Here is a 59,990-nt window from a genome sequence, read left to right on the forward strand (position 1 = left end):
AAGGAACTCAGGGCAGCTCGGGGGTCACGTGGCTCCTGATTTGAAAACCGTTCAACCGCCTCACCGCGCGCCAGGCGGGGGATGTCACAGCCCCGCCCACATCGCTTGTGACGTCACGGCCCCGCCCACATCGCTTGTGACGTCACAGGTGGCGTTGGTGCTGAGTGGCTTGGTTGTTCGTATTGCGCCTGCGCCGGACTCCCAGCTCACTCAATCCCTCACTCCTGCAGTATTAACAATAACTTTTCTTTATAGAGCGCCTTTAACGTAGTAAAACGTCCCAAGGCGCTTCACAGCAGTGTTACAGGACACAACACATACATTTCACACCGAGCCACAGAAGAACAAATTGCGGCATGTGACCAAAAGCTGGGTCAAACAGGTAGGTTTGAAATGAGGGTCTGAAAGTAGGAAAGAGGCGGAGAGGTTTAGGGAGGGAGTTCCAGAGCTCGGGGCCCAGGCAGCTGAAGGGCCGGACATCGATGGTGGAGCGATTATAATCAGGGATGGTCAAAAGTGCAGAATTTGAGGAGTGCAGACATCTTGTGGGCTGCAACAGATTCCAGAGATCGGGAGGGACGAGGCCATGGAGTGATTTGTAAAAAGTGATTTGTGATTATTAACAGCAACAACTTTTAACCGTGAGTCTTGTTTATTTGTACATGGGACGTTCTGGCAACGGAAGAATGACCATAATATAAAATGTTACACTAAGTTTGAAAGTGATTTTGTTAAATCCGAAACTGGGGTCTTAAATTTAAACAAGGTATGAGGGTTGAGTTGGCTAAGATAGATTAGGAAACTACATTAAAAGGTATCGAGCCAGATTAGCAATGGCTCGCTTTAAAGAATTAATACATAATTTACAATAATTACATACCTAATTACAAAACCCCCACAGGTGCTCCAACCGTGGCTAACAAGTTAAGTTAAAGATAGTTTTAGATCAAAGGAAGAAGCTTATAATGTTGCCAAAAAGAGCAGTAAGCCTGGGGATTGGGAACATTTTAGAATTCAGCAAAGGAGGACCAAGAAACTGATAAAGAAAGGGAAATAGAAAAAGTAAATGTGGGTCCCCTACAGGCTGAGAAATTATAATGGGGAATAAGGAAATGGCAGAGAAATTAAACCAATACTTTAGGTGGAAAATTGTGGTTGGAGGCTTCTTTTGGGCGAACGCAGCCAACCAGAATTTTTTAAAAAATTGCCTGGCCTCAGAGGAACATAGGATTGCGGTCGGAGTCAGAGTTTCGTAGTGCAGTGTACAGGAACATGTCTTCCAGGTATGTTTTCGTATCCTAGGATCACGTGGGCCTGAACCACCAATGAACATCTAGTATTCTCATTGATAATAATGGGAGCTCCGGTTGTACCAGCTCCCATTGCTATCAACAACAACAACTTTATTTATATACCGCTTTTAACGGAGTAAAATGTCCCAAGGCACTTCAGTGTTATAAGACAAAGCAAATAAGTTTGACACCGAGCCACATAAGAAGAAATTACAGCAGATGACCAAAAGTTGGTCAAAGAGTAGCTTTAAGGGGCATCTTAAAGGGGGAAAGAAATGCCCAGAGGCAGAGAGGCTTAGGGAGGGAGTTCCAGAGCTTAGGGCCCAGGCAGCTGAAGGCACGGCCACCGATGTTGAACAGTTCTAATCAGGAATGCTCAAGAGGGCTAATTTTGAGGAACACAGACATCACGTGGCATTGTGAGGCTGAAAGAGATTACAGAGATAGGGAGGGGCAAGGCCATGGAGGGATTTGAAAACAATGATGAGAATTTTGAAATCGAGGCGTTGCATAACTGGGAGCCAATGTAGGTCAGCGAGCACAGGAGTGATGGGTGATCAGGACTTGGTGCAAGTTAGGACATGGGGTGCAAGTTAGGACATGGCGTGCCAAGTTTTGGATGACCTCAAATTTACATAAGAACATAAGAAATAGGAGCAAAAGTATGGCCATATGGCCCCTCGAGCCTGCTCCGCCATTTAATACGATCATGGCTGATCTGATCATGGACTCAAGTCCACTTCACTGCCTGCTCGCCATAATCCCCTATTCCCTTCTCGGTTAAGAAACTGTGTATCTCTGTTTTAAATTTATTCAATGTCCCAACTTTCACAGCTCTCTGAGGCAGCAAATTCCACAGATTTACAACCATCTGAGAAAAGAAATTTCTCCTCATCTCAGTTTTAAATGGGTGGCCCCTTATTCTAAGATTATGCCCCCGAGTTCTAGTCTCTCCTATCAGTGGAAACATCCTCTCTGCATCCATCTTGTCAAGCCCACTCATAATCTTATATGTTTCGATACGATCACCTCTCAATCTTCTGAATTCCAATGAGTCGAGGCTCAACCTACTCATCCTTTCCTCATAAGTCAACCACCTCATCTCCGGAATCAACCTCGTGCACCTTCTCTGAGCAGCCTCCAAAGCAAGTATATCCTTTCATAAATAAGGAAACCAAAACTGTACGCAGTATTCCAGGTGTGGCCTCACCAATACCCTGTATAACTGTAGCAAGACTTCCCCTTTGCAATAAAGGCCAAGATTCCATTGGCCTTCCTGATTACTTGCTGTACCTGCATACTAACCTTTTGTGTTTCATGCACAAGTACCCCCAGGTCCTGCTGTACTGCAGCACTTTGCAATTTTTCTCCATTTATAAAATAACTTGCTCTTTTTGATTTTTTTTCTGCCAAAGTGCATGACTTCACAATTTCCAACATTATACTCCATCTGCCAAATTTTTGTCCACTCACGTTTCCTGTCTATGTCCTTTTGCAGATTTTTTGTGTCCTCCTCACACATTACTTTTCCCTCCCATCTTTGTATCATCAGCAAACTTGGCTACGTTACACTTGGTCCTTTCTTCCAAGTTGTTTAATATAGATTATAAATAGTTGGGGTCCCAGCACTGATCCCTGCGGCATGCCACTGGTTACTGATTGCCAACCAGAGCATGAACCATTTATCCCAACTCTCTGTTTTCTGTTAGTTAGCTGAGCCTCTATCCATGCTAATATATTACCCCAATCCCGTGAACTTTTATTTTGTGCAGTAATGTTTTATGTGGCACCTTGTTAAATGCCTTCTGGAAGTCCAAATACATCACATCCACTGGTTCCCCTTAATCCACCCTTCTCGTTACATCCTCAAAGAATTCTAGCAAATTTGTCAAACATTATTTCCCCTTCATATATGCAAATATGTTTGATTAACGTGAAAATATAAATTGCGTTCACCGCCCCACCAGCCTTTCTTTGTCTGTCTCTCTCTCCTCCTAAACTGAGGGACATTTAACAGTGATCTATCCATCCCATCCTCATCATCCAGAGATAGCTGGCAGAGAGACAGGCATAGTATCAGCCTTAAACACCCGAACTGTGTCTGCATATTAGGGTCAATACTAGTATCACACATTCATGTATAACACCAGTGGGGGGAGAGAGACACACACATTATCAGTCTTACACTTGGCATCAGTGTCTCCATATTACACTCAGTAACAGTGCCACACTGTCATGTATAGCACCAGAGAGAGAAACAGTGTCTGACATATCAAGAAAGACTGGATCAACTGGGCTTGTATTCACTGGAGTTCAGAAGAATGAGAAGGGATCTCATAGAAATGTTTAAAATTCTGACGGGTTTAGACAGGTTAGATGCAGGAAGAATGTTCCCAATGTTGTGGAAGTCTAGAGCCAGGGGTCACAGTCTAAGGATAAGGGGTAAGCCATTTAAGACCGAGATGAGGAGAAACTTCTTCACCCAGAGAGTGGTGAACCTGTGGAATTCTCTACCACAGAAAGTTGTTGAGGCCAATTCACTAAATATATTCAAAAAGGAGTTAGATGTAGTCCTTATTACCAGGGGGATCAAGGGGTATGGCGAGAAAGCAGGAATGGGGTACTGAAATTGCATGTTCAGTCATGAACTCATTGAATGGCGGTGAAGGCTGGAAGGGCCGAATGGCCTACTCCTGCACCTATTTTCTATGTTTCTATGTGTCAGTGTTGTACTCACAAGTGTGTCCACATCACGTGAAATAACAGTATCCCGCCTTCACAAACAGTACGAGATTGAGAGAAAGAGAAGAGAGATAGAGATCGAGATCGAGGCAGGACGGTGAGACACAGAAACATGCACAGTATCAGTTCAAGACTGACCTGTGAAGTCTACTTTTATCCTGAAAGTCCCCATTGGAGGGACAGAAGTTAAAGTCTCTCACTGATATTGTACCACAGACAGACACATTATTAATCCCACACTGCGGGACAGTGTCAGAGAGTGAGAGAAACAACGTCCCACATTTAACCCTCACTTGCCTGTTGTACTCTCTGTAATCTTACAGCTAAGGGCCGTTTGGTATGACCCAGTGTTTCACTCTGATTAAACTAAACTGGGACAGTTTCTGTCATATTAACTCCTGCACAGTCCCAGCAAACACTCCTACTTCCCCCGTCCCTCTGATGTTTCTGCAGGATTGCTTTGTGAGGACAGGCTCATGAATAGAAAAATAATGTGCACGGAATGATCCCAAATTGAGCATCTCAAAGGGAATTTAAACATTCTCTGTCCTTTTCCCCCAGGCCCAGTTCCTTTGCTCATACTCTGATTAAAGTGAATTGGGAACGTTCACTTTGCTGATTATTGACTGCGCATGCGTGGAGAATCCCCGCCCCCTGTGTCGATTTCCAGTGAGCAGAAGAGCACATGCGCCCTCCCCTCCCCCAGCCCTGCCTGTGAGCGCCATTCACTCTGTGAGCGCCATTCACTCAGTGAGCGGAAGAAGATGGTTTAAACAGCCGGGAATGGAGACACCACGGCCCCGGGGTAAGGCAGCGAGCAGCAGCCTCCTTACAGCAGCACATCGCTTTGGGAGCGTGTCCGCAGATGGGCTCAGAGATCAGCACTGAGTCCGGGGGAAGTTCAGGGAGAGTCGGAGGCTGTGTGTAACAGGCGGAGTGGATCAAGAACTGGTCTCAGTGCGTGGAGTGAGTGGGGGAAGGGAGAGGCCATTCTCGGGCTGTGTGTGGACAGCGTGTGTCCCGGGTAAGGGAGACAGAATGGGAAGGATCTGCTGTTTACAATCATTGCTGCTTTCTCCCTCCAAACCAGTAGTGAACGTTCCTGCTTTAGTTCCAGTCTCACCGTGCTTGTTGTCCGAGACTCCCAAAGCAAGTGCTCTACTCGGAACTCCTTCACCCCAAACGAACCAAAGGTGGTCAGCGGAAACATTACAAGGACATCCTCAAAGCCTCCCTGATAAAGTACGCCATCCCCACTGACACCTGGGAGGCCCTGGCCCAAGACCGCCCTAAGTGAAGGAAGTGCATCCAGGTGGGCGCTGAGCACCTCGACTCTCATCACCGAGAGCATTCAGAAATCACACGCAAGCAGCGGAAAGAGTGTGCGACAAACCGGTCTCGCCCCCCCACCCCACTTCCCTCAACGACTATCTGCCCCATCTGTGATAGGGACTCTGGCTCTCGTATTGGACTGTTCAGCAACCAAAGAACTCACTTCAGGAGTGGAAGCAAGTCTTCCTCGATTCCGAGGGACTGCCTATGATGATGATCATTGGACAGTGAGCGGTGGAAGCAGAGCCGGACACTGAGGATTTATACAAGGAGCATCTATTGCAGGCACCGGGTGAGAAATGTAAAGGACACGTTTTAAACAGTGGCTCTTTGTTTTTGGTTGAACGGTTAGTGCCCTGGGAGAGGGGAGCAGCAATCTGAGCTGTGTAAAAGTCCGTGCTCCATCGGGTCGTCCCATTCCTGAAGCAGGGCAGGGGTTGGGTTGTGTCTGGATGTCAGTAAATTGCTGTAAATCTGCCCAACACACTTGGTGTGTAGAAGCTAAGTGCTGCAGTACTGCAGTGGAGTCAGACACTGACACTGTTTGTATCGCTGGCTTCCCTTTGTGAATGTTCAAAATGATTACTAATTGAACGATTACATTCATCACTTTAGTCTTTTCTACCTCTCTTATTCTTGAATGATCAGAGATACCTTCTCCTCCTACAGGCAAGGAATTGAAGGAACTGGAACAAATGTGAAGTTTCCACCACCTGAGACATAAGGAACAGTGCAACCAGCTCCTCCTCACACACAGCCTTTTTTTAATTTGTTCACTGGATGTGGGTGTCGCTGGTAAGGCCAGCATTTATTGTCCATCACTAATTGCCCTGGAGAAGATGGTGGTGAGCCACCTTCATCAACGGCTGCCGTCCATGTGATGATGGTACTCCCACAGTGCTGTTAGGGAGGGAGTTCTGTTTCTCTAACAGGTTCCATGTGCTGAAAGGCCTCCTCAAGTTCCCAGATCCAGGGACTGTTCTTCCCTATTGTTTTGGAAATAGCATTGGGCAGTAAACAGGAGCTCAATGCTTCTTGTGCACCAGCTCACTGATCGGCGCTCCTCACGCTGATTATGTTTTATAATCTCGCTCAAACGTCCCAAAATGTTGCTTTCTTTTCCATCACCTCAAGGGTTATTAGCCAAGTTTGCATCAAGCAAATCGTGATCTCACCAGTAATAGCACTTTCCCGACTGTTATCCAAGAGGCTGCTTCTGACATTTTCTTCTGCGTAAATGTTAACCACGTAAATAACTGAAAATCTTCATTTCTACAGCAACAACAAACACTTGCATTTATGACAGATACAGAGTGAATCCCTCACTCACTCACTGTACCACAGACTGACAGATACAGAATGAATCCGACACTCACTGCATCACTGACAGATATGGTTTATGTAATGTACTAATAGCTCGTCTCTACTCCAAATATTTCTGAATCGCATTCGTCCAATATAATGTGCAAAACTATTGTCTGTTGGGGTCATCTCTGATCTGTAAATTTCACAAATATAGGATAAAACCCACTCTCTCATACCAGAAAATGACAGGTACAGAATAAATCCCACACTCTCATACCAGAAACTAACAGGTACAGAGGAAACACACACTCGCTTACCCCAGAATGAGAGATCTAGAATGAATCCCACATTCACATTGCACAAACTGACATATAAAGGTAAAAATCCACACTCAGATACCAGAAACTGACACCCCACACATCTACTACAAACTGACGGTACAGAAAAAAACCCACAATCACATCCCAGAAACTGACAGGTACATATTAATTCCTACACTCACACAGCAGGAACTGACAGGTACAGAATACAATCAACACCCAGATTCCAGAAACTGACAGGTATAGAATGCAATCCACACTTAGATACCAGAAAGTGACTGGTACAGATTAAAACCACAGTCACATATCAGAAACTGACGGGTACCGATTCAACCCCATACTCTCATACCAGAATCTGATAGGTACAGAATAAAATGCACACTCCGATCCGAAAAACTGACATACTGGTCAATATCCACTCACATACCAGAAGCTGATGATATAGGTTAAAGGACACACTCACATAACAGAAACTGACAGGTACATGATAAAACACACACTCACATAACAGAAACTGACAGGTACAGATAAAGATGCGCTTAGATACCAGAAACTGACAGATACAGAATAAAACCTACACTCACATCAAAACTTGACAGGTACAGAATAAATCCCACATGCACAGAGCAGGAACTGATAGGTACAGTATGAAACCCACACCCACGTATCTGAGCAATAATATGCAAGTAAAACCCATACTCGCCTATTGGAAACTGACCGGGAAACACACACACACCAGCGACTGATGGAACGAGTAGAACAGTTTAGGCACCCTTTCTCCAGTGTCAGGCTCACACAATCGTTTTTTTCAATGTGGCCCATTTAATTAGTGATAAAAGCTACTTGTGAAACAATCCCATTTTTGCTAATTTAATTTGTGACAAAAAGATGGTATGAGCATGCGCTAAATACATGCTGCTCCTCCCCTCCGCACACAGTGTTTAAACTGACAGGAAGGGCCCATGCGAGCTCCCCTCCCCCAGCTCTGTCAGCGGCTGCCGTTTCCTCTGTGCCGGGCTGATGATCGTTGAACACATCAGGGAGCGGAGATATCCCAGGCCCGAGCAAGGGAGCAAACAGCAGCCACCTTACAGCAGCTCATCACATTGGGACTGTGTCCGCAGATGGGCTTTGAGTCGGGGTAAGTTCAGCGGCAGTCGGGGGCTGTCTGTAAGAGGCAGAGTGGAGTAGGAACTAGTTTTGGAGCATGGAGTGATGGGGGAAGGGGGAGCCCATTCTCGGGCTGTGTGTGTACGGTGTAAGGTAACAGAGAAAGTAAATCACCTCGCTCTTTCAAATCAGTGCTGCTTTCTTTCCCCAAATCAGTAGTGAATGTTCCTGATTCAGTTCCAATCTCACCGTGTCTGTTGTTCTTGGACATTGAATAGTGGAAACACAGCCTGAGAATGAGGATGTGAGGAGTGTCACAAAGTGCATCTATTGCAGGCACCAGAAGAGGAATGTGATTGGAGACATTTCAAAAATGGGTAATTTTGTTTTGGTGCATTGAATTCTTCAGAACCATGTTGCTGGTGATCGAGCGATACATTGTCACCCCCTCAGATACATCAGCATCTGGTAACTGTGACATTCTGTTAATGACACAGGCCATTAACTCTGTTTCAATAGACTGAGAACAATTGTTGTACAGGTACCTGTGGTTATATTCCAGGAAGCAATTCAGAATTTTACAGGTAGTCCCATGGAAGCGGGAGAGATCAACCTGAACTGTGCCAATCGGGTGGTCCCATTCATGGACCAGTGCTGGGTTTGGGTTGTGTCTGGATGCTGATAACTTACCATAGAACCGTCCTATACACCTGAGTGCTGCTGTACTGCAGTGAGATCAGACAAGGACACGGTTTGTATCGCAGATTCCTCTCTCCAGATACTTTACTTTATTAAACACAAACACTTGAATTATAACTTTATTTGTATAATCTCTCCATTGGCTGTCCATATCATAACTAAGTGTTTTCCTATTATTATTCTCAGAGCAAAATACTTCACCAAGCCAGAATAAATTTGATCTTTCCTCAACCCGGAACACAAGGAACAGTGCAGGCAGCTCCTTCTCACACACAGTAAGTACATTATCACTCAGAGCGCAGAGACACAGAACTGACCTCAATCATATTGTCACAGGCAGCAGAAGCTGTCAGTCCCACAGTGATCCAAATTCCCAGAATTATATTATGAATCCCACAGTCACTTGAAGCAGTACAATAATGTGTTGTTTCAAAGTCCAATCATATCTCATTGAAAGGCAGATCCAATTTCACTCCCTTACTCACACACACGAACAGATCGACACTGACAGTGTCAATTCACACTCGTGTCTGTACAATGACTCTCAAACCCAACAGCTAACATACAAGAGCAGAGAAACTGAGGTAATGGACTGAATCAAACCTCCTCCTGAGACAGTCATCGATAATCGCAAACTATCATCCGCCTACAGCAGGTGAGACGAAACCAAATCCAACACTCACACAGAGCAAGAATAGCTCAGTACAAGAGACTGTCAATTACATAATCAATCCCACACATCACCAGTCTAACAGATACATAATCAATCCCTCACTCTCACACATCACCAGTCTAACAGATACATAATCAATCCCTCACTCTCAAACAGTACCAGAGACTGAGAGAAACAATGATTCATACACTCAGACACATTGAAAAAAAATCACAATCTGTCATTCAATCATTTCCAGTACCTGAGATTGACTGACAGTGAAACCCACACTCCCGTACCAGGCACTTACAGCTACAGACAAATACTCACACTCACATACCAGAGACAGATAGTTAGAGAGTGAACTCCACAGTCACGCACCAGAAACTGACAGGTACAGAAAAAAAACACTTTTGCATTCCAGAGACTGATAGAGTAATACCCACACTCACATTCCAGAGACTGATAGATAGAGTAATACCCACACTTACATTCCAGAGACTGATAGATACAGAGTAATACCCACACTCACATTCCAGAGACTGAAAGATACAGAGTAATACCCACACTCACATTCCAGAGACTGACAAATACAGACTAAAAACCACACTCCTGTAACAATCTTACAGGTACTGATTAAAACCCTTACTCAAATATCAGAAACCGATAGATACAGAATGAAACCCACACTCACTTCTCAGAGACGGACAGATACAGAATAAAACACATATCAGAGAGTGACAGAGCAAAATCAACACTCACCTGAAAGTGACTGACTGATTCAATGTCAAACCCACAATACCACAGCTGTACCAGACACTTAAAGGCACAGAATGAAATCAACATTCATATAATAGCAACTGACGGGTACAGAAAACATACACACATTAACATACCAGTGACAGACAGGTAGAATGTCATAACAGAAACTGTGACATATAGAATATAACCCCACTCATAACAGAAACAGACAAGTACAGCTAAAAAGTGCCACACTCACACACAAGAGACTGACAGGTACAGAGTGAAATCCACATTCACACACTTGAATAAAACACACATTCACATAACAGAAACTGACAGGAGGAAAACCCACATACACATACCATAGACTGACATTCACAGAATAATACCCACACTCAGATACCATAGACTGATGGATACAGAGTAAACCCCAAACTCAAACCAAAGACTAATAGATAGAGTGAAGATCACACTCTCATCCCAGAGAATGACCACTGTAGAGTAAAATCCACACACACAAAAAAGTGAGTGACAGATCAAGAATAAAACCTGCACTCACATCCCAGAGAGTGAAAGATAGACAAAAATACACAATCATGTTACCGAGATTGATACATACAGATAATACCCAAATACATATACCAGAAACTGAGATAGAGAAAAACCACACTCAAATCTCAGAGACTGACAGATAAAGAATAAAACTCACACACACATCCTCGAGAGTGATAGATACAGACTTAAATATGCACTCCCTTACCAGAAACTGGGAGTTATTGCACTGATTGAACACTTACTCATGTAACACAAACTGACAGGTACAGTGTAAAACCCCACACTCCCATTCCTGAAACTGACAGGTACAGCGCTAAAACCCACATTCACATCCGAGAAACTGAAAGTTGCAGAATGAAGCCCCACTCAAATACCAGAAACAGACAGATACAGACAAAAGCCCACATTACCTGAAACTGACCGAGAGTAAAACCCACACTCGCCTACCAGAGATTGAAATTTACAGATACAATCCACACATACCAGAGACTGAAAGGTAGAGAGTGAAAGCCACACACACACACACCAGTAACTGACGGATACAGATCACAACCCACACTCACATATCAAACACTGACAAATAAAGAGTAAAACCGCACTCACAAAGAAAATCAACACTCAAATACCAAAAATTGACAGTGCCGGAGGAAAACCCACAATCACAGAGTAGAAACAGACATGAACAGAGTAAAATGCACTCACATTTCAGAAACCGATGGGTACAGAATACAGCTCGCATTCCAATACAGCTCGCATTCACATAACAGAAACTGACTGGAATAGAGGAATCGCAAACTAACATACCAGAGACTGACAAGTAGAGTGAAATCCACACACACACACCAAAAACTGTTATATACAGAGTAAAATTCACACTTGTATACCAGAGAATGAAAGATACAGAATGAAACCCACACTCACTTACCAGTAATTGACAGGTACAGAGTGAAAACCTCTCTTCCAGACCATAAACTTACAGGTATAAAGGAAAAGCCACACTCGCTAACCAGAGACTAACAGATACAGAATAAATACTACACTCACTGGTGGGCGTAGTCTATAGGCCCCCTAACAGTAGCTACACTATTGGATGAAGTATAAATTAAGAAATAATGGAGGCTTGTAAAAAAGGAACAGGAATAATCATGGGCAATTTTAATCTTCATATTGATTGAACAAATCAAATTGGCCAAGGTAGCCTTGAGGAAGAATTCATAGTGTGTATCCGGGATAATTTCCTTGAACAGTACTTTGCGGAATCAACCAGGGAGCAGGCTATCTTAGATCTGGTACTGTGTGATGAGAACATAAGAAATAGGAGCACGCCATTTGGCCCCTCGAGCCTGCTCTGCCATTTAGTAAGAACGTCGCTGGTCTGATCATGGCCTCACCTCCACTTCCCTGTCCACTCCCCATAATCCTTTATTCCCTTAATGCTCAAAAGTCTGTCTATTTTCACCTTAAGTATATTTAATGGCCCAGCCGCCACAGCTCTCTGGGACAGAGAATTCCACAGATTTACAACTACCTGAGAGAATAAATTCCTCTCATCTCAGTTTTAAATGGGTGACCCCTTATTCTGAAACTACATCCCCTAGTTCTAGTTTCCCCCTATGAGTGGAAATATCCTCATTGCATCTACCTTGTCGAGCCCCCTCATTATCTTTTATGTTTCAATAAGACCGCCTCTCATTCTTCTGAATTCCAATGAATATAGGCTTAACCTACTCAACCTATCTTCATAATCAACCCCCTCAATCAACCTAGTGAACCTGCTCTGAACTGCCTCCAATGCAAGTATATCCTTCCTTAAATACAGAGGTTAAAACTGTATGCAATACTCTAGGTGTGACCTCACCAATACCCTGTACAGTTGTAGCAGGACTTCTCTGCTTTTATACTTCAACCCCCTTGCAATAAAGGTCAACATTCCATTTGCCTTCCTGATTACTTGCTGTACCTGCATACTAACTTTTTGTGTTTCATGCACAAGTACCCCCAGGTCCCTCTGCACTGCAGCACTTTGAAATTTTTCTCCATTTAAATAATAATTTGCTTTTTTATTTTTTCTGCCAAAGTTGACAACCTCACATTTTCCCATATTATATTCGGGACGGACTCCACTTGGAATATGCTGGGGCTAGGGTCCTGGCGAACCGAATAACTGGGGCTGCAGAGAGAGCTTTAACTAATCAGTCGGGGGGAGGGGGTGGGGGCAGGGCACGGCGGGGGCAGGGTTCAGGTGAGCAGAAACCTAAAAGCTTAAAGGACAAGGTGAAGGCAATAGAACAGGGTAGCATTGGGGGAAACGAAAACCAAAGCGTGACGGGAAGGGACAGAATCTATAAACATAGAGTGTATCCGGAAACTGGAGCCGTAGCAGGAGCAAAGCCATGCTGACTCTGCTTGACTGAATTATGCTTTTCCAAATGTCCTGCGACAGATGTTAGACGAACTGGTCTTGTGACACTGTTGTGAAGCGCCTTGGGACGTTGTACTATGTTAAAGCTGCTATATAAATAAAAATTATTATTAACAAAAGGAAAGCTGCAGGTTTGTGCGTCACCATCACGATTCATCGAGGCGTAGAGTGCATGTATGGCCATCTTTGCAGAGGAGCAAAGTGTGGGTGGGGCGACAGGGTCCCCAGGGTCAGCACCTTCAGGGGAGGAGAGGGGAACCAGTGAGTGTAGAACTAAACTCAGCTAGAGTCCGTACCTTCAGGGGAAGTTAGGGGAACCAGTGAGTGTAGAACTGAACCTAGACAAAGTAGATGGTGAAAACTGGGAGTGGAGGACATGTTGTTTTCAGACGTGCGATGTGTTTGAATTTCAGGACAGGGAGGACAGAGAGTGTATGGGACAGGGATTTACAGCTTTGGAGGAATGAAAGAGGAAAGAATGTTCCATGGAATCTAGAATTGTCTGTTCTGAATTTGTGTCTGGTACTTGCAGTAATGATTTTTGTAAACTCCTTTTGCAGGGTATAAGAAGGGCAGGATTTGCAGATGGGAAAATCAAACCAAACAGCACGTCAAGATCTGACAGAATAACACGATTCCTCCGGACCTGAATGTCATCGGCCTTTGACTGTGGAAGGAGAAATGTTTGCCTGTTCTGTCTGTGGGAAAAGATTTCAAACATCACTGTGAGTGGAAAAGCACCGAGACCCACACACACCTGAGTGAGAGTGTTCCAGTGCACTGCCTGTTGAAAGAGCTTTAACCAGTTACACAGCCTGAAAAAACATCACACCATTCACAGCGGGGAGAAACTGTACACGTGTTGTGTGTGGACGAGGCTTCAACTGATCATCCAACCTGCAGAGACACATGGACACCCGCACCATGGAGAAACCGTGGGAATGTGGGAATGTGGGGACTGTGGGAAGAGATTTAATTACCCGTCAGAGCTGGAAAAACATCGGCGCAGTCACACTGCGAAGAGGCTGTTCATCTGCTCCGTGTGTGGGGATCGATTCACTCAGTCAAGCCACCTGATGGGACACCAGCGAATTCACACCGGGGAGAGGCCGTACACTTGCACCGTGTGTGGGGAGGGATTCACTTGTTATTCCAAGCTTCTAACTCACCAGCGAGTTCACACTGGGAACAGGCTGTTCACCTGCTCTGAATGTGGGGAGGAATTCACTTGTTCATCCAATCTTCTAACTCACCAGCGAGTTCACTCTGGGAAAAGGCCGGTCACCTGCTCAGTGTGTGGGGAGGGATTCGCTCGGTCATCCCATCTGCTGACACACCAGCGAGTTCACACTAGGGAGAAGCCGTTCACCTGCTCTGAGTGTGGGAAGGGATTCACTGAGTCATCCCAGCTGCTGATACACCAGCGAGTTCACACTGGGGAAAGGCCGTTCACCTGCTCCGTGTGTGGGAAGGGATACGCTCGGTCATCCAACCTGGTAAGACATCAGCGAGTTCACAAGTGACTGCAGGGTTTGGATTCTGCTGTTACCCTAGACTGAATCGTGTCCATTCTGACAGTTGGGGTTTCTTTCTGCTGATAGTGATTTCCCCCTCTAACTGGACTGGAGTTTAATATTCTGGATATTTGACCAATTAATCAACGGGAAAAGGGTCAGATAAAAATAATTCTAATTTGTGTTTACATCCATACTTAACTCTTTAAAGGGATTCTTCAAATACTGAAAGCTGCATCAAATGGAGCTAAATGTTGTTAACAATTGATAATAAAATGAATTGAATCTGCAGGTTGATTTTGGATTTCTCTGGGAGGGAGCCGGACGTGATGTGCCTTGAAATACCGCCGGTATCCAGTAGATGATGCGGTCCCTCCTATTAACTCCAACTGAGAGGAGCGTGACTGCCCCCTAGAGCAGGAGGAATAAGGGCAGCTCAGGGTCAGGCACTGAAAATACTGCACCCCACAGGGACATCACTCAGTGCCCCCTCCCTGGGGCAGCTCAGGGTCAGACACTGAAAATACTGCACCCCACAGGGACATCACTCAGTGCCCCCTCCCTGGGGCAGCTCAGGGTCAGACACTGAAAATACTGCACCCCACAGGGACATCACTCAGTGCCCCCTCCCTGGGGCAGCTCAGGGTCAGACACTGAAAATACTGCATCCCACAGGGACATCACACACTGTCCCCAGCCTGAAGCAGCTCGGGGTCACACACTGAAAATACTGCATCTCACAGGGACATCACACACTGCCCCCTCCCTGGGGCAGATCAGAGGCAGAACATGGAATGGAAAGGGGAGGTTCCAGTTGTTGTGGACCATGTAGGAACCAATGACCTCGGTAGTACTAGGAATGAGGTTCTGCTGAAAGAGATGGAGGTGTTGGGATTCAAATGAAAAAGCTGAACCTCAAAGGTAATAATCTCTGGATTGTTACCTGAGCCCCACACCAATTGTTACAGGGATAAGCAGATTAGAACAGTAAATGCATGGCTCAAAGAGTGGTGTGGGAGGCAGGGGTTTTTCTTTACAGGCACTGGCACCAGCACTGGGCAAAGAGGGAGCTGTTCCCTTGCCATGGGTTCCACTTGAGCTGGGCAGGAACCAGTGTCCTGGCGAATCGAATAACTAGGGCAGTAAACAGGGCTTTAAACTATTGAAGGCTGGGTGGCGAGATCCAGGAAAGTACAGCACGGTTTAGATAGAGAGAAAAAGCAACAAGAGACATGTCAAGGCTCTAGAGCAGAGTTTTGGGTAAAAATAAGCAGAGTGGGTGAGGAAGGGATAGAGAGAGTAACAAAGGTAATCGGGCATTACTGACTAAGGAAAAATAGAAAAAAGCCAAAGCTAAAGGCACGATATCTGAGCGCATGAAGTATTCGCAAGAAAATAGATGAATTAATAGCGCAGATAGAAATTAATAGGTTTAATCTGATAACCATTATGGAGCTGTGGTTGCAAAGTGACCACGGTTGAGAACTAAATATTCCGGGATACATAACTTTTAGAAGAGATAGCAAAATTGAAAAGGAGAAGTGGTAGCCCTAATAATAAAGGATGGGATAAAGAATACTGTCTTAGCTCGGAAAATCAAGAAATAGGATCAGTTTGGGTGTGGCTTAGAAACAGCAAGGGCAGAAAACATTGGTGGGAGTTGTTTATAGGCCCCCAAACCATAGTGGTAATGTAAGGCACTGTATAAATCAGGAAATTAGAGGTGCATGTAACAAAGGTAATATAATAATTATGGGGGACTTTAATCTGCATATAGACTGTGCAAACCAAATTTGCAGTAATAGTGTGGAGGACGAATTAATGGAAGGTATACAAGATGGTTTTCTAGATCAGTATTTTGAGGAACCAATGAGAGAACAGGCTATTTTTGATCTAGTAGTGTGCAATAAGAAAGGGTTAATTAATAATGTAGGAAAGTGGCCCTTGGGGAAGAGTAGCCATAACATGATAAAATTTTGCATTAAATTTGAAAGTGATTTAGTTAAACAAAGGAAACTGTGTAGGTATGAGGGGAGAGTTGGCTAAGTAGATTGGGAAACTATATCAAAAGGTATGATGGTAGAAAAGGAATGGCTAGCATTTAAAGAATTAAGTTATAATTTACAACAAACATACATTCATTTAAGGTACAAAAACCCCACAGGAATAGTTATCCAACTGTGGCCAACAAGAGAAGTTAAATATAGTATTAAATGAAAGGAAGATGCTTATAATGTTGCCAAAAAGAGCAGTAAGCCTGGGAAGATTTTAGAATTCAGCAAAGGAGGACCAAGAAATTGATAAAGAAACGGAAACTAGAATATGAGAGTAAACTATCGAGAGACAAAATAACAGACTGCAAAAGCTTCTATAGGTATGTGAAAAGGAAAATATTAGCAAAAGTAAATGTGGGTCCCCTACAGGCTGAGACAGGAGAAATTATAATGGGGAACAAGGAAATGGCAGAGAAATTAAATGCATACTTTGTGTCTGTCTTAATGGAAGAAAGCACAAAAAATTTGCCAGCACTACTGGAGAACCCAGGGTCCAGTGAGAATGAAGAACTGAAAGAAATTAGTATTAGTAAAGAAAAATGGTACTGGAGAAAATAATGAGACTGAAAGCCAATAAATCATTTGGACCTGATGGCCCACATCCGAGGGTATTGAAAAAATTAGCTATAGAAATAGTGGATGCATTGGTTATCACCTTCCAAAATTCCATAGATTCTACAATGGTTCCCGTGGTTTGGAAGGTGGCAAATGTAACTGGACTATTTAAGAAAGGAGGGAGAAAGAAAACAGGGAACTACAGAGCAGTTAGCCTGACCTCAGTAGTAGGGAAAATGCTCAATTCTATTATAAGGATGTGGTAACAGGCACTCAGAGAAAAATAATAAGATTGGACAGAGTCAACACTGCTTTATGAAAGGGAAATTATGTTTGACAAATCTGTTGAGACTTTTTTGAGGTTGTAACTAGCAGAATATTTAAGGAGGAATCAGTGGATGTGGTGTATTTAGATATTCAGAAGGCATTCGATAAGGTGTCACACGAGGTTATTGAACAAAATTAGGACTCAAGGGATTGGGGGTTAATATACTAGCATGGATTGAGGATTGGTTAATAGACAGAAAACAGAGTAGGAATAAACGGTTCATTTTCAGGTTGGCAGGCTGTAACTGGTCGGGTACTCCAAGGATGGTGCTTGGGCCTCAGCTATTCACAATATATATCAGTGATTTGGATGAGGGGGCCAAATGTTATACAGTTGGACGTCTCTGGTCCGGCATCCTTGGGACCTGACCGGTGCCGGATCAGAGCATTTTCCAGTACTCGGGAGGTCAGCTGCTGACAGCGACCCGGACATGTTCTGTGCATGCATGGGGAGAGAAATGGCGGGGAGGGGAGAGAAGCTGCGAGACAGGGAGAGAGCTCAGCCACGGAGCCGAGAGAGAGACAGAACCACCACCCATGCCGGGACTGATGCTGGACCAAGGATGTTTCCAGACGAAAGAGACCCAGACTGGAGAGTACAACCTGTATATCTACATTTGCTAATGATACAAAGCTAGGTGGGAATACAATTTGTGAGGAGGGTACAAAGAGGCTTCAAGGGGATATCGACAGGCTAAGTTAATGGGCAAGAACATGACAAATGGAATATAGTGGAGAAATATGAAGATATCCAGTTTGGTAGGAAAAATAAAAAAGCAGAGTATTTTTTAAAAGGAGAGGGACCTGGGTACAAAAATCACAAATTTAACATCAATTAACAAGCAATCAATTAAGAGAGCAAATTGTATGTTGGCCTTTATTACAAGATGATTAAAGTATAAGAGGAAAGGCTTCTTACTGCAGTTATATAGGGCCCTGGTGAGACCACACCTGGAGTATTGTGTACAGTTTTGATCTCTTTACCGAAAGACGGATATACTTACCATAGAAGGGGTGCAATGAAGGTTCATCAGACTGTTTCTGGGGGATGGGGGTGATTGTCCTATCAGAGATTGAGTAGACTAGGCCTACATTCTCTACAGTTTAGAAGAATGAGAGGTGATTGCATTGAAACCAGCAAAATTCTTACAGGGTTTGATAGGATAATTGCAGGAAGGATGTTTCCCCAGGCTAGGGAGTCTAGAACCAGGTGTCTTAGTCTCAGAACAAGGGGTCAGCAATTTAGGACTGAGATGAGGAGAAATTTCTTTGCTCAGAAGGTGGTGAATCTTTGGAATTCTCTCTGAGGGCTGTGGATGTTCAGAAGTTATGTATATTCAAGACAGACATCAATATATTTTTGGATATTAAGGGAATCGAGGGATATGGGGATAGTGCAGGAAAATGAAGTTGAGGTAGAAGATCAGCCATGATCTCATTGAAGGCTCAAGGGGTCAAAGGGCCTACTCCTGTTCCTATTTATTATCTTATGATGACAGTAAGTAACAGGATAGGTAAAGCCAAACTGCAGGTGTACAGATACAACCCAGGGGTCAGTCCGCCCAGTGGCCAGAGGACACAGCAGGTTTACAGGTACAAACCCAGGGTCAGTCCGCCCAGTGACCAGAGGACACAGCAGGTTTACAGGTACAAACCCAGGGTCAGTCCGCCCAGTGACCAGAGGACACAGCAGATTTACAGGTACAACCCAGGGGTCAGTCCGCCCAGTAGCCAGAGGACACAGCTGGTGTACAGGTACAAACCCAGGGTCAGTCCGCCTAGTGACCAGAGGACACAGCAGGTTTACAGGTACAACCCAGGGGTCAGTCTGCCCAGTGACCAGAGGACACAGCACGTGTATGGGTAAAAACCCAGGGTCAGTCCGCCCAGTGACCAGAGGACACAGCTGGACATCACGAATTATCCATTCTGCCATCGACATCAGCATTGTGTTGGATCAATTGCTAAAAATGGTTCCTCTTTGGTTATCTGCCAGAAATGGAAAACAGAAGCTATACCTGGTTATGAAATAGTCTGTGACTGATTCTGTGGTGAAGTGCAGATCTCCACCCCCATTATATAAAGAGAGCTCGACGTGATGTAACCGAGTACTTTGAACCTCATTGATGCCACAATAGAAACAGTCTGTAATTTATAGAGTGCCAAAATGTGCAAGGAATAAGATCTGGCTATTTCTGTTTCTGTGTTTTCCATCTCTCCTGTCACCTCTCCTCGACACCTCTGCCCCCTTCTCCCTCTCTATCTGTGTGTCTCTTCCTTTGTTTTTTGTTCCTTTTTCTGATCAGCCAGCTCTCTTTGACAGTCATCCACTTTCTACCCATCTGTCCCTCTCTACCTTTCCTCCTTTCTCTCTATGGTCTCTCCCTGGCACGTGGCCCCTATTTCTCTAACACAGCCATACCAGGCCACAGTCCCTCAAAAAGGCAATGTCAGGGCGGTGAGGGATCTTCCAAAAGAAACATAAGCAGGAGTAGGCCATTTGGCCCCTGGAGTCTGCTCCACCATTCAATATGATCATGGCTGATCTGATCTTGGGCTCAGCTCCACTTCCCTGCCCGCCCCCCATAATCTTTTACTCCCTTATTGCTCAAAAATCTGTCTATCTCCGCCTTAAATATATTCAATGACCCAGCCTCCATAGGTCTCTGGTTCAGAGAATTCCACAGATTTACAACCCTCAGAGAAGAAATTTCTCCACATCTCAGTTTTAAATGGGCAGCCCCTTATTCTCAGACTATGTCCCCTAGTTTTAGTTTCCCCTATAAATGTAAATATCCTCTCTGCATCCACCTTGTCAAGCCCCTTACTATCTTATAAGTTTCAATAAGATCACCTCTCATTCTTCTGAACTCCAATGTGTATAGGCCCAACCTACTCAACCTATCATCATAAGTCCGCCCCCTCATCTCTGGAATCGACCTAGTTAACCTTCTCTGAATAGCCTTCAATGCAAGTATACCCTTCCTTAAATACGGAGACCAAAACTGTACAGAGTGCTCCAGGTGTGGCCTCACCAATACCCTGTATAGTTGTAGCAGGACTTCTCTGCTTTTATACTCTATCCCTCTTGAAATAAAGGCCAACATTCCATTTGCCTTCCTGATTACTTGCTCTACCTGCATACTAACTTTTTGTGTTTCATGCATAAGGACTCCCAGGTCTCTGTACTGCAGCACTTTGCAATTTTTCTCAGTTTAAATTATAATTGCTTTTCTATTATTTCTGCCAAAGTGGATAACCTCACATTTTCCTACTTTATACTCCAGCTGCCAAATTTTTGCCCACTCACTTAGCCTGTCTAGATCACTTTGCAGATTTTTTGTGTCCTCCTCACAATTTGCTTTCCCACCCATCTTTGTATCATCAGCAAACTTGGCTACATTACACTCTGTCCCTTCATCCAAGTCATTAATATAGATTGTAAATAGTTGACCCAGCACCGATCCCTGCAGAACACCACGAGTCACTGTTTGCCAATCCTCTATCCATGCTAATTATATTACCCCCAACCCCGTGAGCTTTTATCTTGTGCAGTAACTTTTTATGTGGCACCTTATCGAATGCCTTCTGGAAATCTAAATACACCACATCCACTGATTCTCCCTTATCCACCCTGCTCGTTACATCCTCAAAGAACTCCAGCAAATTTGTCAAACATGATTATCTTTGCCATGCTCCTCCTTTGCTGTATGGGAAATCAGGGACGCTTCCAGTGTCCCTGACTACGATGTGTGCAGGAAGTATGTCCAGCTGCAGCTCCTGACAGACCGCATTGCGGCGCTGGAGCTGCACATGGATTCACTCTGGAGCATCCGCGATGCTGAGGATGTCATGAATAGCATGTTGAGTGAGTTAGTCACACCGCAGGTAAAGGTTACACAGGCAGATAGGAAATGGGTGACCAGCTGGAAGAGCAGTGGAAGGAAGGTAGGTAGTGCAGGGATCCCCTGCGGTCATCCCCCTCCAAAACAGATATACCGTTTTGGGTACTGTTGGGGGGCTCATCAGGGGAAGGCAGCAGCAGCCAAGTTCATGGCACCATGGGTGGCTATGCTGCACAGGAGGGCAAGAAAAAGAGTAGGAGAGCTATAGTGGTAGGGGAATAGATAGGTGTTTCTGCGGCCACAATCGAGACTCCAGGATGGTATGTTGCCTCCCTGGTGCAAGGGTCAAAGATGTCTTGGAGCGGCTGCAGGGCATTCTGGAGGGGGAGGGTGAACAGCCAGTTGTCGTGGTGCATATAGGTACCAACGATATAGGTAAAAAACGGGATGAGGTCCTACAAGCTGAATTTAGGGAGCTAGGAGTTAAATTTTAAAAGTAGGACCTCGAAGGTAGTAATCTCAGGATTGCTACCGGTGCCACGTGCTCGTCAGAGTAGGAATTACAGGATAGTTAAGATGAATACGTGGCTTGAGGAATGGTGCAAGAGGGAGTGATTCAAATTCCTGGGACATTGGAACTGGTTCTGGGGGAGGTGGGACCAGTGCAAACCGGACGGTCTGCACCTGGGCAGGACCGGGACTAATGTCCTAGGGGGAGTGTTTGCTCGGGCTGTTGGGGAGGGTTTAAACTAATAAGTTAGAGGGATGGCAATCTATGCAGGAAGACAGAGGGGAGTAAAATGGGGGCAGAACCAAAAGGTAGAAAGGAGATAAGGAAAAGTGGAGGGCAGAGAAATCAACGGCAAAAATCAAAAAGGGCCACATTACAACATAATTCTAAAAGGACAAAGAGTGTTTTTAAAAAAAACAAGCCTGAAGGCTCTGTGTCTCAATGTGAGGAGCATTCGTAATAAGGTGGCTGAATTAACTGCGCAGCTGGCTGTTAACGGATATGATGTAATTGGAATTACGGAGACGAGGCTCCAGGGTGACCAAGGCTGGGAACTCAACATCCAGGGGTATTCAATATTGAGGAAGGATAGACAGAAAGGAAAAGGAGGTAGAAACATAGAAAATAGGTGCTGGAGTATGCCAATCGGCCTTTCTAGCCTGCAGCGCCATTCAATGAGTTCATGGTTGAACATGCAACTTCAGTACCCCATTCCTGCTTTCTCACCATACCCCTTGATCCCCTTAGTAGTAAGGACTACATCTAACTCTTTTTTGAATATATTTAGTGAATTGGCCTCAACAACTTTCTGTGGTAGAGAATTCCACAGGTTCACCACTCTCTGGGTGAAGAAGTTCCTCCTCATCTCGATCCTAAATGGTTTACCCCTTCTCCTTAGACTGTGACCCCTGGTTCTGGACTTCCCCAACATTGGAAACATTTTTCCTGCATCTAACCTGTCTAAACCCATCAGAATTTTAAACGTTTCTATGAGGTCCCCTATCATTCTTCTGAACTCCAGTGAATACAAGCCCAGTTGATCCAGTCTTTCTTGATAGGTCAGTCCTGCCATCCCGGGAATCAGTCTGGTGAACCTTCGCTGCACTCCCTCAATAGCAAGAATGTCCTTCCTCAGGTTAGGAGACCAAAACTGTACACAATACTCCAGGTGTGGCCTCACCAATGCCCTGTAGCAACACCTCCCTGCCCCTGTACTCAAATCCCCTCGCTATGAAGGCCAACATGCCATTTGCTTTCTTAACCGCCTGCTGTACCTGCATGCCAACCTTCAATGACTTATGTACCATGACACCCAGGTCTTGTTGCACCTCCCCTTTTCCTAATCTGTCACCATTCAGATAATAGTCTGTCTCTCTGTTTTTACCACCAAAGTGGATAACCTCACATTTATCCAAATTATACTTCATCTGCCATGCATTTGCCCACTCACCTAACCTATCCAAGTCGCTCTGCAGCCTCATAGCATCCTCCTCGCAGCTCACACTGCCACCTAACTTAGTGTCATCCGCAAATTTGGAGCTCCTACATTTAATCCCCTCGTCTAAATCATTAATGTACAGTGTAAACAGCTGGGGTCCCAGCACAGAACCTTGCGGTACCCCACTAGTCACCGCCTGCCATTCTGAAAAGTACCCATTTACTCCTACTCTTTGCTTCCTGTCTGACAACCAGTTCTCAATCCATGTCATCACACTACCCCCAATCCCATGTGCTTTAACTTTGCACATTAATCTTTTGTGTGGGACCTTGTCGAAAGCCTTCTGAAAGTCCAAATATACCACATCAACTGGTTCTCCCTTGTCCTCAAAAAATTCTCGAAAATTTGTCAAGCATGATTTCCCTTTCACAAATCCATGTTGACTTGGACCTATCATGTCACCTCTTTCCAAATGCGCTACTATGACATCCTTAATAATTGATTCCATCATCTTACCCACTACCGATGTCAGGCTTACCGGTCTATAATTCCCTGTTTCCTCTCTCCCTCCTTTTTTTAAAAAGTAGGGTTACATTGGCTACCCTCCACTCGATAGGAACTGATCCAGAGTCAATGGAATGTTGGAAAATGACTGTCAATGCATCCGCTATTTCCAAGGCCACCTCCTTAAGTACTCTGGGATGCAGTCCATCAGGCCCTGGGGATTTATCAGCTTTCAATCTCATTAATTTCCCCAACACAATTTCCCGACTAATAAGGATTTCCCTCACTTCCTCCTCCTTACTAGACCCTCTGACCCCCTCTTATATCCGGAAGGTTGTTAGTGTCCTCCTTAGTGAATACCGAACCAAAGTACTTGTTCAATTGGTCCACCATTTCTTTGTTCCCCGTTATGACTTCCCCTGATTCTGACTGCAGGGGACCTTTTTCTCTTTACATATCTATAGAAACTTTTGCAATCCGTCTTAATGTTCCCTGCAAGCTTCTTCTCGTACTTCATTTTCCCTGCCCGAATCAAACCCTTTGTTCTCCTCTGCTGAGTTCTAAATTTCTCCCAGTCTCCGGGTTCACTGCTATTTCTGGCGAATTTGAATGCCACTTCCTTGGCTTTAATACTATCCCTGATTTCCCTTGATAGCCACAGTTGATCCACCTTCCCTTTTTTATTTTTACGACAGACAGGAATGTACAATTGTTGTACTTCATCCATGCGGTCTCTAAATGTCTGCCATTGCCCATCCACAGTCAACCCCTTAAGTATCATTCGCCAATCAATCCTTGCTAATTCACACCTCATACCTTCAAAGTTACCCTTCTTTAAGTTCTGGACCATGGTCTCTGAATTAACTGTTTCAATCTCCATCCTAATGCAGAATTCCACCATATTATGGTCACTCTTCCCCAAGGGGCCTCGCACAACGGTATTGCTAATTAATTCTCTCTCATTACACAACACCCAGTCTAAGATGGCCTCCCCTCTCGTTGGTTCCTCGACATATTGGTCTAGAAAACCATCCCTTATGCACTCCAGGAAATTCTCCTCCACCGTCTTGCTTCCAGTTTGGTTAGCCCAATCTATGTGCATATTAAAGTCACCCATTATAACTGCTGCACCCTTATTGCATGCACCCCTAATTTCCTGTTTGATGCCCTCCCCAACATTACCACTACTGTTTGGAGGTCTGTACACAACTCCCACTAACGTTTTTTGCCCTTTGGTGTTCTGCAGTTCTACCCATATAGATTCCACATCATCCAAGCTAATGTCCATTCTAACTATTGCATTAATCTCTTTTTTAACCAGCAATGCTACCCCACCTCCTTTTCCTTTTATTCTATCCTTCCTGAATGTTGAATACCCCTGGATGTTGAGTTCCCAGCCCTGATCATCGTGGAACCACGTCTCCGTAATCCCAATCACATCATATTTGTTAACATCTATTTGCACAGTTAATTCATCCACCTTATTACGGATACTCCTTGCATTAAGACACAAAGCCTTCAGGCTTGTTTTTTTAACACCCTTTTTCCTTTTAGAATTTTGCTGTGCAGTGGCCCTTTTTGTTTTTTGTCTTGTGTTTCTCTGCCTTCCACGTTTCCTCATCTCCTTTCTGTCTTTTGCTTTTGTCTCCTTTTTGTTTCCCTCTGTCTCCCTGCATTGATTCCCATCCCCCTGCCATATTAGTTTAACTCCTCCCCAACAGCACTAGCAAACACTCCCCCTAGGACATTGGTTCCGGTCCTGCCCAGGTGCAGACCGTCTGCTTTGTACTGGTCCCACCTCCCCCAGAACCGGTTCCAATGCCCCAGGAATTTGAATCCCTCCCTGCTGCACCACTGCTCAAGCCATGTATTCATCTGTGCTATCCTGCGATTCCTATTCTGACTAGCACGTGGCACTGGTAGCAAACCCGAGATTACTACTTTTGAGGTCCTACTTTTTAATTTAGCTCCTAGCTCCTTAAATTCGTTTCGTAGGACCTCATCCCTTTTTTTTTACCTATGTCGTTGGTACCAATGTGCACCATGACAACTGGCTGTTCTCCCTCCTTTTTTCGAATGTCCTGCACCCGCTCAGTGACATCCTTGACCCTTGCACCAGGGAGGCAACATACCATCCTGGAGTCTCGGTTGCGGCCGCAGAAACGCCTATCTTTTCCCCTTACAATTGAATCCCCTATCACTATCGCTCTCCCACTCTTCTTCCTCCCCTCCTGTTCAACAGAGCCAGCCACGATGCCATGAATTTGGCTGCTGCTGCCCTCCCCTGATGAGTCATCCCCCTCAACAGTACTCAAAGCAGTGTATCTGTTTTGCAGGGGGATGACCACAGGGGACCCCTGCACTACCTTCCTTGCACTGTTCTTCCTGCTGGTCTTCCATTCCCTATCTGGCTGTGGACCCTTCACCCGCGGTAAGACCAACTCGCTACATGTGCTACTCACGTCATTCTCAGCATCGTGGATGCTCCAGAGTAAATCCACCCTCAGCTCCAACTCCGCAACGCGGTCCGTCAGGAGCTGGAGGCAGACACACTTCCCGCACACGTAGTTGTCAGGAACACTGGAGTCGTCCCTGAGTTCCCACATGGTACAGGAGGAGCATAACACATGGTCGAGCTGTTCTGTCATGATTTAACCCTTAGATAGGCAACAACAATGCTAAAGTTTACTTACTGTTATAGAAGAGAAGAAAGAAAAACTACTCACCAATCACCAGCCAATCACTTACCCCCTTGGCTGTGACATCACCTTTCTGTTTCTTTCTACTTCTTTTTTGCCTTCTCCCTGTAGCTGCACAAGTACGCCTCTCGCTGCCGCTGTGCCTCTTATGGGCCTCTTATAGGCCTCCGACCCCAGACTCACGCCTCACCAACTGCCACTGCCTCTCGCTGCCGCTGGGCCTTTTATAGGCCTCCGACCCCGGACTCGCACCTCACCAACTGCCGCCGACTCTCGTGGGGTAGCGTTGCTGGTTAAAGAGTAGATTAATGCAATAGAATAAGGAAGGACATTAGCTTGGATGATTTGGAATCTATAATGGGTAGAGCTGTGGAACACCAAAGGGCAGAAAACGCTAGTGGGAGTTGTGTATGGACCACCAAACGTAATAGTGAGGTTGGGGATGGCATCAAACAGGAAATTAGGGATGTGTGCAATAAAGATACAGCAGTTATCATGGGTGACTTTAATCTACATATAGATTGGGCTAACCAAACTGGTAGCAATATGGTGGAGGAGGATTCCCTGGAGTGTATAAGGGATGGTTTTCTAGACCAATATATCAAGAGCCAACTAGAGAGCTGGCCATCCTGGACTGGGTGATGTGTAATGTGTAAAGAGACGGTCTGTGTATGGAGATGTAAAACAAGGAAACGGTGTCTGTGTATGATAGAGACACAGCCATGTGGTCACAGTCAGAACAATGCACAGATATCCTGGTTATGGTTTGAGCAGGGTTAGATCATGAATGTAGTAAACATAAATATCACCAGTGTAGCCGCAGCTTGTTAGAACAGACCTGGGGAGCAGAGAGCTCTGAATTCACTGTATTATCCCCGTTCTCCAGATCAGGTAACTATACTGTCTGTATTTTGCAGTGCTGTTAATAACATCAGTAAAAGACAATCTATTATGAGCTTGATTATCTTGTGTCTGAAACCACAAGATTAAATATTTAGAGACAATAAGATGAACAAGTAAACACATCATGGCCCAGTACTCCAGCTTTTTATTCACAGGAGAAAATTGTTTATCTAACTCCTCGAGTGGACAGAATAAAGAAAGATCCAAACTCTAAAAGCCCCTCGATGCATTTGTAAATATCTTTCAAATTCTGACATATCAATTGTCAGTATACGATCCATTCAAGTCAATGGAAGACGAGAGAGGAGTTGGGGTGAGGGGGTTGGAGAGTAGGGGTGAATGAGGAGTTGGGGTGAAGGGTTCACTGCTCATGAATAGACTGTTGAACTATAATGGGGTTTGTTTTCTCTTTGCAATGTTTTGAGTTGTGTGTTTAACTGAAGTCAGACACAGAGCTGCAGTTACTCGCGGGCACTGGGCTGTTTCTAGTGAATGAATGTGGAAAGTGTTAGTGGGGAATAGATTTGTGTGGGATCATTCTGTGCTGAACACATTGCTGGGCTGCGAGTTTTTTATTCGATCATGGGATGTGGGTGTCACTGGCAAGGCCAGCATTTATTGCCCATCACTAATTGCCCTTGAGAAGATGGTGGTAAGCCACCTTCATGAACCGCTGCAGTCCGTGTGGTGAAGGTACTCCCACAGTGCTGTTAGGGAGGGAGTTCCAGGAATTTGACCCAGCGACAATCAAGGAATGGCAATATACTTCCAAATCAGGATGGTGTATGACTTGGAGGGGAACGTGGAGGTGGTGGTGTTCCCACGTGCTTGCTGCCCTTGTCCTTCTAGGTGGTACAGTTCGCGGGTTTGGGCGGTGCTGCTGAAGAAGCCTTGGCGAGTTGCTGCAGTGTATCTTGTAGATGGTACACACTGCAGCCACGTTGCGCGGTGGTGGAGGGAGTGGATGTTTAAAGTGGTGGATGGGGTGTCGATCAAGTGGGCTGCTTTGTCCTGGATGGTGTTGAGCTTCATTCATCCAGGCAAGTGGAGAGAATTCCATCACACTCCTGACTTATGCCTTGTAGATGATGGAGAGGCTTTGGGGAGTCAGGAGGTGAGACACTCACTGCAGAATACCCAGCCTCTGACCTGCTCTTGTTGTCACAGTATTTATGTGGCTGATCCAGTTAAGTTTCTGGTCAATGGTGACCCCCAGGATGTTAATGGTAGAGGATTCGGCGAGGGTAATGCCATTGAATGTTAAGTGGCGGTGGTTAGACTCTCGCTTGTTGGAGATAGTCATTGCCTGGCACTTGTGTGGCACAAATTTTATTTGCCACTTATCAGCCCAAGCCTGAATGTTGTCCAGGTCTTGCTGTATGCAGGCATGGACTGCTCCATTATCTGAGGAGTTGCGAATGGAACTGAACACTGTGCAGTCATCAGCAAACATCCCCACTTCTGACCTTATGATGGAAGGAAGGTCATTGATGAAACAACTGATGATGGTTGGGCCTAGGACACTGCCCTGAGGAACTCCTGCAGCGATGTCCTGGGGCTGTGATGATTGACCTCCAACCACCACAACCATCTTCCTTTGTGCTAGGTATGACTCCAGCCAGTGAAAAATGTTTCCCCTGATTCCCATTGACTTCAGTTTTACTAGGGCTCCTTGATGCCACACTCGGTCAAATGCCTTGATGTCGAGAGGGCAGTCACTCTCACCTCACCTTTGGAATTCAGCTCTTTTGTCCATGTTTGGACCAAGGCTGTAATGAGGTCTGGAACTGAGTGGTCTTGGCAGAACCCAAACTGGGTATCAGTGAGCAGGTTGTTGCTGAGTAAGTGCTGCTTGATAGAACTGTTGACACCTTCCATTACTTTGATGATGATTGAGAGTAAACTGATGGGGCGGTAATTGGCTGGATTGGATTTGTCCTGCTTTTTGTGGACCAGACATACCTGAGCAGTTTTCTATATGTTGGGTAAATGCCAGTGTTGTAGCTGTACTGGAACAGCTTGGCTAGAGTTGCAGCTCGTTCTGGAGCACGTATTCAACACAACAGAAGGGATGTTGTCGGGGCCCATAACCTTTGCTATATCAGTGCATTCAGCCTTTCTTAATATCGTGGTGAATCGAATTGGCTGAAGACTGGCTTCTGTGATGGTGGGGACCTCAGGAGGAAGCCGATATGGATCACTTGACACTTCTGGCTGAAGATGGTTGTAAACACTTCAGCCTTTTTTCTTTTGCACTTATTTGCTAGGCTCCGCCATCATTGAGGATGGGGATATTCATGGAGCCTCCTCCTCCCATTAACTGTTTAATGGACCACCACCATTCACGACTGGATGTGGCAGGACTAGAGCTTTTATCTGATCCGATGGTTATGGGATTGCTTAGCCTTGTCTATAGTATGCTGCTTCTGCTTTTTAGCATGCATGTAGTCCTGTGTTGCAGTTTCCCCAGGTTGGCACCTTATTTTCAGGTGTGCCTGGTGCTGTTCCTGGCATGCTCTTCTACACTCTTCATTGAACCAGGGTTGGTCCCCAGGCTTGATAGTAATGGTAGAGTGAGGGATATGCCAGGCCTTGAGGTTACAGATTGTAATGGAATACAATTCTGCTGCTGCTGATGGCCCACAGCGCCTCATGGATGCCCAGTTTTGAACTGCTAGATATGCTTTGCATCTATCCCATTTAGCACGGTGGTAGTGCCACACAACACAATGGAGGGTGTCCTCCGTATCAAGATGGGACTTCATCTCCACAATGACTCTGCAGTGGTCGCTGCTACCAGTGCTGTCATGGACAGATGCATCTGCAACAAGTAGATTGGTAAGGACGACATCAAGTAGGTTTTTCCTCTCGAGTTGGTTCTCACCATCTGCTGCAGGCCCAGTCGAGCAGTTATGTCCTTCAGGACTCGGCCAGCAGTGGTGCTACCGAGCCACTCGATGATGGACATTGAAGTCCCTCACCCAGAGTACATTCTGTGACCTTGCTACTCTCAGTGCCTCTTCCACGTGGTGTTCAACATGGAGGAGTACTGATTCATCAGCTGAGGGAGGGCGGTAGGTGGTAATCAGCAGGATATTTCCTTATCCATGCTTGACCTGAAGCCATGAGACTTCATGGGGTCCGGAGTTTTACCTATTACTGATGTCAAACTGATGGGCCTATAGCTACCCGGGTCTGCATTGTCTCCTTTTTTAAAAATGGGGACTACATTAGTCTCCTTCCAATCTGTAGGAACCATTCCAGAGTGCAGTGAGCAATTAAAAATACAGGCAATTACCGATAATTAATCCCTGCCCGTCAGCTTGGTCCACTTGAACCCAGATCACTTCAGCTGTGCCTAATGAGGCAATATCAAATCTCTCAAGCTGTTCGATTCTCACTGATTGAAATAGCAACCCCAGCTCCCCTTTGACCTACACTATCCTTTCTCAAACCATTGTAGACCTTTAGGTGAATGTCTGCCATCATTGTCATCTAGTCATGTCTCAGAAATACACAATACATCTAAATTCTCCAACACAGCACAGGATTACAATTCTAACAATTTGCTTCCAACACTCCTTGCATTTACATAAAGGCAATTTAAAGGTCTCCCATCTATTTCTTAGTTATTAATTCTTGTTTGCTTCCTAACTGATTCAACGTCATGCTTTGCTTCTATGTAATTTTCACATGTAGTAAGGCTAGCTTTGAACTTATCTACACTATCCCCTTGCTGAACTCTGAGATAATTCAGCACCCTCTGCCAACCTTTTAGCTCCCAAGAAGTTAAGATGGAGGTTGTCTCTCCTAAACAACTTACCTTGTCCAGCGAAAACCTCCCAATTATTGATGAAGTGAAGCTGCTTCTTTTTGCAGAGGTCCTGAAGCCAGATGTTGAATCCCAAGGTTTTGGCTATTTCTCTCCATCGATCTGGACATGACTGGCAACGTAGAAACATAGAAAATAAGTGCAGGAGTAGGCCATTCGGCCCTTCGAGCCTGCACCACCATTCAATAAGATCATGGCTGATCATTCACCTCAGTACCCCTTTCCCCCCTCATAGCCCGGAGACTACTACCCTTGCACCCCTTTGCTGAAGGACATTTATGAGGCTTTTGTAGGAATCCTGCATCACAAATGGACTTCTATCCATGATATCATTAGTTCCAATATGTAAACCTACTAAATATCTTGGCACTCACCTTTCATTAGTTCTTCCACACGGTGCTGGAGATCAGTTACCTTGGTCTCTGGAAAACAGAAGACTGCTCTTGACAGAGCCTTACCTCTACATAGGCTGCTGTCTGTGTGCCTGATGGTGGAGTCCCCAATGAGGATTGCCCATTGCCTCTTGCTCTTGCTCTGGCTGTTCAAACAATGTCCTCTTGGACTTTTCAACCTTCCTCTTACCTTTTTCAAGATGCTGATATTAGGATTGAGGTTCGGTATCACTGGTGCTGACCTCACTGCCTGTCGTGTTCTCCAAATCACAAAGCGGGGCATACCGGTTTGAATTAATAAGAGAATCCAAAGAAACTGTCCCTTTAAACAGGCACAGAGACTATGTGAAACTAAGAAAGAAGCATTATTGGCCAACTAAAAGTAAACCAGATGCTGGGGCCTGTAAGTAGCGCTCCACCAGCCGACATCCGACTGAAACACGGCTGCTATCGTCATCAGTGCCAGGCGCAGGACCAGGGGGCGAGGGACAATTTTTGGTCCGGGGCACTGTGCATGGTGATGACGTCAGCCTCACTGAGCACAGCAGAGCGGGGTGCAACGTCTTACCGTCGCTGCAAAACTCCCGGCAAATTTAGCGGAAAGCGCTGTTCTCACCGCGCCCAGTCGCAAACTCATTTGTACCCATTTCACCAGCTGGGAGTGTTAATGGGAGATACAAAGTAGCAAAATTTCACCCCCTCTCCCTTTAAACAGGCACAGAGACACTGCAAATTTAAACAAACGCAGATACACTTCCCCTTTAAACATGTACAGAGACACTGCCCATTTAAGCAGGCACAGGGACACTGCACCTTTGTGAGTCTCAGAGACACTGCCCCTTTAAACCATCCCAGGGACACTGCCTCTTTAAAAACAGGCAGTGACACCCTCAAAGCCTCCTTGAACAAGTGCATCATCATCATCATCATCATCATAGGCAGTCCCTCGAAATCGAGAAAGATTTGCTTCCACTCTAAAAGTGAGTTCTTAGATGACGGAACAGTCTAATATGGGTATTACAGTCTCTGTCACAGGTGGGACAGACAATCGTTGAAGGAATGGGTGGGTGGGACTGGTTTGCCGCACGTTCTTTCCGCTGCCCGAGTTTGTTTTCTGCATGCTCTAGGTGAAGAGACTCGAAGTACTCAGCACCGTCCCGGATGCACTGCCTCCACTTAGGATGGTCTTTGGCCAGAGACTCCCAGGTGTTGGTGGGGATGTTCCATTTTATCATGGAGGCTTTGAGGGTGTCCCACCTGGGGCTCGCTTGCCATGTAGGAGTTCCGAGTAGAGCGCTTGCTTTGGGAGTCTTGTCAGGCATGCGAACGATGTGGCCCGCCCAGCAGAGCTGGTCAAGTGTAATCAGTGCTTCGATGCTGGGGATGTTGGCCTGATCGAGGACGCTAACGTCAGTGCGTCTGTCCTCCCAGGGGATTTGTAGGATCTTGTGGAGACATCGTTGGTGGTAATTCTCCAGCGATTTGAGCTGTCTACTGTATATGGTCCACGTCTCAGGTATCACTGGCCCTGTAGACTATGAGCTTGGTGGCAGATTTGAGGGCATGATCTTCGAACACTCTTTTCCTCAGGCGCCCGAAGGCTGCGCTGATGCACTGGAGGCGGTGTTGAATCTCGTCGTCGATGTCTGCCCTTGCTAATAATAGGCTCCGAGGTTTAGGCAATGGTCCACCGTAGATCTTGATGACTGGGAGAGCAGTGGTGTGTTGTGGGGTCAGCTTGGTGGAGGACCTTTGTCTAACGGATGTTTAGTGTCAGGCCGATGCTTTCTTACGCCTCAGTGAAGATGTTGACTATGACTTGGAGTTCAGTCTCTGAATGTGTGCCGACGCAGAACAAGTGCAACATCCCCAGTGACACCTGGGAATCCCTGGCCTAAGTGGAGGAAAAGCATCCGGGAAGGCGCTAAGCACCTCGAGTCTCTTCGCCGGGAGCAAGCTGAAGCCAAGAGGCGACAGTGACACCCGTTCCTTCAACCACCATCTGTTCCCACCTGTGAAAGAGACTGTAAGTCACGCATTGGACTCTTCAGTCACCTGAGAATTCATTTTTAATGTGGAAGCAAGTCATCCTCGACTCCGAGGGACTGCCTCAGAAGAGAAGCCCCTGCCCCCTTTAAACAGGCGCAGTGACCCTGCCCCCTCAGGAAGAGCGCGCCCTGTATTGGTCACCCACTGATTGGTACAGTAGCCCCACGCCCCGCCGCTGATTGGCGCAGAGCAGCGGCCGCTGGGTGGGCTGATGCCCCGTGCGACCTCGCCATTGGCTGCGGGCTGAGTGGCGGCGGCGCGCGAGAGAGCGGTTAGCCGGCGGGCTCCGCTCGCGGCCCGGATGTTCGGAGAGCCGTTGTGGAGATTGCCGCGCGGACTTTCTCACTCAGTGACTCCGCGGGGGGCGGCGGTAGGAGCGGCCAGGCCCAGGCTCTGTGCGGGCTATCTCTCACTGACACCGCGGGGTAGGGGCGGCCCAGGCTCCGTGCGGCCTCACACACTCACTGACGCCGCGGGCGGCGAGGTTTGGGTCGTCGGTGGGTGGCGGTTGCAGGATAGCTTCGGGCGGCGACGGGCCTTGGTTACTGGTGGGTGGAGAGTGAGATGGCGGTTTGTCGGGGGGAGTGCGGCCCCCATCTTTGGCAGCGCGGGGAGCGAGAGGGACGAGGCGTTTCTTGACGTCATAGTTTGTCCCGCTGCAGGGCAGGGAGCATGCGTGGCGGCCATCTTAGTGCAGGGAGGCCCTCAGGTGCAGGGAGGCCCTCAGGTACAGGATGGTGACCAGTGACATGAATATATAAGAAATAGGAGCCGGAATAGGCCATTTGGTCCCTGGAGCCTGCTCCGCTACTCAATAAGATGATGGCTGCAGCATCTGGAGTGGTTCTCCTTGGAGCAGTGAAGGTGCAGGGCAGGTTTAAAAGAGGTGGTCACAATCAGGAAGGCTTTAGATTGAGTCAGGGAACAGAGTAGTTCTGCTCACCCAATCAGATAATGGAAGAAGCCCATTTGGCCCGTCGAGCCCGTGCCAGCTCCCAACTGGTCCCACACTTCCACCCTTTCCCCCGAGTTTGCAAATGTTTTTCTTTCAGATTCCTTTTTGGAAGCTGTGATTGAGTCTGCCTCCACCACCCTTTCAGGCCGTGCATTCCAGATCCTAACCACTCGCTGCGTACAAAAGTTTTTCTTGCATCGCCTTTGGTTCATTTGCCACTCACCTTAAAGCTCTCCTCCTCAGTTTCTCTACCCTAGCCTGACCCCTCATGATTTTGAACACCTCTATCCAATCTCCTCTTAACCTTTTCTGCTCCAAGGAGAACAGCTCCAGTTTCTTTAGTCTACCCACGTAACTGATATCCCTCATCTCGTGAATCATTCTTGTAAATCTTTTCTGCACCCACTAAAACCTTCACATTCTAATGTGCAGTGCCCAGAATTGGATACAATACTCCAGTTGAGGCCGAACCAGTGTTTTATAAAGGTTCATCATAACCTCCTTGCTTTTGTACTCTGATGCCCAGGATCCCGTAAGCTTTTTTAATTGCTTTCTCAACCAATCTTGTCACCTTCAGAGATTTGTGCACATATACCCGCAGGTCTCACTGTTCATGCACCCCCTTTAGGATTATACCCTTTAGTTTATATTGCCTCTCTTCGTTCATTTAATCATGCTTCTCCAATTTTATTTCTTAACTCAGATTCATGGCCTCAATTTCTTTCTTTCTCTGAGCCCCTCAACTTAATCTGGCAGCATAATGTTGGCGAGTGGTGATTGATTGCCCTGGGAACTAACAGGAAGAGAGCTCAGAAGCCGGAGGGCCCAGGGAGCAAAATGTTCTGCAACCAGTCGTGGTGCTTGAGGGTTGGATCATGAGTCGGCCAGTCAGGTGAGTCAGTGTGAATCTCTATTAAACTATTTATTTTTAAAAAGTTAGATCGCAATTTCTTAACAAAACAGTTTAACATTTGTCAGTATTTTGGGTCCCTGGAGTTCCTTTAGTGCCAAGTGGACTTAGGTATTTAAAGGTCATTCAATTCCCTCTTTCCATGTTGCTGTTAGTTAAATGTACAGTGATTGATTTCCCCTTATTATGCATTTGTAGTAGTTAAAGTAACATCCTTCCTGTTGGTACTGCGTCACATTCTGTGCTGGGCGAGATGGCTGGTGGCATCAGCCTTTAAAATTGTCATCCTCTTGTTCAAATCTCTCCAGGGTCTCGCCCCTCCCTATCTCTGCAACCTCCTCCTGCCCACCAACCCTCTTAATTAGGCTGGGTTTGTTTTCTTTGAAATAGAGGAGTATGTGGGGAGACCTTAATGAGGTCTTTAAAATTTTGAGGGGCCTAGATAGAGCGGATAGGAAGGACCTGTTTCCTTCAGCACAGGCGTCAACAACTATGGTGTATAGGGTTAAAGTAATTTTGGGGGAGGTTTAGAAGCGATTTGAGGGGAAATTTCTTCACCCAGAAGGTGGTGGGGGTATGGAACTCACTGCCTGAAAGTGTGGAAGGTTCAGAAACCCTCACCACAGTGCATCAGTGTGGCTGAGAATTTTGTGGATAGCACGTTTCAGGGAGTGTTCACCCTGCAGCTTAAGTGTGTGCAGGCATAGGAGGGAATGGGTGACCGCCAGACAGACAAGGAGGACCAGGCAGGTGGGGCAGGAGTCCCCTGACTTGCTAACCGGTTTTCAGTTCTGGATACTGGTGAGCCCGATGTTTGCTCTGGGGAGTACAACCAGCGCCAAGTCCATGCACCACGGGTTGCTCAGCTGCAGGCAGATTTTAGGGAGCTAGGAAAGTGATTAAAAGCAGGACCTCAAAGGTCATAATCTCTTGATTACTCCTGGTGCCACGTACTAGTGAGTACAGAAATAGGAAGATAGAGCAGATGAATGCAAGGCTGGAGAGATGGTGCAGGAGGGAAGCTTTGGGACCATTTCTGGAGGAGGTGGGACCTGTACGTGTCGGGCGTGTTGCCCCTCAACAGGACCGGGACCAATATCCTCACCAGAGATTTTGCTAATGTTTGGAAGGCAGAAGAAACAAAGGCTAGAAAATAGACAACAAGGGAGTTTGGCAGTGCTAAACGCCAGTGTCGGTATGTTTCGGTGAGATCACCTCTCATTCTTCTAAACTCCAGAGTGTTTCGGCCCATTCTACACAATCTCTAATCATAAGACAGCCCTCTTCAGAAACACTTCAATGTCAGTGCATGGAGTCTAGGGAATGATGGCAGATAGACGAGGGCACTGATGGACACATGTGATTATGATATTGTAGCTATTAGTGAGACATGGCTAAAAGAACTGCAGGAATGGCAGCTCAACATTCTTGGTTACAGCGTTTTAAGATGAGATAGAGAGGGGGATTAAAAAAGGAGGTTGGGGGGTCGCAATATTGAGTAAAGTAACAATTACAGCTGTGAGGAGGGACGATATGTTAGAGAGGTCATCAAATGAGGCCATGTGGGATGAACTGAAGAACAAAAAAGGGGCAAGTACACTGCTGGGGTTGTACTATAGACCCCCAAACAGTCAGAGGGAGATAGAAGAGCAAATATGTAGACAAATTTCTGCGAAGCAAAAAAAATAATAGGGCAATAATACTAGGGGATTTCAACTACCCTAATATAAACTGTGAAAGGTATAGAGGGAGTAGAATTCTTAAAATGCATTCAGGAGAACTTTTTTAGGCAGGACGTAGCAAGCCCAACAAGAGAGGGCGCAGTTCTGGACTTAGTTTTGGGGAATGAAGTTTGGGCAGGTGGAAGGGGTATCAGTGGGACAACATCTTCGTGCTGGTGATCATAATTTAGCTAGATTTAGGGTAGTTATGGAAAAGGACTAAGATAGACCAGTAATAAAGGTTCTCAATTGGGGAAAAGTTAATTTTGGGAAAAGCCGAGATGTGATTGAGCCAAAGTGGACTGGAAACAGGAACTTGAAGGTAAATCAGCGTCCGAGCAGTGAGAGGCATTCAAGGAGGGAGATAGTGAGGGAACATACGAACCCTCAAGAAAAAGAATGGGACTAATAAATCTAGAGCTCCTTGGATGTCAATTTAAGAACATAAGGAATAGGAGCAGGAATAGGCCACACAGCCCCTTGAGCCTGCTCTGCCATTCAATAAGATCATTGACCTCAACACCACTTTCTCTCTGATCTCCATATCCTTTGATTCCCCTAGAGACCAAAAATCTATATATCTGAGCCTTGAATATACTCAGAGACTCAGCATCCACAGCCCTCGGGAGCAGGGAATTCCAAAGATTCACAACCCTCTGAGTGAAGAAATTCCTCCTCATCTCCGTCTTAAATGGCCTTTCCCTTGGGCCTAGTTCCATCCAGGGGAAACAACCACTCAGCATCTATGCTATCAATCCCCTTCAGAATCTTGTATGTTTCAATGAGATCACCTCTCATTCTTCTAAACTCCAGAGCGTATAAGCCCATTCTACACACTCTCTCATCATAAGAAAGCCATCTCATCCCAGGAATCAATCATGAACCTTTGTTGCACCGCCTCCAAGGCAAGTATATCCTTCGTTAGATAAGGAGACCAAAACTGTGCACAGTACTCCAGGTGTGGACTCACCAAGACCCTGTACAATTGTAGCAAGACTTCCTTACTCTTATACTCCATCCCTTGCAATAAAGGACAACGTGCCATTTGCCTTTATTGCTTGCTGTACCTGCATGCTAGCTTTCAGTGTTTCTTGCACGAGGACACCTAAATCTCTCTGAATACCCAAATCTCTCTGAACACCAACATTTAAAAGTTTCTCACCATTTAAAAGATATTATGGTTTTCTATTCTTCCTACTAAAGTGAACAACCTCACATTTCCCTGCATTATACTCCATCTTCCACCTTACTGCCCACTCACATCATCTATCTATATATCTAGGTCATTAATATAGATTGTAAATAGCTGAGGCCCCAGCACTGATCTTTGCAGCACCCCAGTAGTTACATAGAAACATAGAAACATAGAAAATAGGTGCAGGAGCAGGCCATTCAGCCCTTCTAGCCTGCACCGCCATTCAATGAGTTCATGGCTGAACATGAAACTTCAGTACCCCCTTCCTGCTTTCTCGCCATAACCCTTGATCCCCCGAGTAGTAAGGACTTCATCTAACTCCCTTTTGAATATATTTAGTGAATTGGCCTCAACTACTTTCTGTGGTAGAGAATTCCACAGGTTCACCACTCTCTGGGTGAAGAAGTTTCTCCTCATCTCGGTCCTAAATGGCTTACCCCTTATCCTCAGACTGTGACCCCTGGTTCTGGACTTCCCCAACATTGGGAACATTCTTTCTGCATCTAACCTGTCTAAACCCGTCAGAATTTTAAACGTTTCTATGAGGTCCCCTCTCATTCTTCTGAACTCCAGTGAATACAAGCCCAATTGCTCCAATCTTTCTTGATAGGTCAGTCCCGCCATCCCGGGAATCAGTCTGGTGAACCTTCGCTGCACTCCCTCAATAGCAAGAATGTCCTTCCTCAAGTTAGGAGACCAAAACTGTACACAATACTCCAGGTGTGGCCTCACCAAGGCCCTGTACAACTGTAGCAACACCTCCCTGCCCCTGTATTCAAATCCCCTCGCTATGAAGGCCAACATGCCATTTGCTTTCTTAACCGCCTGCTGTACCTGCATGCCAACCTTCAATGACTGATGTACCATGACACCCAGGTCTCGTTGCACCTTCCCTTTTCCTAATCTGTCACCATTCAGATAATAGTCTGTCTCTCTGTTTTTACCACCAAAGTGGATAACCTCACATTTATCCACATTATACTTCATCTGCCATGCATTTGCCCACTCACCTAACCTATCCAAGTCACTCTGCAGCCTAATAGCATCCTCCTCGCAGCTCACACTGCCACCCAACTTAGTATCATCCGCAAATTTGGAGATACTGCATTTAATCCCCTCGTCTAAATCATTAATGTACAATGTAAACAGCTGGGGCCCCAGCACAGAACCTTGCGGCACTCCACTAGTCACTGCCTGCCATTCTGAAAAGTACCCGTTTACTCCTACTCTTTGCTTCCTGTCTGACAACCAGTTCTCAATCCACGTCAGCACACTACCCCCAATCCCATGTGCTTTAACTTTGCACATTAATCTCTTGTGTGGGACCTTGTCGAAAGCCTTCTGAAAGTCCAAATATACCACATCAACTGGTTCTCCTTTGTCCACTTTACTGGAAACATCCTCAAAAAATTCCAGAAGATTTGTCAAGCATGATTTCCCTTTCACAAATCCATGCTGACTTCGACCTATCATGTCACCATTTTCCAGATGCACTGCTATGACATCCTTAATAATTGATTCCATCATTTTACCCACTACTGAGGTCAGGCTGACCGGTCTATAATTCCCTGTTTTCTCTCTCCCTCCTTTTTTAAAAAGTGGGGTTACATTGGCTACCCTCCACTCCATAGGAACTGATCCAGAGTCAATGGAATGTTGGAAAATGACTGTCAATGCATCCGCTATTTCCAAGGCCACCTCCTTAAGTACTCTAGGATGCAGGCCATCAGGCCCTGGGGATTTATCTGCCTTCAATCCCATCAATTTCCCCAACACAATTTCCCGACTAATAAAGATTTCCCTCAGTTCCTCTTCCTTACTAGACCCTCTGACCCCTTTTATATCCGGAAGGTTGTTTGTATCCTCCTTAGTGAATACCGAACCAAAGTACTTGTTCAATTGATCCGCCATTTCTTTGTTCCCCGTTATGACTTCCCCTGATTCTGACTGCAGGGGACCTACGTTTGTCTTCACCAACCTTTTTCTCTTTACATACCTATAGAAACTTTTGCAATCCGCCTTAATGTTCCCTGCAAGCTTCTTCTCGTACTCCATTTTCCCTGTCCTAATCAAACCCTTTGTCCTCCTCTGCTGAGTTCTAAATTTCTCCCAGTCCCCAGGTTCGCTGCTATTTCTGGCCAATTTGTATGCCACTTCCTTGGCTTTAATACTATCCCTGATTTCCCTAGATAGCCACGGTTGAGCCACCTTCCCCTTTTTATTTTTACGCCAGACAGGAATGTACAATTGTTGTACTTCATCCATGCGGTCTCTAAATGTCTGCCATTGCCCATCCACAGTCAACCCCCTAAGTATCATTCGCCAATCTATCCTAGCCAATTCACGCCTCATACCTTCAAAGTTACCCTTCTTTAAGTTCTGGACCATGGTCTCTGAAATTACTGTTTCATTCTCCATCCTAATGCAGAATTCCACCATATTATGGTCACTCTTCCCCAAGGGGCCTCGCACAATGAGATTGCTAATTAATCCTCTCTCATTACACAACACCCAGTCTAAGATGGCCTCCCCCCTAGTTGGTTCCTCAACATATTGGTCTAGAAAACCATCCCTTATGCACTCCAGGAAATCCTCCTCCACCGTATTGCTTCCAGTTTGGCTAGCCCAATCTATGTGCATATTAAAGTCACCCATTATAACTGCTACACCTTTATTGCATGCACCCCTAATTTCCTGTTTGATGCCCTCCCCAACATCCCTACTACTGTTTGGAGGTCTGTACACAACTCCTACTAACGTTTTTTGCCCTTTGGTGTTCTGCAGCTCTACCCATATAGATTCCACATCATCCAAGCTAATGTCTTTCCTAACTATTGCATTAATCTCCTCTTTAACCAGCAATGCTACCCCACCTCCTTTTCCTTTTATTCTATCCTTCCTGAATGTTGAATACCCCTGAATGTTGAGTTCCCAGCCCTGATCATCCTGGAGCCACGTCTCCGTAATCCCAATCACATCATATTTGTTAACATCTATTTGCACAATTAATTCATCCACCTTATTGCGGATACTCCTTGCATTAAGACACAAAGCCTTCAGGCTTGTTTTATTAACACCCTTTGTCCTTTTAGAATTTTGCTGTACAGTGGCCCTTTTTGTTCTTTGCCTTGGGTTTCTCTGCCCTACACTTTTCCTCATCTCCTTTCTGTCTTTTGCTTTTGGCTCCTTTTTGTTTCCCTCTGTCTCCCTGCATTGGTTCCCATCCCCCTGCCATATTAGTTTAAATCCTCCCCAACAGCACTAGCAAACACTCCCCCTAGGACATTGGTTCCAGTCCTGCCCAGGTGCAGACCGTCCGGTTTGTACTGGTCCCACCTCCCCCAGAACCGGTCCCAATGCCCCAGGAATTTGAATCCCTCCCTGCTGCACCACTGCTCAAGCCACGTATTCATCTGCGCTATCCTGCGATTCCTACTCTGACTATCACGTGGCACTGGTAGCAATCCCGAGATTACTACTTTTGAGGTCCTACTTTTTAATTTAGCTCCTAGCTCCTTAAATTCGTTTCGTAGGACCTCATCCCTTTTTTTGCCTATGTCGTTGGTACCAATGTGCACCACGACAACTGGCTGTTCTCCCTCCCATTTCAGAATGTCCTGCACCCGCTCCGAGACATCCTTGACCCTTGCACCAGGGAGGCAACATACCATCCTGGAGTCTCGGTTGCGGCCGCAGAAACGCCTATCTATTCCCCTCACAATTGAATCCCCTATCACTATCGCTCTCCCACTCTTTTTCTTGCCCTCCTGTGCAGCAGAGCCAGCCACGGTGCCATGAACTTGACTGCTGCTGCCCTCCCCTGATGAGTCATTCCCCTCAACAGTACCCAAAGCGGTGTATCTGTTTTGCAGGGGGATGACCGCAGGGGACCCCTGCACTACCTTCCTTGCTCTACTCTTCCTGTTGGTCTTCCATTCCCTATCTGGCTGTGGACCCTTTCCCTGCGGTAAGACCAACTCACTACACGTGATACTCACGTCATTCTCAGCATCGTGGATGCTCCAGAGTGAATCCACCCTCAGCTCCAATTCCGCAACGCGGACCGTCAGGAGCTGGAGGCGGATACACTTCTCACACACGTAGTCGTCAGGGACACCGGAAGCGTCCCTGAGTTCCCACATGGTACAGGAGGAGCATAACACCCGACCGAGCTCTCCTGCCATGACTTAACCCTTAGATACACTTAAACTGGTAATAACAATGTTAAAAGTTACTGACCAATATAAGAAGAAAAAGAAAAACTACTCACCAATCACCAGCCAATCACTTACCCCCTAGGCTGTGACGTCACCTTTGTTTTTTTGCCTTCTCCCTGTAGCTGCACCGGTACGCCTCTCGCCAACCCCGGACTCGCGCTGCTCCGAGCTCCCGCCTCCTCGACTGACTGCTCGACTCCCGCTGGCCTTTATAGGCCTCTCGCCGACCCCGGACTCGCGCTGCTCCGAGCTCCCGCCTCCTCGACTGACTGCTCGACTCCCGCTGGCCTTTATAGGCCTCTCGCCGACCCCGGACTCGCGCTGCTCCGAGCTCCCGCCTCCTCGACTGACTGCTCGACTCCCGCTGGCCTTTATAGGCCTCTCGCCGACCCCGGACTCGCGCTGCTCCGAGCTCCCGCCTCCTCGACTGACTGCTCGACTCCCGCTGGCCTTTATAGGCCTCTCGCCGACCCCGGACTCGCGCTGCTCCGAGCTCCCGCCTCCTCGACTGACTGCTCGACTCCCGCTGGCCTTTATAGGCCTCTCGCCGACCCCGGACTCGCGCTGCTCCGAGCTCCCGCCTCCTCGACTGCCTGCCAACCTGCAAAGGACCTGTTTATCTCCAAATTTGCGGATGACACTAAGTTGGGTGGCAGTGTGAGCTGCGAGGAGGATGCTATGAGGCTGCAGAGCGACTTGGATGGGTTAGGTGAGTGGGCAAATGCTTGGCAGATAAAGTATAATGTGGATAAATGTGAGGTTATCCACTTTGGTGGTTAAAAACAGAGACAAACTATTATCTGAATGGTGACAGATTAGGAAAAGGGGAGATGCAACGAGACCTGGGTGTCATGGTACATCAGTCATTGAAGGTTGGCATGCAGGTACAGCAGGCGGTTAAGAAAGCAAATGTAATGTTGGCCTTCATAGCGAGGGGATTTGAGTACAGGGGCAGGGAGGTGTTGCTACAGTTGGACAGGGCCTTGGTGAGGCCACACCTGGAGTATTGTGTACAGTTTTGGTCTCCTAACCTAAGGAAGGACATTCTTGCTATTGAGGGAGTGCAGCGAAGGTTCACCAGACTGATTCCCGGGATGGCAGGACTGACCTATCAAGAAAGACTGGATCAACTGGGCTTGTATTCACTGGAGTTCAGAAGAATGAGAGGGGACCTCATAGAAACTTTTAAAATTCTGATGGGTTTAGACAAGTTAGATGCAGGAAGAATGTTCCCAATGTTGGGGAAGTCCAGAACCAGGGGACACAGTCGAAGGATAAGGGGTAAGCCATTTAGGACCGAGATGAGGAGAAACTTCTTCACCCAGAGAGTGGTGAACCTGTGGAATTCTCTACCACAGAAAGTTGTTGAGGCCAATTCACTAAATATATTCAAAAAGGAGTTAGATGAAGTCCTTACTACTAGGGGGATCAAGGGGTATGGCGAGAAAGCAGGAATGGGGTACTGAAGTTGCATGTTCAGCCATGAACTCATTGAATGGCAGTGCAGGCTAGAAGGGCCGAATGGCCTACTCCTGCACCTATTTTCTATGTTTCCCTACTCTGCTTTCTGTCCGTTAACTAATCGTCTATCCATGCGAATACATTACCTCCAATCCCATGAGCCCTCATCTTGTGCAATAGCCTTTTATGTGGCACCTTATCGAATGCCTTTTAGAAATTCAAATATACTACATTCACTGATTCCCCTTTATCTGCCCTGCTAGTTACATCCTCAAAAAACTCTAATAAATTTGTCAAACACGATTTCCCTTTCATAAAACCATGTTGACTCTGCCTAATCATATTATGATTTTCTAAGTGCCCTGATACCACTTCCTTAACAATGGATTCCAGTATTTTCAGACGACTGCTATTAGGCTAACTGGCCTGTTCCCTGTTTTCTCTCTCCCTCATTTCTTGAATAGCGGTGTTACATTTCCAATCCACTGGGATCGTTCTAGAATCTAGGGAATTTTGGAAGATCAAAACCAATGCCTCGACTATCTCTGCAGCCATCTCTTTTAGAACCCGAGGATGTAGGCCGTTGGGTCCAGTGATTTGTCAGCTTTTAGTCCCATTCCTCACCCTCATTAGACCTTAGGTTCCCCACCATTGTAGGTATGTTTTGTACGTCTTCTACTGATACAAAATATTTGTTTAATGTTTCTGTCATTTCCTTATTCCCCATAATAATTCAATAATAATGTGGGACTTCCGTCAACACACGGACTGCAGCATTTCAAGAAGATGGCTCACCGCCATCTTCTCAAGGGCAATTAGGGATGGGCAATAAATGCTGGCCTTGCCAGTGACACCCACATCCCATGAACGAATAATAAAAAATAAAAATTCTCCTGTCTCAGCCTCTAAGAGACCAATGTTTATTTTTTCTATTCCACTTTTGCATACTTGTAGAAGACCTTACAATCTGTTTTCATATTTCTGACTAGTTTTCTCTTGTTTCCCTTTTTTCCCTTTTTTATCAATTTTTTGGGCATCCTTTGCTGATTTCTGAAACTCTCAATCCTCAGGCTTATCATTTATTCTTGGCAACATTCTTTCAATCCAATGCTATATTTAACTTCTTTAGTTAGCCACCAAGCCTTCCTCCTCCACACAGGTTTGCTTTATGGTCCCTAACAAGCCCTTTTGTTATCCTCTTGCTCTTAATGTATTTATAAAACATCTTTGGGTTTTCCTTGCCTTTATTTTTCCATGTCCTCTCTTTGCTTTCCTAATTTCCTTTCCTAATTTCCCCCCTGCACTTTCTATACCCCTAGGGGTTCTGCAGTATTGTGCGCTCGGATCATTTTTCCCTTAGACCTTTGTTTCTCAATGGAATGTATTTTTGTTGAGAATTATATATTTAAATACTAGCCACTGCTTATTGACTGCTATACCTTTTAATCTATTTTTCCAATCTACCTTGGCCAACTTGCCCTTCAAACCTATGTAATTGGCTTTATTTAAGTTTAAGACCCTAGTTTCAGACTTGGGTAAGTCACTCTCAAAAATATAAGGGGCATATAGGGTAGGATAAAGAAATCAAGACAACCTTATGACAGATACCGAGCGCACAATACTGCAGAACCCCTAGAGGAGTGTAGAAAGTGCAGGGGTGAAATTAAAAAGGAAATTAGGAAAGCAAAGAAAGGACATGAAAAAATAATGGCAAGGAAAACCCAGAGATGTTTTATAAATACATTAAGAGCAAGAGGATAACAAAAGGGCCTATTAGGGACCATAAAGCAAACCTGTGTGGAGGGGGAAGGCTTGGTATGGTTCATTAATACTTTGTGTCTGTTTTCACAAAAGAGAGGTACAATGTGGACATTGTAATTGGGGACAATGAGTGTGAAATATTAGATGAAATAAACATAGTGAGAGAGGAATATTAAGGGGTTTAGCAGCTTTGAAAGTAGATAAATCCTGAGACCTGGATGAAATGTATGCTGTTAAGAGAAGCAAAAGAGGAAATAGCAGAGGCTCTGACCATCATTTCCAATCCTCTCTGGCTACCGGTGTGGTGCTAGAGGACACGAGGACTGCAAATGTGGTACCGTTGATTAAAAAGGGAGAAAGGGGTAATTACAGGACAGTCAGCCTAACCTCGGTGGTGGGAAAATTATTGGAAAAATTCTGAAGGACAGGATAAATCTTCATTTAGAAAGTCACGGATTAATCGAGGAAAGTCAGCATGGATTTGTTAAGGGAAGGTAGTGTCTGACTAAATTGATTGAATTTTTTGAGGAGATAACAAGGAGGGTCGATGAGGGGTAGTGTGTTTGATGCAGTCTATATGGATTTTAGCAAGGCTTTTGATAAGGTCCTATTGGCAGACTGGTCACGAAAGTTGAAGCTCATGGGATCCAGAACAAAGTGACAAGTTGCATCCAAAATTGGCTCAGGCAGGAAACAAAGTGTAATGGTTGATGGATGTTTTTGTGACTGGGAGGATGTTTCCAGTGGTGTTCTACAGGGCTCTACTTGGTCCCCTTTTTGTGGTATATAATCAATGAATTGGACTTCAATGTAGGGGTTTTGATTAAGAAGTTTGCAGATGATACGAAAATTGGCCGCATGGTTGATAATGAAGAAGAAAGCTGTAGACTGCAGGAAGATATCAATGGACTGGTCAGGTGGGCACAACAGTGGCAAATGGAATTCAATCTGCAGAAATGTGAGGTAATGCATTTGTGAAGGGCTAACTAGACAAGTGAATACACAATAAATGGTAGGATACTGAGAAATGTAGAGGAAGAGAGGGACCTTGGAGTGCATGTCCACAGATCCCTGAAGGTACCAGGACGGGTAGATAAGGTGGTTATTAGCCGAGGCATAGAATATAAAAGCAGGGAGGTTATGCTTGAACTATATAAAATTCTAGTTATGCCACAGTTAGAGTACTGCGTGCAGTTATGATCACCACATTACAGGAATGATGTGCAGTATAGAGGAGATTTACGAGGATGCTGCCTCAACTGGAGAATTTTAACTGAGGAAAGATTGGATAGGCTGGGGTTGTGGTCTTTGGAATAGAGGAGGCTGAGGGGAGCCCTATTTGAGATATATAGAATTAAGAAGGGCCTCGATAGAGTGGATATGAAAGACCTATTTCCCTTAGCAGAGTGGTCAATAACCAGGGGGCATAGATTTAAAGTAATCAGTAGAAGGTTCCGATGGGATTTGAGGAGATAATTTTTCACGCAGTGGGTGGTGGGAGTCTGGAACTCACGCCTGAAAGGGAGGCAGAAACACTCATCGCATACCTCAACGTACTTCGATGCGCACTTAAAGTGCCGTAACCTATAAGGTTATGGACCAAGAGCTGGAAAGTGGGATTCGGCGGACTTGTTGAGCCGAATGCTCTTCTTCTGTGCTGTAAATTTCTGTAATTCTATGATCCTGTACTTGCAGTGGTGACTTTCGTAAATTATGAGGACAGGTTGCACAGACTAGGCTTGTATTCCCTTGAATATAGAAGATTAATGATTGACCTAATTAAGATGTTTACGATGATTAAAGGAAAAACTATTTCCTTTAGTGAGGGAGTCCACCACAAGATCGTTCAGGGGTGATGTCACGAAGCACTACCTCTCTCAAATGTTGAGAGGCTGTTTCTCTTGGCTCGAGAGTCTAGAACTCGGGTCATAGGGGCCAATATTCCACATTGCCTTTAATTCTTCCTGCATCTAACCTGTCCAGTCCCATCAGAATTTTATATGTTTCTATGAGATCCCCTCTCATCCTTGTTAACTCCAGTGAATACAGTCGATCCAGTCCCTCCTCATACGTCAGTCCTGCCATCCCGGGAATCAGTCTGGTGAACCTTTGCTGCACTCCCTCAATAACAAGAACGTCCTTCCTCAGATGAAGAGCCCAAAACTGAACACAATATTCCAGATGAGACCTCACCAAGGCCCTGTACAACTGCAGTAAGACCTCCCTGCTCCTATACTCAAATCTCCTAGCTATGAAGGCCAACATACCATTTGCTGCCTTCGCCGCCTACTGTACCTGCATGCCAACTTTCAATGACTGTTGTACCATAACACCCAGGTCTCGTTGCACCTCCCCTTTTCCTAATCTGCCACCATTCAGGTAATATTCTGCCTTCATGTTTTTGCCACCAAAGTGGATAACCTCACATTTATCCACATTATGCTGCATCTGCCATGCATTTGCCCACTCACCTAGCCTGTCCAAATCACCCTGCAGCCTCTGAGCGTCCTCCTCACATCTCACACCGCCACTCAGCTTAGTGCCATCTGCAAACTTGGAGATTTTACACTCAATTCCCTCGTCCAAATCATTAATGTATATTGTAAATAGCTGGGGTCCCAGGACTGAGCCCTTCGGAATCCCACTAGTCATTGCCTGCCATTCTGAAAAGGACCCGCATATCCCAACTCTCTGCTTCCTGTGTGCCAACCAGTTCTCTATCGATGTCAGTACATTACCCCCAATACCATGCGCTTTGATTTTTCACACCAATCTCTTGTATGGGACCTTGTCAAAAGCCTTTTGAAAGTCCAAATACACCACATGCACTGGTTCTGCCTTGTCCACTCCGCCAGTTACATCCTCAAAAAAAATCTCGAAGATTTGTCAAGCAGGATTTCCCTTTCATAAATCCATGCTGACTTGGACCGATCCAGTCACTGCTTTCCAAATGTGTTGCTATTTCATCTTTAATAATTGAATCCAGCATTTTCCCCACTACTGATGTCAGGCTAACCAGTCTATAATTACCCCTTTTCTCTCTCCTTCGTTTCTTAAAAAGTGGTGTTACATTAGCTACCCTCCAGTCCAGAGGAACTGATCCAGAGTCGATAGACTGTTGGAAAATGATCACCAATGCATCCACTATTTCTAGGGCTACTTCCTTAAGTACTCTGGGATGCAGACCATCAGGCCCTGGGGACTTATCGGCCTTCAGTCCCATCAATTTCCCACCTAATAAGAATTTCCTTCAGTTCCTCCTTCTCACTAGACCCTCGGTCCCCTAGTATTTCCGGAAGGTTAATTGTGTCTTCCTTCGTGAAGACAGAACCAAAGTATTTGTTTAACTGGTCCGCCATTTCTTTGTTCCCCATTATAAATTCACCTGAATCTGACTACAAGGGACCTACGTTTGTTTTCACTAATCTTTTTCTCTTCACATATCTATAGAAGCTTTTGCAGTCAGTTTTTATGTTCCCAGCAAGCTTCCTCTCGTACTCTATTTTCCCCCTCTTATTTAAACTCTTTGTCCTCCTCTGTTGTATTATAAAATTCTCCCAGTCCTCAGGTTTGCTGCTTTTTCTGGCCAATTTATATGCCTCTTCCTTAGATTTAACACAATCCTTAATTTCCCTTGTTCGCCATGGTTGAGCCACCTTCCCTGTTTTACTTTTACTCCATTCAGGGATGTACAATTGTTGAAGTTCATCCATGTGGTCTTTAAATATTTGCCATTGCCTGTCCACCGTCAACCCTTTAAGTATCACTCGCCAGTCTATTCTAGCCAATTCACGTCTCATACCATCGAAGTTACCTTTCCTTAAGTTCAGGACCCTAGTCTCTGAATTAACTGTGTCACTCGCCATCTTAATAAAGAATTCTACCATATTATGGTCACTCTTCCCCAAGGGGCCTCGCACAACAAGATTGCTAATTAGTCCTTTCTCATTACACATCACCGAGTCTAGGATGGCCAGCCCTCTAGTTGGTTCCTCAACATATTGGTCTAGAAAACCATCCTTAATACATTCCAGGAAATCCTTCTACACTGCATTGTGACCAGTTTGGTTAGCCCAATCAATATGTAAATTAAAGTCGCCCATGATGACTGCTGTACCTTTATTGCACGCATCCCTAATTTCTTGTTTGATGCTGTCCCCAACCTCACTACTACTGTTTGGTGGTCTGTACACAACTCCACTAGCGTCTTTTGCCCTTTGGTATTCCGTAGCTCCACCCATACCGATTCCACATCATCCAAGCTAATGTCCTTTCTGACTATTGCATTAATTTCCTCTTTAACCAGCAATGCCACCCCACCTCCTTTTCCTTTCTGTCTATCATTCCTAAATGTTGAATGTCCCTGTATGTTGAGTTCCCAGCCTTGGTCACCTTGGAGCCATGTCTTCGTGATCCCAAAATCTCTCTACTCTTCTGCTTATTTTAAAGTTTTACTATTTAATGTTCATTTGCTCCCTTTTTCTTCCTGCCAAAATGTATCTCATCAGATTTCTCTGCACTAAATTTCATCTGACATCTACCTGCCCCATTTACAAACCTGTGCACTCAGACTGAACTCACTTACAGTCATCTTCACAGTTTCCCACGCTCCCCATTTTTGGCATCATCTGGACATGTTGATCTTTTGCCCCATATACCCAAGTCCAGATCATTTCTCTATATTGAGGAGCAATGGTCCCCACATTGACCCTGGGGGACACCACTGTTTACATCCCTCCAGTCTGAAGAACATCCATTAACCACTACTCTCTGTTTTCTGCTCTTTACCTAGCTTCCTCTCCACTCTGCCCCACTCCATTTAATACCGTGAGTCTTAATTTGATCAACAAGCCTCCTGTACGGCATCTTATCAAACATTGTTTGACAATCCATCTACACAACATCCACTGCATTTCATTTCTCACTGCACTGTGTTATTTCCTGAAATAATCCCTGCTGTGTGTCCTGAATGAACCCATTTCACTACCAAATGTTGCAATGTTTGCTCCACCCCACAGAGTTCCATCTGTCTAAAGCCACAACAAAAGGTCCAGTTTTTGCTGGAGTTTGAGAGAAACCAGTTTTAAAAATGGGGTAGCATTTCAGCCAATCCATGCTCAGCCCCACCCACTGGGTGTGTCAAGCCCCGCCCCCTCACTCCCATTGTTTGGAGGACCAGCCGCCTGCTCGGTCCTCCAGCCCCTACCCCGCTCTTCCTATTGGTCTGGAGCTTCCGTCAATTACCCGGGCTGGATTAATGCTCAGTCTGGGGGTCTGGAGCTAATGTTGTGGAGTATTAAAAAATATAACACTCACATGAAAGATTTTTTATGGAGAAAAGTGTTTATTAAAACCTGATTAATCAAGGGAGATCCGGCCTCATCAGTACCGTTACTGAGTGCTCTCAACGCTGATCTCTCAGGACAAGCTGTGTAATTACATTTTTATACAGTTGAGATAGTCAAAATGGTGGAACTATGTGGGAAAGTGTTCCATTGGTTAATACAGGTTACAACAATCTCATTGGGTGCTACAGTTACATTAATTTTATTGGTTACAGTAATTTCTAATGATTCCATTGGTACATTCAGTTTTGACGACTGTTGCTAGGGAATAGCTGCCTACAGGTTATGTGTTACATTTCTAGGAACGTCTTCCCAGGCTAATTCTCAGACTAATGTCCTTGGCAGACATATGGCTACCCTCTGCTTAAGAGGCATTGTCCCTGTTATCTCCTGTGGCTGGAACATCGTGGCCTCTTCTCATTATTTCTGTGCACTGTTTACATAAATCTTGTGGGTGTTCTTATCTCCTAAGAGAATTTCTCTGACCTTAGTGTTTCTGCCTAATTCAGCTATTCTACCATGAACACATTGTAAACCTTACTTTCAGTCTTACTTTATTTTAATTACACCAAATTACTTTACCCCTAATTAAGGTTTTTCGCTCTTACAATCTCCCAATTGATCAGGTGGTAACCCCTAATACCCACCATGAACAACAATTTTCCTTTCCCTGCCTTTTCCTGTCATGTGTGTCTCGTTGATCAGGCGATAGGATTGGGACACTCACGACTCGTATCAGGTATTCATGCCGTCTTTGTGTTTGATTACCCCTTTTTGGATCTAACAAAGGCTTTCTGCATTCTTGGTTACGGGCCTTGGCCAGCGTCTTTGCTCTGCGTCTCTTGTATCTGCCTGCACATTCTCCCCGGAGTATCAGCACCACTATCAGCTGCACTCGGACTAACACATGGGATATAATTCTAATCCCTATCTTGTAATTTTACTCGGGTATGCCTCTCCTGTTTTTGCACTTGTTACATAACATCACCAACCAACTCAAGGCTATTACTACCTGTACTGCCACTAGGGTATGTGAAAAGATCCTTATCCACGGATGTATAATCTCAAGTATCAAGGCGGGTTTTTCAGGTTATCCTTTATCTCACTGTCCAGTTCTTTGCCTTTATCCTTTAGCTCATAATATCTTATAATGTAATTTCTTAACGGTCCTTTGAGCTCAGTTAAATCTTCAAGTAACGGGAATTGGTGGTGCTTGCTCTTCCATGTAATCATCAATATCTTGCTTAATCTCATCGCTTATATTGTCTTCCTGGCGTTTATATACGTCATGTGTGCTCTTCCCACTACCACCAACACTCTGGGAGTAAAGCAAAAGTTAGGCATTGTAATGTTACAAGTCAAGCCTCCATCATCGTAAGTTCCCAGGCTAGTTACCACACAATATTCTCTTCGCCCTTGATAGGCTTAATGTGTGGGTTCGGTTCGGGCAGGGCTTATTCCAATGACACATCCTTCCGTAGTATTGTCAAACCCACAGCTATCCTTGCTCCAGTCTCCCACTGGGTGAGGGCATATAGTTAGATTTCCTTCTCTCCGGCATCCGGATAAAGATATTCCCCTTATATTTCCATTCTTTTTAATCTCCTACTGGTCCATCGCAGATGCACTCTTCCCCTCGTATTATGTTTGTTTCTCCTCACATCCTCCTGTAACCGCATACACCCTAGTCATTCCTTTCAGGGTGCAGGCGTCTAATGGCCCAGTGTGCTGTGCCATTTCTTTCAACTGGGTGTTATTTATCCAATCTGGAACTCGCCCGGTTTGTATCTGATCCATATTGTGTCTCACCTGACCGATCATCCATCTCCCATAGGCATGATGTGTCTCTTTTCCTGTCCTCGGCATCGTCCTCTCATTCCTGCTTATTTAGCTCGTTAATTGTTCGTGCATGGCCTTCCAATATGGATATACCCTCCAGCAGTATTTTGGGTGTTTTAGATCCTAACTCTGAAGATTCTATCCCTATCACGGCCTGTTTCCTCATCGTACCTCCATCGTTCTCCTCAAACTATCTGCTCCTGCTTGGATCACCTGTATAGCTAGTGCATCTACTAGCGAGGTCCCTGTACTTCAGTTAATACGTCATTCCCTATAGATCTCCTCTGTCTTCCCTCCTTTGTGTCTCAGCTGCTTATGATACTCCCTTGCTCCTGATGTGTCGCTAGCTTTTCTCAGGATTATGTCTAGCAATTGTGTGTACAGCACTTTAGTCTTCGGGCTAAACTTTTCTGTCAGCTATAGGTCTGTTAAATTTATGCTCACAGGTAACATTTCATGCTGCACATTGTCAAATAACAACATTCCCTCCGATCTCGTCACCAACCCGCCGGGCGGGCCTTCAGTAAGGGGATGTCAAGTAATTGGTGGTAGTGTTGTTGGTCCTGGGGTCATGACTATTAATCATCACTGCTGGACCTGAATACTTTCTCTCTTCCTGACATATCACCCATTAACGAGGACGGCTCTAAGACCGTGTCCCTCTCTGGGTCCAGACAATGTACTATTGCTTCTGTTCCAGGTTTAACTACCACGTGCTTTCCCAAGGTTAATTCCCCTGGTTTACAATATTCAGGTAACGTTTTGTTACCCACTTATCTTGTGGCTTCAAGATAAATGCTCCTGACACTCTGGGCTGCTTTACGTAATTGTTGTACCCTCTGGTGTGAGTATATGCTTCTGGGCCCCCTAGGGGCAGCCTTGTAGCTAGTCCTTGTAGAATCGGAAGGGCGGTGGTGATCATGTTTGTATTCTGTTGATAAAACACATCCTGGATATTCCAGGTTTTTAGTTAGTGTTACCATTTCTATTTCAACTGGATTGTTTGCACCGTTTCTCCGGGCATGTGCCCTTTTCCAGATCCACTTTATTATAGCCAGTACTCCTAATATTGCAAATATACATCCTAATCCTCTTAAAAGTCCATCTATCGTACCTTTATATTCTTTCAGCTGGGACCAGTGTTTCCATCGACCCCGACCTTTCATATCAACGCAAGCACACGTATCTCCACTAATTAATACCTCATATGGTCCGCTCCACCTCGGTGCGAACCCTGGTTTCTCTGCCACCTCCTTAACCATTACCTTTGCCCCCACCTCAGGGATTATAGCCGAGGCGGTTATCTCACTGCCTTCGTCCTCCTTCTGCCTTTCTCGGACCTCCTGTCGCATACCTTTCAACTGCTCGCTCAATTCCCTCACATACTTTCTGATTCTGTCTCGTAGGGGGCCTAAGTCGGCTCCTCCTGTCACTATTCCTTCTGGTACCTTCATTGCCTCACTCGGCGGTTTTAAGGGTCCGATTCATTCTCTCTACCATCGCTGAAGTCTAGGGATGATATGGGATGTGAAACTTCTGCTTAATACCGAATATTCTACAAGTTTCTTTCATCACTTGACCCGTGAAATGAGTCCCTTGATCCAAGCCAATCATGTGGTAATAGGACTGCCTCCCATTTAGCATTTCCACCAGTGTGTGTTTTGTGTGCAGTATTATTTCTCCTGTCATTATGACAGACTCACTAATTTTGACTGCCCAAGTGGCACAATCCAGTGCGGCCAGGCATCTGGACAGGCCGGCAGCCACTAGTGATTGCTGTGTCGAGTAGTAAGCTACGGGTCTCATCCTATCCCCATGCATTTGTGTCACCGCGGCTCCAGAGAAGCCTCCCTGTTTCTCACAATATGAGCCCAAGTTTCGGGCCGCCCCTGGACGTCCGTTTTTAGCGCCAGAAAGTGCGCCTAAAAAAAACTTACCTATTCTCCGGCTCCCTGCAGGCCCTCTGGAGCTGGGCGCGGCGCAGCACGAGCTGTCGGGGGCGGAGCCAGGTCCCTGCGCTGAAAACAGTGCCGGGACCTCTGCACATGCGAGCTCCAGGCACTGTGGGAGGGGCCCGAAGCACGCAGCCCCTAGCCCTGGCCGAATGGCCTCACTGGGGCTGCGTGCATAAGGCTCCTGCCAACCGATCGCACCCGACCCGACGCCTGCACTTCCCCCTGCCCCCCCGCCATCCCCCTGGCGACCCGACCTCTGCTGCCCCCTCTGGAGCTCCCTGACTCTCTCCTCTCCCCATCCGCTCCGCGATACCCGATGCCACCTACCTGTAAATCCAGCCCGAAGTCTTGGGCCCGGCCGTTCAGCCTCCTCCTCTACCTTCCCTCCCTCCCTCTCTCCTTCCCTCCCTCCCTCCTTTCTCCTTCCTTCCCTCCCTCCCTCCTCACTCCTCCCTTCCATCCCCCCCTCCTCACTCCTCCCTTCCATCCCTCCCTCCTCACTCCTCCCTTCCATCCCTCCCTCCTCACTCCTCCCTTCCATCCCTCCCTCCTCACTCCTCCCTTCCATCCCACCCTCCTCACTCCTCCCTTCCATCCCTCCCTCCTCACTCCTCCCTTCCATCCCTCCCTCCTCTCCTTCCTTACCTCCCTCCTCTCCTTCCTTCCCTCCCTCCTCTCCTTCCTTCCCTCCCTCCTCTCCTTCCTTCCCTCCCTCCTCTCCTTCCTTCCCTCCCTCCTCTCCTTCCTTCCCTCCCTCCTCTCCTTCCTTCCCTCCCTCCTCTCCTTCCTTCCCTCCCTCCTCTCCTTCCTTCCCTCCCTCCTCTCCTTCCTTCCCTCCCTCCTCTCCTTCCTTCCCTCCCTCCTCTCCTTCCTTCCCTCCCTCCTCTCTCCTTCCTTCCTTCCCTCCCTCCCTCCTCTCTCCTTCCTTCCCTCCCTCCCTCCTCTCTCCTTCCTTCCCTCCCTCCTCTCCTTCCTTCCCTCCCTCCTCTCCTTCCTTCCCTCCCTCCTCTCTCCTTCCTTCCTTCCCTCCCTCCCTCCTCTCTCCTTCCTTCCCTCCCTCCCTCCTCTCTCCTTCCTTCCCTCCCTCCCTCCTCTCTCCTTCCTTCCCTCCCTCCCTCCTCTCTCCTTCCTTCCCTCCTCTCTCCTTCCTTCCCTCCCTCCCTCCTCTCTCCTTCCTTCCCTCCCTCCCTCCTCTCTCCTTCCTTCCCTCCCTCCCTCCTCTCTCCTTCCTTCCCTCCCTCCCTCCTCTCTCCTTCCTTCCCTCCCTCCCTCCTCTCTCCTTCCTTCCCTCCCTCCCTCCTCTCTCCTTCCTTCCCTCCCTCCCTCCTCTCTCCTTCCTTCCCTCCCTCCCTCCCTCCCTCCTCTCTCCTTCCTTCCCTCCCTCCCTCCTCTCTCCTTCCTTCCCTCCCTCCCTCCTCTCTCCTTCCTTCCCTCCCTCCCTCCTCTCTCCTTCCTTCCCTCCCTCCCTCCTCTCTCCTTCCTTCCCTCCCTCCCTCCTCTCTCCTTCCTTCCCTCCCTCCCTCCTCTCTCCTTCCTTCCCTCCCTCCCTCCTCTCTCCTCCCCTCCCTCCCTCCCTCCTCTCTCCTCCCCTCCCTCCCTCCCTCCTCTCTCCTTCCCTCCCTCCCTCCCTCCTCTCTCCTTCCTTCCCTCCCTCCCTCCTCTCTCCTTCCTTCCCTCCCTCCCTCCTCTCTCCTTCCTTCCCTCCCTCCCTCCTCTCTCCTTCCTTCCCTCCCTCCCTCCTCTCTCCTCTTTCCTTCCTTCCTTCCCTTCTCTCTCCTTCCTTCCTTCCCTCCCTCTCTCCTTCCTTCCTTCCCTCCCTCCCTCCTCTCTCCTTCCCTCCCTCCCTCCATCCTCTCTCCTTCCCTCCCTCCCTCCCTCCTCTCTCCTTCCCTCCCTCCCTCCCTCCTCTCTCCTTCCTTCCCTCCCTCCCTCCTCTCTCCTTCCTTCCCTCCCTCCCTCCTCTCTCCTTCCTTCCCTCCCTCCCTCCTCTCTCCTTCCTTCCCTCCCTCCCTCCTCTCTCCTTCCTTCCCTCCCTCCCTCCTCTCTCTCCTTCCTTCCTTCCCTCCCTTCCTTCCCTCCCTTCCCTCCCTCCCTCCTCTCTCCTTCCTTCCCTCCCTCCCTCTCTCCTTCCTTCCCTCCCTCCCTCTCTCCTTCCTTCCTTCCCTCTCTCCTTCCTTCCCTCCCTCCCTCTCTCCTTCCTTCCTTCCCTCCCTCCCTCCTCTCTCCTTCCTTCCTTCCCTCCCTCTCTCCTACCTTCCTTCCCTCCCTCTCTCCTTCCTTCCTTCCCTCTCTCCTTCCTTCCTTCCCTCCCTCTCCCTTCCTTCCTTCCCTCCCTCCCTCCCTCCCTCCTCTCTCCCTCCCTCCCTCCCTCCTCTCTCCCTCCTCTCTCCTTCCCTCCCTCCCTCCTCTCTCCTTCCCTCCCTCTCTCCTTCCCTCCCTCTCTCCTTCCCTCCCTCCCTCTCTCTCCTTCCTTCCCTCCCTCCTCCTTCCTTCCCTCCCTCCTCTCTCCTTCCTTCCCTCCCTCCTCTCTCCTTCCTTCACTCCCTCCTTTCTCCTTCCTTCACTCCCTCCTTTCTCCTTCCTTCACTCCCTCCTTTCTCCTTCCTTCCCTCCCTCCTCACTCCTTCCTTTCCTCTCTCCTTCCTTCCCTCCCTCCTCTCTCCTTCCTTCCCTCCCTCCCTCTCTCCTTCCTTCCCTCCCTCCTCCCTTCCCTCCCTCCTCCCTTCCCTCCCTCCTCCCTTCCCTCCCTCCTCTCTCCTTCCTTCCCTCCCTCCTCTCTCCTTCCTTCCTTCCCTCCCTCCTCTCTCCTTCCTTCTTTCCCTCCCTCCCTCTCCTTCCTTCCTTCCCTCCCTCCTCTCTCCTTCCTTCCTTCCCTCCCTCCTCTCTCCTTCCTTCCTTCCCTCCCTCCTCTCTCCTTCCTTCCTTCCCTCCCTCCTCTCTCCTTCCTTCCCTCCCTCCTCTCTCCTTCCTTCCCTCCCTCCTCTCTCCTTCCTTCCCTCCCTCCTCTCTCCTTCCTTCCCTCCCTCCTCTCTCCTTCCTTCCCTCCCTCCTCTCTCCTTCCTTCCCTCCCTCCTCTCTCCTTCCTTCCCTCCCTCCTCTCTCCTTCCTTCCCTCCCTCCTCTCTCCTTCCTTCCCTCCCTCCTCTCTCCTTCCTTCCCTCTCTCCCTCCTCTCTCCTCTTTCCTTCCTTCCTTCCCTTCTCTCTCCTTCCTTCCTTCCCTCCCTCTCCTCCTTCCTTCCTTCCCTCTCTCCTTCCTCTCTCCTTCCTTCCTTCCCTCCCTCCCTCCTCTCTCCTTCCCTCCCTCCCTCCATCCACTCTCCTTCCCTCCCTCCCTCCCTCCCTCCCTCCTCTCTCCTTCCTTCCCTCCCTCCCTCCCTCCTCTCTCCTTCCTTCCCTCCCTCCTCTCTCCTTCCTTCCCTCCCTCCCTCCTCTCTCCTTCCTTCCTTCCCTCCCTCCCTTCCCTCCCTCCCTCCTCTCTCCTTCCTTCCCTCCCTCCTCTCTCCTTCCTTCCCCTCCCTCCTCTCTCCTTCCTTCCTTCCCTCTCCTTCCTTCCTTCCTTCCTTCCCTCTCCCTTCCTTCCTTCCCTCCCTCTCTCCTTCCTTCCTTCCCTCCCCCCTCCTCTCTCCTTCCTTCCTTCCCTCCCTCTCTCCTACCTTCCTTCCCTCCCTCTCTCCTTCCTTCCTTCCCTCTCTCCTTCCTTCCTTCCCTCCCTCTCTCCTTCCTTCCTTCCCTCCCTCCCTCCCTCCTCTCTCCTTCCCGCCCTCCCTCCCTCCCTTCCCTCCCTCCCTCCTCTCTCCTTCCCTCCCTCCCTCCTCTCTCCTTCCTTCCCTCCCTCCTCCTTCCTTCCCTCCCTCCCTCTCTCCTTCCTTCCCTCCCTCCTCTCTCCTTCCTTCACTCCCTCCTCTCTCCTTCCTTCCCTCCCTCCTCACTCCTCCTTCCCTCCCTCCTCTCTCCTTCCTTCCCTCCCTCCTCTCTCCTTCCTTCCCTCCCTCCTCTCTCCTTCCTTCCCTCCCTCCTCTCTCCTTCCTTCCCTCCCTCCTCTCTCCTTCCTTCCCTCCCTCCTCTCTCCTTCCTTCCCTCCCTCCTCTCTCCTTCCTTCCCTCCCTCCTCTCTCCTTCCTTCCCTCCCTCCTCTCTCCTTCCTTCCCTCCCTCCTCTCTCCTTCCTTCCCTCCCTCCTCTCTCTTCCTTCCCTCCCTCCTCTCTCCTTCCTTCCCTCCCTCCTCTCTCCTTCCTTCCCTCCCTCCTCTCTCCTTCCTTCCCTCCCTCCTCTCTCCTTCCTTCCCTCCCTCCTCTCTCCTTCCTTCCCTCCCTCCTCTCTCCTTCCTTCCCTCCCTCCTCTCTCCTTCCTTCCCTCCCTCCTCTCTCCTCTCTCCTTCCTTCCTTCCCTCCCTCCTCTCTCCTTCCTTCCTTCCCTCCCTCCTCTCTCCTTCCTTCCTTCCCTCCCTCCTCTCTCCTTCCTTCCTTCCCTCCCTCCTCTCTCCTTCCTTCCTTCCCTCCCTCCTCTCTCCTTCCTTCCTTCCCTCCCTCCTCTCTCCTTCCTTCCTTCCCTCCCTCCTCTCTCCTTCCTTCCTTCCCTCCCTCCTCTCTCCTTCCTTCCTTCCCTCCCTCCTCTCTCCTTCCTTCCTTCCCTCCCTCCTCTCTCCTTCCTTCCTTCCCTCCCTCCTCTCTCCTTCCTTCCTTCCCTCCCTCCTCTCTCCTTCCTTCCTTCCCTCCCTCCTCTCTCCTTCCTTCCTTCCCTCCCTCCTCTCTCCTTCCTTCCTTCCCTCCCTCCCTCTCCTTCCTTCCTTCCCTCCCTCCTCTCTCCTTCCTTCCTTCCCTCCCTCCTCTCTCCTTC

The 59,990-nt window shown here is 46.9% G+C and overlaps 1 protein-coding gene across 10 annotated transcripts; it reads left to right on the forward strand.

Moving 5' to 3' along the window:
• Positions 1-228: 228 nt before the first annotated feature.
• LOC139253747 (zinc finger protein 664-like) lies at positions 229-35,639 on the forward strand. Of its 10 annotated transcripts, none has more exons than XM_070873536.1 (5): positions 229-382; positions 6,036-6,161; positions 8,987-9,075; positions 13,734-14,669; positions 35,455-35,639. In XM_070873536.1, exons 4-5 carry the CDS (start codon positions 14,115-14,117, stop codon positions 35,497-35,499), a joined length of 600 nt encoding a protein of 199 aa, XP_070729637.1. In that variant the 5' UTR covers positions 229-382; positions 6,036-6,161; positions 8,987-9,075; positions 13,734-14,114; the 3' UTR covers positions 35,500-35,639. The 10 variants fall into 10 exon arrangements, with proteins under 10 accessions (XP_070729637.1, XP_070729642.1, XP_070729641.1 ...); XM_070873541.1 differs by lacking the exon at positions 6,036-6,161 and adding an exon at positions 8,318-8,478; XM_070873535.1 differs by lacking the exon at positions 229-382 and adding an exon at positions 4,750-4,839.
• Positions 35,640-59,990: the final 24,351 nt, after the last annotated feature.

Source organism: Pristiophorus japonicus, unplaced genomic scaffold (assembly GCF_044704955.1).
Source record: "Pristiophorus japonicus isolate sPriJap1 unplaced genomic scaffold, sPriJap1.hap1 HAP1_SCAFFOLD_510, whole genome shotgun sequence".
Classification (NCBI taxonomy): Eukaryota; Metazoa; Chordata; class Chondrichthyes; family Pristiophoridae; genus Pristiophorus; species Pristiophorus japonicus.

Coding starts and splice junctions, on each gene's coding strand:
- LOC139253747 (XM_070873536.1), top strand. CDS start 14,115: ATGTGGGAATGTGGGGACTGTGGGAAGAGATTTAATTACCCGTCAGAG. Junction 14,670..35,454: donor ACGCTCGGTCATCCAACCTG/GTAAGACATCAG, acceptor TTCTTAACTCAG/ATTCATGGCCTCAATTTCTT.